The following is a 72,089-nucleotide window of genomic DNA, read 5'->3' on the forward strand; positions in this document are numbered from 1 at the left end:
AATAATAAAAACTTGACAAATAAGTTAATGAATTGTCAATGAAATGCTAGTACTCAGCATATCAAACATGAAAAAGGTCTATGACATAACTGTGTATGCAAAATAAGCTGCAACAGCCTCCAATAGGAAGTCACCGTCTTCATCCGAAAACAGTTCAGCCATCCAATTTATAAGCGGAAAAGAACATACGTGCTCTCCCAGCACCGGATCCTCTATCACCATCAGAGGACAGCTCGGTGGGTTTTCAAGAAAGCTCTGTTCCAAGAAACACTGTGCTGCCGCCAGTAAATTCCAGGGACCAAGTAGTCCATGCATCAATGCCACAGCCATAATCCTTTCGCCAGGACAAACCAACTCGTGAGTAATGATAGGAGTCATCAGCTGAATAAAGTCGACGTCAGGAGAAACCGGTCCGCAGAGACACAAATCAATGGCCCAATCGAAATCACAGGTCAGGCAGTGAAATACAGGCTGGATACAGGTGAAGTAGGAGAACCGAAAAGATAATCCATATGCCGTGCTTAATATCGCCAACGGCATTGTGCCATAATATTCTAGCATGCGATTGCGGAACAGTGTCAGCAGCTGCAGGGTCGGAGGTTGCATAGGAGGGACATCCATATTTAAAAATGTAAAAAAGCACAAGAGCGTCCGCTGGTAATGCAAGTAAAAATGCCAATCCACGAACCAGAGTGCAGAAAATACAATGAAAGGAAGCAGGGATGACTCCAAAGATTTTCTCAAATGAAGTCACGAGGCCACTGGTAACAACTTTAAAAAAGTGTGTCAGGGACTTTGTGGAGGATGCGTTAAAGATAGTCGGAAACATGTTGCTGAAATTGAAAGGCAAATCTTAATTGAAAAGGGTGTGCACCTCTGTACGGGTGTTCGCTATGTGAAGTACGAAAGTTTCACGGGCCGAACTCAAGGCCACCTCTCTCTGAGACAAAAGAGCTCTTATTCTTGCCATGCCGTTGAAACGTGTCCCAAGGTTGGTATTTGTGGCCAGATTGAAAACTCCCTATGTTCATGTGTGGGAGGAAATAGAACATTTCTGCAGCAAATAACCCGTTCACTTACTGTTACGATAAAAGGAATACTTTTAATTAACTCAGAACAATCTTCATTATTGAGCATCAAATAACTACCATTTTCCAACAACTTGAACGTGGGGATGATAGCAGGAACTGGCGTGCCTTGCAACACGCAAGCCATATTTGGTCGGTGTTTGTTGCATGAACCGTGTAACTGTATGTGCCTACACATTAGTGAATGATCTGGCGTCTCAGTGCATTCCTCTCCATTCAGATAAACTTCTTGATCATCTTTGAAACATCTGTATGTGTATGGAAGCGACCAGACCTCATGAAGAAAAGCACTACCTAAAGGTTCATAACGACCTATTGGTATATATTTCATACAATTTGAAAACTTATATAAAGCAAAAGGCAGCGTTATTAAACCGTGGATAAGGCATGTTGTCAAAAAACCCGCAATCCTCTGCTGATGATGTCACTGAGCATGTCATGAATGATGTAATATGTGACATCATCAGCAGTGGATTACGGGTAATAGTATCTCTAGTTTACTCCCCTATAGCTGTCTTTATTTTAACATAAGTGTGTGTTTCCCTCCCTTATACTTACTGTTTTTGGTTCGCTTCCAGTTCGCGTACCGGCGAGCGAACTAGGAAGCGAACTAAGAGAAATAGAGGTTGGCACAGTTCCAAATATTGTACCAATTTTTTAATAACGGGGAGGTAGTTCTGAAAAGAACTTTTTTTTTTATTTTTCTGAACATTTTTTTACTGTTTTTGAATTTTTCGGAACAGTTTTATATTTTTTTGGGTTTTTCTTGGAGGGGGCAATGAAAACGATTCATTGTAAAGGGCTCAACAGGAGCAACAAAACAAAAAAAAGAAGTATTTATTATTTTGGGCGTTTCGGACAAACTTGCATATGATAGTCAATAGCTCTGTTGATCAGAGTGATGCTTCTTTCTCCGTAGGAAATGAATCCATCGCAAAATACGCAGGTGTGTTTTACTTCACCAAATCTCATTTGTATATTTGGCACCATCTCCCTGCCCTCTGGTCCCGTTACTTCCGGTACAACAGATCTTCTGGCCATAATAGGGAGATTATCTAGGTCGTTCCGAAACTGTGCAGCACTGTAGTTGTTAGGATGCCACCTAGTCATATGGCGATGCATTGTGTAGTTTCCGAAACTGTATTTTTTGTCGGTCCCTCTGGACAGTCTATCTTGACATATAAGGCAAGTTACGTATCTTGCATTTACTTTTTTCTGACCTTTGGGAATTTAAAAAAATTGCCAAATGAAGTTTTCTTTCCGGTGAGACGTCCTGGGCTGCTCAGGCAAAAACTGCCTCTCTTCGTGCTTGTCCTCCTGTTCCTCTTCTTCTTCTTCTTGTTGAATTATAACTTGAGCAGGTGGTCCACTCTTCCTTGGATGTGGTGGAGGTGGTGGGGAAGCACCAGCTGAAGCTACTAAAGAAGCCATTGCTCAGTGATCACAAAGGGTCTTTCTCTCACAATGATGAAAGTCAGAGTGAGGAAAGAAGGAGGGATTTTCATCATTTGGGAAAAACAAGAGTTCTCAACCAATCAAAAGTGTTCATTTTAGATTATATGACCTAGTCTTACATCATTAGGAAACCAAAAGTGAAATGAACCAATGAAAAGTGTTATTACCAAGTCACATGCATTGCTGTGTTTACGTTAAGCGCTTTGCAGGGCCTCCCGGTTTGCTTCCAGAAACCTGCGCTTTGCGACTCGCTTCGCGTACCAGTTCGCTAACGTAGTACGTCATATGACGTATCACGCGACAACGTGAAACGTCATGCGGACGGGAGGCGTCACGATGTTGTTTTGTAACGCGGCACTTGCGGTAAAGAAACGTTTACCGGCTCGCGGTCTATTTCGCGGCATCAAGGTCAGCTAACGGGAAGCTTCCCGATTTGCGAAGCGGGAACGAAGAAAAAAAAATATTTAAAAAAAAAATTATTCATAAACATATAAAATATATTTTTGGATTTAAAGAAGAATACATTTTACAGCTACAGATATTAGCTGTTAAAAAACCAATGAAATTCACAGAAAAAACCATAGGTTATGGACCATATATAGTTAGGAATTAGCATTTACAAAACCTTGAAAATTCACTGAAAAAAACATAGGTTATAGACCATATATAGTTAGGAATTAGCATTTACAAAACCTTGAAAATTCACTGAAAAAACCATAGGTTATAGACCATATATAGTTAGGAATTAGCATTTAAAAAACCTTATTTTACTCACACAAAACCATTGAAATTCCATATATAGTTAGTTGCACTAACTATATATCGTGCACCCGCAATCCACTGCTGATCATGTCACATATTACATCATTCATGACATGGTCAGTGACATCACTGATGACATCACTGATGACATCTCAAATGACATCACTGATGACATCACTGATGACATCTCATTTGACATCATTCTTGTGCTAATACGATAAACCTCTTCAGACTCTAATATAACCTTAGATACACTCAGTGTATACAGACACTCACACACTGCCACTCATCCATGGAGTTACTCACACACCCAGTCAGTCATGCAAAGAAACAATCTCACCTCCATTTCTTCAACTATACAGTTAAACACACCTTACTTATTGAAACATATACTAACACATATTTACTCTCTTATACAATCCCTGATACAAGTTCACAATGATCGATACAACCACTCACTCATTCAGTGGCTCTCATGCACAGTTATTTATATATGCCAACTCTCACATGTACTGTGTTTTACATATGTACTTACTATGACATGTAGCATTGAGATATCCATTCACTCATCAATACACTCATGCACACAGTCAACTGCCCATGTAGCTGTTTCCACATGCACTCTTGAACTCATACACCTAGTGAATAAACTGCTCACACATCTATGCATAGAGTCTCACACCTTCCAGCCACCCCCACACAAACTCAATCTCCCATAGAAATACTTGGGCAACCAATTAATAACACATATAGCCTCTCGTATAGCTAATGATCAACACATGCAGCAGTTTACAGAACAACAGACATAATGATGCACAAATTAAGACAGTTTAGTCACTAACCCATGCATTCAGTGAGACACATTTAATCACTCACTCATACAGTCAGTCATGCACCTACTAAATCCTTCATCCAGACACTTATACATCCACTCAAGACATATTTTAACTTTACAGAAAAATACAGTCACTGGATGTTGTCATCAGTGATGTCATTTGAGATGTCATCAGTGATGTCATCAGTGATGTCACTGACCATGTCATGAATGATGTAATATGTGACATGATCAGCAGTGGATTGCGGGTGCACGATATATAGTTAGTGCAACTAACTATATATGGAATTTCAATGGTTTTGTGTGAGTAAAATAAGGTTTTTTAAATGCTAATTCCTAACTATATATGGTCTATAACCTATGGTTTTTTCAGTGAATATATATATATATATATATATATATATATATATATATATATATATATATATATATGAAAACACAAACGCCACTTTCCTGCCGAGCTGCTTGAGGCGGGTGCTTCTGTCGTGCAAGCGGCATTGCACGTGTAAATATTCAACACAATAAGTGTCCCTCTTTAAAAGACACGCAGAGCACACAGGGGATTTTGGTTCAGCTTCTTTATTGCATCCAGCATAACGCGTTTCGTCTTGCGACTTCCTCAGATGCTGTGTGCAATTTGAGGAAGCTGTTGTTATCACGAACATTTAAAAGTCAGCCTATGGCTCCTCCTTTCCCGGCATCAGCGAAGAGGGACTCTTTTCATAGTCCTCCCCCTTCGAGTTTCTTGGGTGCCATCTCTCAGTGTGTTTTACGTTTTTGTGTTTCTTGGTGCAATATTATTTTCATTGCCAGGTATGTTTATAGTAGTCCTCCATTCGTTCTGGATGTTAAACACACTTTGTAATCCGATGGTGCATTCGACCGGTGATAATTTGTTGAGCCTCTCGGTCCGCTTGTCCCCCTTGGCGCTTGCCGTTGATCGCAATTCCGCTCCTGTGTAAGCCGTTTTGAGTAAGCGGCATTACCTTGTGTTGGTCACAATCCAAGCTGGTTGGCAGATAGCGGGATTCCCTGGCAACGGCGGTTCGGGCAGGCATTTATCCACAGATGAAAACACAAACGCCACTTTCCTGCCGAGCTGCTTGAGACGGGTGCTTCTGTCGTGCAAGCGGCATTGCACGTGTAAATATTCAACACAATAAGTGTCCCTCTTTAAAAGACACGCAGAGCACACGGGAGCGGAATTGCGATCAACGGCAAGCGCCAAGGGGGATAAACATACCTGGCAATGAAAATAATATTGCACCAAGAAACACAAAAACGTAAAACACACTGAGAGATGGCACCCAAGAAACTCGAAGGGGGAGGACTATGAAAAGAGTCCCTCTTCGCTGATGCCGGGAAAGGAGGAGCCATAGGCTGACTTTTAAATGTTCGTGATAACAACAGCTTCCTCAATTTGCACACAGCATCTGAGGAAGTCGCAAGACGAAACGCGTCATGGTGGATGCAATAAAGAAGCTGAACCAAAATCCCCCGTGTGCTCTGCGTGTCTTTTAAAGAGGGACACTTATTGTGTTGAATATATATATATATACATATATATATAAAACGCTCCAACTCCTCCTCAGATAATGAAGAAGACAAACAGCACTCAAGAGGGAGTTTTTCCAATCACGCAGTTTTTATTTTCGCGGAAAGGGCTCACACAGACGCGTTTCGGCGTGCTGCCTGGTCAGTGTGTGTTCAACACAATGTTTTACCGACATGTTGATAAAGCATTCAAATGGTAATAGACATGGACAAGGGACTGTCATCACATTGTTTAAGGTGAGCGCCATCTTAGAGTGACATATATTCTATCATGTAACTCCGCTGTACACACAAAATTGAATGCAATAAAGCCCACAAATGGGCAATCACACCTTAAAAACCACAGTGATGTGATATTATTCAATTGTTTTATATATATATATATATATATAAACCAATTCCGAAATCTCCATCAAGATCCAACACCGACACAAGGGTAGCTTTGCCATTAAGTCTTCTCGTTTATTGAAAGTTTATTCCCTCTGACACGTTTCAGCACACCTGCCTTGTTCACATAGGAAGTCACTTTAGACAAAATGCATTTTAAAACAGAGTACTGCGATCACCTGAGCCAATTAACTATGAACATGGAAGAGAGACTTTAGCTTTTACATGGGAAGTATCATGTTTCTCGAAACATCATCTATCTTAATGTGTATTTAAAAGATACTTCTGTCCTAATTAATTCATTGTATCTGAAAGTGAAAATAACAATATAAAAACATCTATAATACCATGGAACCCTCTATGATTTTTGCAATGTTAATTTATCTTTGCATTTCAAAACATGCACCTTCATATAAAATGCCTTGCAATCTATGGTATCAACCCTTGATTTATCTCATAGGAAATGAATACTGTTTGGGTTCCTCATAATAAATGTTTATTTAAAATTGCTGATTTCAACTTTTTCAATATAAATACACTTAAATAATTTTCTTATGACATAAATACACAACAGAAAGATAAAACAATGAATCTTGATGTCCCATTAGAGAAACATACAATAAAGGGCAAGTGCCCTACATGATTTAATACTGGAGTCCAATTGAATCACATGAGTTCAGCATTATCATGGAGTATCTTCTTTCCCATGCCACCTTTGTTTCTGCCAAAAAAACAAATAAATTACTTTCAAACATACGTAAAATTCATTATGTCATATGTTGCCAGTAACAGCTAGGAGTTCCAGTCTCTAGTGTTCCAATATTTCATAGGGATTGGTACAAGTGTTGCAGAGGGGAGAAGCAAAGGCTCAACCAAGCAGTATTTGACACACAGTGAAAGATTTCCCTACAGATCAAGGTCAGAAGCAGTGTTCTTCCTACAAACCTCACACAGGCTGCTCTTCTTTGTGCCTTCTGACCCCCTGATCTCATTGTGAGCTGATTCTGGGACAATAGGTGGCATTCTTGGTAGGGGAGGGGAAACTAGGTTGTCGTGCTACTTCAGCCAGCGGTGTGTGATGGAGGAGTTTTGAGGGAGCCGGGGGACTTGTTGCGGGATAGCAGCCTCTTATTACATGTATAATGCAATGGCTCTCACAATTCTCGTTTTTGTTATCAGAGCAACAATCTGGAGTGACTGTGACAAGTGGATTCTTCATTGCCGCACCTGGTAGGAGCAAAGTCCATGGTTCTCACTTTAAATGACTGAGTTTTCAAATGCGCACAATCACCTGGACTCATCCCCTATTTGACCCCACCTCATCCATCTTAGTAGTATGCAACTCACGGACTCCTACAGCTACTCAAATACCCACTCATATATCCATACAACCACTCACACACCCATACAGCCACTCACACACCCACTTACAGATCCATAAAAGTCATACACACTTACACACAGACCCATACAGCTACTCACATACCCATTCACAGCCCTATATCGCCACTCACAAACCCACTCCCACATCCACACAGCCACTCATGCACCCATTCACAGCCCCATACAGTCACCAACACCCTCTCACCAACTCACAAATCCGTACACACTCCCTCAACACTACTCACACACCCACTCATACTCCCATACAGAAACTCACACACCTACTTATTGACACATACAGCAATAATATACCCAGTCACCAACCCATACAGCTACTCATACACCCACTCACTGATCCATACAGCCACCACCAATACACAGATGCATACAGCAACTCAACACCCATTCACAGACCAATGCAGCCACTCACACACCTACCAAACCACCAACACACCCACTCACAGACTCATACAGCTGCTCACATGGCCGCTCACCGACCTATACAGCCACTCACACAACCAGTCTCAAAGAGAACAGGTTACCGTTAGGAAGTAAAATGTAAAAAAAAAATCAGAAATTCACTTTAGAAAACCAAAGGTACAGGGATGGTATAGCTAGGAAATAACTTGCAAAAACCTTTGAAATACACAAAAAAAACAAAGGTTACAGGTACGTTATGGTACGGAAATAAAATGTAAAAAACTTTGAAAAACACTGAAAAAAAAAGTTTACAGGGTCGTTATAGTTAGGCTCAGATTTTATTTATACAAAACCATTGAAATTCAGCAGTTACAGGTATCTGAGCTAAGTGTCTCCTATGCCCTTGCAATGCACTGCTTATGACCTCACATATTACATCACTCATGGTATGGTCAGTGAAATCACTGATGACATCATCAATGACATTTCAAATGATATCACTGATGACATCATCCACAGAACAACTCACACAGCCACTCACATCTACATACAACCTCTCATCTACCTACTCACATACCCACACAACTACTCACATATCCATCCACACACCCATACACCTTTTGATACCCACCCACTCACACAGCCACTCATAACCCACTTACTCACCCATACAGCCCCTCAAACGCCACTTACCCACCTATATAGCTACTAACAGAGCCATTCACTCACCCATACAGCCACTCACACATCCATTCACTCATCCATACAGCCACTCACACACCCACTCATTCACCAATACAGCCACTCATACAGTCACTCAATCACTGATATAGCTACTCACACACCCACTCATTACCCAAATACCTACTCGCACAGCTATTTACTCACCCATACAGCCACTCACACAATCACCCACCCACCTTTACTGCTACTCACACAACCACTTATTCACCTATGCAGCCACTCAGACACTCATCCTTTCATCCATACAGCCTCTCAACACAGCCACTCACTCACCCACACATCACTTACATACCTATTCATACATCCATAAAACCACTCACACAGACACTCACTGTCCAATACAGGCACACACACTATCTCACTTAACCAAACACCCTCTCAAACAGCCTCTCAAACAGCCACTCACTCACCCATATAGCCACTTACACAGCAGGCCACTCACTTATACAGCAATCCAAACACCCACTCACTCACCCATACAGTCACACACATACCCACTCACCACCCATACAGCCACTTACACAGCCACTAAGTCACCCGTACAGTTACACACACACCCACATATACGACCATACAGCCACTCACACACCCATAAAGGCACTCAGACACCGACTCACACACTGATACACACAGTTGCACAGCCACTCACATAATCTATGTGAAAAAATGTGAACACTCACTAGTAGTACACAAGGTATACTAATGTAACTTGTGTGAAACCTTAGTGTTGGACCTGTCAGCCTTAGGGCGGTCTTCCCCTACCTTTTTGCCCTTTTGCCTCCCATTTTTACCTTACCTTTTGTTGGACTTAGGACTCTGGGCACCTCACCACTGCTAAACAGTGCTGAGGTGCAGGTGCTCTCCCCTAAAACCTTGTGAGGCTGGCATATCTGCCACAAGCCACTGCTAACGCAGTAAGGCGTAATACTCCATAGGCTAAAATTGTGAACCTCCCCTTATGGGATAACCAGTTGCTTTCATCTCCAGGAGGCTACTCCCCCGAGAACAGCGGTGTAGTGCGATAGAGAGGGAAGCCTTTGCGGTGGTCTGGGCTGTGAAGAAGCTGAGGCCATACTTGTTTGGCTCCCACTTCCTGATTCAGACTGACCACCGGCCCCTCAGGTGGCTCATGCAAATGAGTGCGAGAATCCCAAATTGTTGAGGTGTTCCATTTCCCTACAGGGGATGGACTTCAGGGTGGAACACAGACCCGGAGTAGACCACGCCAATGCTGACGGTCTCTCTAGGTTTTTCCGCCTTAGTGATGAGAACTCCCTAGAGGTTGGGTAGTTCTCCCCACTTTCAGCTGCGGGGGACACGTGTTGGACCTGTCAGCCTTAGGGTGGTCTTCCCCTACCTTTTTGCCCTTTTGCCACCCATTTTTACCTTACCTTTTGTTGGACTTAGGACTCTGGGCACCTCACCACTGCTAAACAGTGATGAGGTGCAGGTGCTCTCCCCTAAAACCTTGTGAGGCTGGCATATCTGCCACAAGCCACTGCTAACGCAGTAAGGCTTCATCCTCAATAGGCTAACATTGGGAACCTCCCCTTATGGGATAACTTCTGACAGGGACCTAATAAGTCTGTCATGTTTGGTCTTGTTGGACTCGAGGTGGGGAGCCCTTTCCAATGATATATAGGGTTTGGGCATTACTATGCTACGGATCCCACTTTTATAAAGGGGACCTTTTCCTGCCTACACTTAGATTAGGCTCTGCAGACTCCCCCCTCCCCTCTGCATACTGATAGCCTGCCTGGGTTGGGAGGTGGGAGTGGTGATTCACACCTTCTTCCCTGGGATGAGCTGTGATGGGCTGCCCACTGTAGCCTTAACGGCCTGTCTCTTGTCACTGTGACAGCTAGGTCAGGGAAGGCAGAGAACATACCAGAACTCCCTGGACTCTTACAGAAGCCCCTGCCCCCAGACCCTTCCAGAGACTTCCACCACTTTCTAGCCCCTGGACTGTAGAATATATAAGGGAGGGTCCTGGCCTCACATTCTTGTTACACTGGTGGACCTGGAAGAATCCCTGCTGGAGTGAGGACTGCTGCGCAAGAGGATTGCCACTGGGAAGGAGGCCTACTGCTCCAAGGAACTGCTGCCCCACAACCTGCTGAGCTGCCCTACTGTCTGCTGATCCTGCCCTGCAAGAGGAGACTGAAGAAAACACCACCAGTGTGTCTCCATCATATTCACAAGAACTGCCTTTTTGGGACTGTACCCTTTTTAACTTAAAGAGAACTACCTTTCTATGGACACATCGTTTTAAGGATTGCCTTTTGGGGAAAGCAACTCTCATAAGGACTTGTCCCTGCACCTCTGTGCCTACAGACAGCATCACTGGCCCTGGGACCTTTGGAGATTGTTTCTGCCGCCTGGGGTGGTGGGATCCCTTTTATTCAGCACCCCCATCCGTGCAGCGCCTGCTGAGCCCAAGGCCCCAGAGGGAGAGGAGCCTCGCACCCGCACCCGCAACCACCACCTCAGGTAACGCCTCAGTGCAACCAGTCTGCGGCGAGGGGGCGGGGTGCGGGTTGGCCGGGTACCTGGAGTGTGAGCTTTGTGCTTGGCTGGGAACCGTCCTTCACTGACTGGCCTACGGGGGCATAATTACTTGGTAATTGACACTGGGGCATTTTTTAGCATTACCAGCAGCGCCTGGGCAGCCGCACTTCCTACGCTGGGAGCATCATTTATATGAGAGGCACACTTATTACGCTACAAGGCAACTTTGGCCTAAGAACCTTCCCCCAGTGAATTTTGACCATAAGAACCTACCTCAAGTGAACTTTTGCCATCCAAGGACACTGTGAGAAAGACATTACCAGCAGGAGCCCTTGGCACACATGAGCTTTTGGTGATTTGATCAGGCCTGGGAACTGGATTCATTCTTATTGATTATTGAGCTTGCTTGGAAACTGGAATCCTTTTTATTATTGATCTTGCCTGGAACTGGATTTACCTTCTTTTGGTTCTCGCATAATTTTTAGATAAAGAAACTCTTATTCTTATACAAAACTGGTGTGGTGTTCCTTTTGTGAGTGTTTTTACTGTGTCATCGCCGTTGTGTGTTGCACAAATACTTTACACATTGCCTCTGAAGTTACGCCTTTGCTACTCTGCGCCAAGCTACCAGGCCAGAAGCGGTGGTCCCTACTTGGACTAGGGTGTATACCCCTGCCAACTAGAGACCCCGGTTCTAACATTGGTGATCGAGCGTGGGATAGGACTTGTGCTTGTGTAACACCACGCAGTGACTCAGTGTACACCACAACCCTGCACCTGTCTCCACTGAAACCTTTTTTTTGTCTATCCTCTCCATCTGTATAAAAGAAAACCATCTACCTGAAAGTCTAAAGTGGATTGTACTTGAACATGTAAAACTGGGTCCCAGGGGCGGTAATATAGCTCCCATCCTTAATGTCAGAGAACTCAAATGGATAGATTCCTTTGATTCTGTGTACCATGGTTTAAATGAGTCGGAGTGTAGCTTTGCACAACTGGCTAATGTGTAAACTTTTTCCTTTGACTATTCTCTGGCCTCTACCACTGCTACCATATGTAATAATGTCGTGTGTTTTACCACTGTGCTGGGTAGGTACACACACATATGTTGAACTGATCACACACAACCTGGTTTTTAACTACTCCGTGAGTAGTCCGAAACAACCAGCTAATCTGTAAAGGTTTTTTTCTTTACTACTGTTCAGCACCTGCCACCACTGCCATACACACATTTATATGTTGTGTGTTTTACCACCATGTTGGGTAGGTACACGCACATGTGTTTAATTGACCGCATATGTCTAGTAGGTGCATATTTCAGGATCTCATTACGTTTTAAACCAGAGATGACTATAACTATGTGGTGTATATCGCACTCTCTATGGCGCGGTGTCTGTCATTAAATCACTGGTTTTTAATTCATTCACACAAACTCCTCCTTATCTTCCCTGGCCACGGGATGATACGGTGTTGTTGTTGGTTACTTAGCAACCGAATGAGCTTACAGCCGCAGAGTCTTTCCTTACTTTCCATCCAACGCGGTATAAGCGTGACCACGCCCCCTCCTCTCCCGACTTCCTGGTTACGGGAGATGCGAGCATTCACTGCCTCCAGATTCCACAGCGCGACACCCCTGTGCTCCTAATAAGCTGAATAGGTGAGCAGTAATGCGTGTTGTACTTTGAGACCCTTTAAATTTTTGGAACCCGATGATAATCGGATATATAACTTAAGTCCATTTCCCTTTCCCTTTACCCCTAGATACAGATATCCAAATTCATTTACTTTTCGGACATCGAACACCGAGCAACGAGGTAAATCACTGATGGTCCCTTGGCTCGTGTTGTTTTCTTTTCGTAATTTAAGTGTACCCTAACTTTATTCCGTTCGGGCCCCCAGATCACTACGAGGTCGAGTGGATCAGACCGCGCGGTCTCTGGCACGCCCATCAAGTTCATCCTTAAAGGTAATTCCTTTAAAGCAAACCACATCACTGTATGGACTTAGATATCCTATACCTATTCCTAGTCTAGCGGTATGTTTTCCCAATAATGTCATGACACCCTTAGTGGTCTATTAGTCCTCGATCTGTGTATGTTTTTAATGACTTGTTCAAGTGGGTTTTCCTGCTATGGCTAGCTAGGGATCTTTTGTAGACCCATGACCCTGATTAGTTTTTCACTTTTTTAACCCTAGGAGGTCAGCCCACCGCCCCCCTGTCCTGAAGAAGACCCACGCTGTAAGGGCAACTATCCCTTCATGTTATAGGGTCGAAACGTAGACTACTTTCGCCTACCTCACCAACTCCTATCACCAGCGGGATTTGTAAAGCTTTTTTAGGTGTTTGGTTTATGAGAATTGCAGTGACATGTGCTGATCCTTCATGTGGCCCCGATTTAGGGGGACCATTTCAGGATTGTATATATATTGAATATTGGATTTATGTGTCTTATAAATGAAAACTGTATTATTCTTCACTTATTTTCACTGAACTCCCTCACAGTACTTCCCCCTCCTTCATCCCTCATCTTTTGTGGGCACAAAATAATTTGAAAAGATATAATAATGTTTCTTTGATACACATCGTATAACCTATGATAAGGTTCATATAAGTGCTTTGTGAATAAAAACATCGTACTTTTGATTTGTTTTTCCTTTTTTCTCATCTGTGCTAAAAATTTACCTCTATTGTATATATCTTGTTCTCTTAAGTCCGGGACCCCTCTGTCCATAACACTTATCTACCCAGGTCCCAGTGACTCTATTTGGGTTTAACCCTGTTCAGTATAACATATCCTCTCCAATTGGCATTTTTATTTTTTAATCCTCCCTGACTGGCTGCTCTTTTGCAAAGTTCTATTTGCCAAGTTCCATTGGTTTTCTCTACGAACGTCTGAGGTCCTACCTGGCAAGATGGAATTTGAGCTGGCCAACCTGGAAACTTACAAGGCGGCGCAGCTCAAGGAATTCTGCGAGGAGAAAAGGGTGCCCTTCAAGCAGAGCGCCAAGAAGACGGAGCTTCAGAAAGCCTTGAGGGCACGGGTAACGGCCCACCCAGAAGGAGAAGGAGAAGGGGACGGGCAGGGAACGGAGCACGGCGCCACAGGAGAACTTGACCTGCTGCCCTTGGTGGAAAATGGCAACTTGTTACCAGGTACAAGGGTACCTTCCAGGGCAGGCAGTAGTGTGTCAGTAAGGACCCTGTCCTCAGAGGAATTGGAGGACAGGAGAGAGGAGAGACAGTTTAAATTGGAACTCGCCAAATTGGAAAGGGAGCGTGAGAAAGAAAGGTGGGCCATGGAGGAGAGGAAACTTACCCATGAGCTCAACCTGAAGGAACTGGAAATTCGAGCCCTACAAGCAGGGACGAACAGCATCAAGAGTGGTAGCAGCATACCTACGGGAGCTTCACGTGAGTCCAGGGTCTTTATGCCTAAAGATGTGATGGCCAGTTTTAAGGTGGGGGATAATATTGATAAGTGGTTAGCTGCCTATGAGGTGTCACTAAGAGCCCATGGCGTCACAGAGAGTCACTGGGGGGGTGGTCTGTACAATTACATACCTCCGGAAGTTAGGGACACCCTCCTTAGCCTAGAAAAGGAAGACCAGACCAACTATTCTGTTATGAAAGAAGCATTGCTTAAGAGGTTCGGTCTTACCCCTGAGAGGTATAGGCAGAGGTTTAGGAATAGCCACAAACTTTCCACACAGAACTGGGTAGACTTCCTGGACTACGCTAGTAAAGCTTTAGAGGGCTGGGTGTGGGGCAGCAATGTGCATGACTATGAAGGGTTGTAGGACTTGTTTTTAAGAGAGCACCTTCTAGAGAAATGTTTTCCAGAGCTGCGCCAACACCTGGTTGACCGCAAGTTGACCAATCCTAGGAAGCTTGCGGAGGAGGCGGACACCTGGGTCAGTACCAGGGTGTCCAACAGGGGTTCTGGGAGGGACTCCCAAAGGGGTGGTCAGGGTTCCCACCAGAAGAAAGAGGGGGGAGACAAAAAGAAAGAGTTCTTCAAAGGCCCCCAAAATAACTCACAAGGGAAAGGGTCTGGCTCCCAGCCCCAATCTGGCCACCAGAATCCCACTTATCCTGACAAAGGTCAGCAGCCCAGAATTGTCCGGTGCTATGAGTGTGGTGAACTTGGACACTACAAGGGGGATCCCAAGTGTCGCAAGAGAGCACCTGAGCCCACTGGAGGTAAAAACTCCAGGGTGGCTAGTGTAGCGCTTGGGGAGGAGCTGTCCCTAGATGATGGGAGTGAGGGGGCAGGGCTTGTCGTGTCTCTGAGAGACAGTGAGATGGTTCCTAAGGTCCATGTGCCCTCCAATACTGCTAAGTATAGGCAGTGGGTCACCCTCAATGGTCAGGGAGTGGAGGCCCTGAGGGACACAGGTGCCAGCATGACTATGGTAAGGAGTCAGCTGGTGTCCCCAGAGCAAATAATTCCCGATGCATTCCATCCCGTTGTGATGGCTGACAACCGGGGGGTCATTATCCCGTAGCGCAGGTTCCATTTGAGTGGGGAGGCGTTTCAGGCCTTTTAAGAGTTGCTGTGAGCCCTGCCATGCCAGTGGACTGTCTGTTAGGGAATGACCTTGAGCACACTACCTGGAAGGACGTAGAGCTCAAAGCGCATGTGGAGATGCTGGGGTTACCAGAGTGGATCTGTGCTACCACACGGTCCATGGCTGCCCGGAAAGGGAGTCAACCAGGGCTGGAGCCTGGGAAAATGGCCCAGCCAGCTGCTAGAAAGGGAGGTACCCGAGGGCGTGGGAAGTCCGCCCCGGGGCGGTTACCCCGTGAGATGGATGGGGCACCTGAGGAGGTCGCACCGGAGTCCACGGAGGGGGACGTTGTTCCCTTGGGGGACCTACCTACCCCTGCAGGGTGGCAGGTGGAAGAAGGGCCCACCAGGGAGGAGTTTTGCCGGGCACAGAAGGAGTGCCTTACCCTTGAGGGCATGAGGCGACAGGCCGAAGCCCAAGCAGCAGGCAATGCCTCCGCGAAGTATCACATTTACTGGGAGGATGGGCTCCTTTACAGTGAGCCCAAGGCTCCTGTGCATGGGTCATCAAGGGCCTTAGTGGTCCCCCAGTGCTACAGGGCCTTTCTTTTGGAATTGGCTCATGAGATCCCTTTGGCAGGACACTTGGGCCAAGACATGACCTTTGCTAGGCTTGTCCCACATTTTTATTGGCCGCAGATGAGGGTCTCCTCAGATACATTCTGCAGGACCTGTCTGACCTGCCAAGCTAGTGGGAAAACAGGGGCTAAGCTGAAGGCTCCACTGGAACCACTGCCTGTCGTTAGCACCCCCTTTGAGAGGGTGGGCATCGACATCGTTGGGTCCATGGATCCACCGACCTCTTCTGGTCACAGGTTCATCCTCGTTCTGGTGGACCACGTCACCCGGTACCCAGAGGCTATTCCTCTGAGAACCATCACTGCACCTGCAGTGGCCCGGGCCCTGATGGGGATTTTTACCAGAGTGGGTTTCCCAAAAGAGGTGGTGTCCGACAGGAGCACTAATTTTATGTCTGCTTACAGGCAATCCATGTGGAAGGAGTGTGGGGTTACTTATAAGTTCTCCACCACTTACCACCCACAGACTAATGGTCTCGTGGAGAGATTTAACAAGACCCTAAAGGGCATGATCAGGAGTCTGCCTGAGGAAAAAGTGGGACGTTCTCTTGCCCTGTTTGCTGTTTTCCTACAGGGAGGTACCGCAGAAGCGGGTGGGTTTCAGCCCCTTCGAGCTCTTGTACGGTCACCCTGTTAGGGGACCTCTCAGTTCAGTGAAGGATGGGTGGGAGAAGACTCCAAGGAGGCTTCCCCAAGATGTAGTGAGTTACATGCTGGCCTTCCGCAGCCAAATGGCTAATTTGTGGAAGCAAGCTTCTGACAACTTAGAGGCCAGCCAGGCGGTGATGAAGGAATGGTACAACCAGAATTCTCACCCTGTGGAGCTAGAGCCCGGACAGAAGGTGTGGGTCATGGAGCCTGGAGAGCTCAGTGCCCTCCATGACCACTGGACAGGCCCTTATGAGATATTGGAGAAGAAGGGTAAGGCCACTTACCTAGTGGACCTTAAGACCCCCCGGCAGCCACACAGGGTGCTACACGCCAACCGCCTTAAGCCCCACCATGAGAGGTCTGAGCTCACCTTACTGATGGTGACTGATGGGGCAGAGGAAGAGGAAAGTGAACCTCTCCCGGACCTCTTTGCTTCCAAAGAGAAGGATGGATCAGTGGAGGGAGTGGTCCTCTCCCCATCCTTGACTCCTGAGCAACAGAGGGACTGGCGCCAGGTCCTAGGGAAGTTCTCCACAGTGTTCTCCCTTATCCCTGGGATTACCCATCTGTATACCCATGATGTGGACACAGGAGACAGCCCCCCTGTCAAGTCCAAGTCTTACCAGCTGTCGGATAAGGTGAAGGCCAGCATCCAGAGTGAAGTTACTAAGATACTGGAGTTGGGGGTGATAGAGCCCTCCAACAGCCCTTGGCCCAGTCCGGTGGTTCTGGTACCAAAAGTTGCCCCACCGGGCACCACCCCAGAACTTAGGTTCTGTGTGGATTACAGAGGACTAAACTCTGTGACCAAGACTGATGCTCATCCTATCTCTAGGACGGATGAGCTCATTGACCGACTGGGGGCTGCCCAATACCTGAGTACCTTTGACCTCATGTCAGGGTACTGACAGATCACCCTAACAGACGGAGCTAAAGAGAGGTCCGCCTTTTCCACCCCAGAGGGCCACTACCAGTTTAGAGTGATGCCCTTTGGACTGAAAAACGCTCCTGCCACCTTCCAGCGGCTGGTGAACCGGGTCCTCTCCGGTTTAGAGGCCTTCTCTGCTGCCTACCTAGACGACATAGCTGTCTTCAGTAGCAGCTGGGAGCACCATCTGGGTCACCTCCAGAAAGTGCTTCAGACCTTGCAGCAGGCAGGCCTGACTATCAAAGCCAGCAAATGCCAGATAGGGCAGGGGTCGGTAGTCTACCTAGGACATTTGGTAGGCGGGGGCAAGGTGCAGCCCCTACAGGCCAAGATAGAAACCATCCTGGCCTGGGAGCCTCCCAAAACACAGACAGAGGTCAGGGAATTCCTGGGTCTCACAGGTTACTACCGCAGATTTGTCAAGGGCTATGGAACCATTGTGGCCCCCTTGACTGAGCTAACCTCTTAGAAATACCCTAGAAAAGTCATTTGGACAGAGGCTTGCCAAAAAGCCTTTGACTCTCTAAAGCAGGCCATGTGCACAGCTCATGTGCTCAGGGCCCCTGACTTCTCCAAAGAGTTCATTGTCCAAACGGACGCCTCTGAGCATGGCATAGGGGCAGTACTTTTGCAACTCAATGAGGAGGGGCGGGACCAACCAGTTGCTTTCATCTCCAGGAGGCTACTCCCCCGAGATTAGCGGTGCCGTGCGATGGAGAGGGAAGCCTTTGCGGTGGTCTGGGCTTTGAAGAAGCTGAGGCCATACTTGTTTGGCTCCCACTTCCTGATTCAGACTGACCACCGGCCCCTCAGTTGGCTCATGCAAATGAGGGGCGAGAATCCCAAATTGTTGAGGTGGTCCATTTCCCTACAGGGGATGGACTTCAGGGTGGAACACAGACCCAGAGTAGACCACGCCAATGCTGACGGTCTCTCTAGGTTTTTCCGCCTCAGTGATGAGAACTCCCTAGTGGTTGGGTAGTTCGCCCCACTTTCAGCTGCGGGGGACACGTGTTGGACCTGTCAGCCTTAGGGTGGTCTTCCCCTACCTTTTTGCCCTTTCGCCTCCCATTTTTACCTTACCTTTTGTTGGACTTAGGACTCTGGGCGCCTCACCACTGCTAAACAGTGCTGAGGTGCAGGTGCTCTCCCCTAAAACCTTGTGAGGTTGGCATATCTGCCACAAGCCACTGCTAACGCAGTAAGGCTTAATCCTCAATAGGCTAACATTGGGAACCTCCCCTTATGGGATAACTTCTGACAGGGACCTAATAAGTCCGTCATGTTTGGTCTTGTTGGGCTCGGGGCGGGGAGCCCTTTCCAATGATATATAGGGTTTGGGCATTACTACTCTAGAGATCCCACTTTTATAAAGGAGACCTTTTCCTGCCTACACTTAGATTAGGCTCTGCAGACTCCCCCCTCCCCTCTGCATACTGATAGCCTGCCTGGGTTGGGAGGTGGGAGTGTTGATTCACACCTTCTTCCTTGGGATGAGCTGTGATGGGCTGCCCACTGTAGCCTTAACGGCCTGTCTCTCGTCACTGTGACAGCTAGATCAGGGAAGGCATGGAACATACCAGAACTCCCTGGACTCTTCCAGAAGCCCCTGCCCCCAGACCCTTCCAGAGACTTCCACCACTTTCTAGCCCCTGGACTGTAGAATATATAAGGGAGGGTCCTGGCCTCACATTCTTGTTACACTGCTGGACCTGGAAGAATCCCTGCTGGAGTGAGGACTGCTGCGCAGGAGGATTGCCATTGGGAAGGAGGCTGACTGCTCCAAGGAACTGCTGCCCCACAACCTGCTGAGCTGCCCTACTGTCTGCTGATCCTGCCCTGCAAGAGAAGACTGAAGAAAACACCACCAGAGTGACTCCACCATATTCACAAGAACTGCCTTTTTGGGACTGTACCCTTTTTAACTTAAAGAGAACTACCTTTCTTTGGACACATCGTTTTAAGGACTGCCTTTTGGGGAAAGCAACTCTCATAAGGACTTGTCCCTGCACCTCTGTGCCTGCACACAGCATCACTGGCCCTGGGACCTTTGGAGATTGTCTCTGCCGCCTGGGGTGTGTGGGATTCCTTTTATTCAGCGCCCCCATCAGTGCAGCGCCTGCTGAGCCCGAGGCCCCAGGGGGAGAGGGGCCTCGCACCCGCGCCCGCAACCACCACCCCAGCTAACACCTCAGTGCAACCAGGCTGCGGCGAGGGGGTGGGTGCGGGTTGGCTGGGTACCTGGAGTGTGAGCTTTGTGCTTGGCTGGGAACCGTCCTTCACTGACCGGCCTACGGGGGCATAATTACTTGGTAATTGACACAGGGGCATTTTTTAGCATTACCAGCAGCGCCTGGGCAGCGGCACTTCCTACGCTGGGAGCATCATTTCTATGAGAGGCACACTTATTACGCTACATGGCAACTTTGGCCTAAGAACCTTCCCCCAGTGAATTTTGACCATAAGAACCTACCTCAAGTGAACTTTTGCCATCCAAGGACACTGTGAGAAAGACATTACCAGCAGGAGCCCTTGGCACACATGAGCTTTTGGTGATTTGATCAGGCCTGGGAACTGGATTCATTCTTATTGATTATTGATCTTGCTTGGAAACTGGAATCCTTTTTATTATTGATCTTGCCTGGAGCTGGATTTACCTTCTTTTGGTTCTCGCATAATTTTTAGATAAAGAAACTGTTATTCTTATACAAAACTGGTGTGGTGTTCCTTTTGTGAGTGTTTTTACTGTGTCATCGCTGTTGTGTGTTGCACAAATACTTTACACATTGCCTCTGAAGTTACGCCTTTGCTGCTCTGCGCCAAGCTACCAGGTCGGAAGCGGTGGTCCCTACTTGGACTAGGGTGCATACCCCTGCCAACTAGAGACCCCGGTTCTAACACTTAGTATATATGTTTAACACTCATAAACCTTTGGATAACAATCACAATCACTGGATGATGTCATCAGTGATATCATCAGTGATGTCATTTTAGATGTCATCAGTGATGTCAGTGAGCATGTCATGAGTTATGTAGGACTCATTTTAGAGTTTAGGGATGGGCAACAGTCTCATGGCTTAGTGAACTAATGTGTCCTCTATAGGGGCCTGTGTCTGACCTCATAATCACAGGTTTAAATCCCGACAGGTCCACTTTCCCTTTCATCCTTCTGAGGTTGGTAAAATGAGTACCATTGAGGTGGGAAACAAAAACATCTATCATTTATCGTCAGAACCCTTCTGGGTGAACGTGTGCTTTACAAATACATTTGTTATGTTAGTGGTAAAGGGAGTTTAGGATAATTTTAGAGTTTAGGGATGGGCACTGGTAAAAGGTGGAAAGGGTACATTTTTGGTTTAGCAATGGGTAGCTACAAAGGAAGGTTAGGAGTAAATGTAAAAAGGGAGCTTTAGGAGTCACCATTCCAAAAGAAGAAAAAAAAGACATAGTAAGTTTAGGGTTTAGGGGTGGGCAGTGGTAAATGGAGGTATACGTAATTTTAGGGTTTAGGGGTGGGTAGTGGTAAAGGCAAGTTAGAAGGAAATTTAAATGGGGAGGGGCTAGGGAATTCCCCCAAAAAGCAAAATAAATAAATGTAAAATTAAATTAAGGCTGCTTGGAATAGGCATGAGTAGTAAAGGCATGCGGTGTAAACGTCGTACAACCTCTGGTGCTCGACACATTGGAAGCCACGATACTATGACTGAAGATGAAAAAGTAAAACCCAGAAGAAAATTAGGCTACATGTCTTCTTCTTCTATGCACACAGGATCTAACACGACATCGCCATATTCAGCAGTACCGGCCCTACCCTGGTTCAGTTTAGGAAATAGCTGAAAATACCCCTCTTTAAAGAAGTGCACTACATCACAGTAACACTCCACTTTCAGAACTCAGCTACTTCTCCAATCAATCCCTCCTTAACCTTATATTTACCTTTGACCCGCTGCTTAGCACCCTGCAGCCTTTCCAGTACGTTTTCATTATAGTAAAACCACATACACACAAACATGGGGGCGGTTAAGTGTAGTTTAAATGTTCTTGAAGGTGAAAATATTTTACATTAACATTGCTTATCAGTAGACTCGTCAAACCGGAAAAAATTGCTGTAATATATTTAATGACACATTAGGTTTGATAGTGGTGCACAGAATATTTCAGAGAGTGCAGCCAGAAGCAATCAAATTCCCATCACTATGCTGGAGCAAGAGGTACGTAACATTAGATTGTATTTTTTGGTTATTTGGTTGGCCTGTGCAAATACTTAGGACAACAGTCAGAAATTAAAATAACAATTTTTTACACGTCCACGTGTTATTTTAAAGAATACAGGGGCATATTACCAACAACTAGCGATAATTTTTGTCTCTAACTTGTTTAGAGACAAAAATCATCGCCGCAAATCGGCGATTTTTATCGCAGATAAACCTTGGTATTACCAAGGTTTATCGCAAATGCGATAAAAAACGGCCGCAATGCATGAATATCGCTGAAAAGTCAGCGATATTCATGCATTATCGAGCAAATGCTCTTAGCCATGTTATCCACCTCCCATTGGATAACATGGCTAAGAACTGCTCAGGGCAGGTGTTAGCTTTTGGAGATATTCGCGCTTAGCGCGAATATCTCCAAAAGTTGGTAATATGAGATAGCGATGTTAGCAACTGTTTCCAGTCGCTAACATCTTGGCACGCCCATTTTGCATGTCATTAGTGATAAATATCACTGACATGCAAAGTGGGGCCCATGATGGTCGCTATCTCCTATTAGCTGTCGCTAACTGGTGTTAGCGACATCTTGGTAATAGGGAGATAATTTTATCTCCGCTATCTGAAATGAAATGAAATGAAATATGATTTATTCACGCGCTACTATGCCCACTGGGCGTCAAGGCGCCTAACTCAAAAAGATTAGCTGCTGGCAGACAGAGACACGAGCTCACTGATATGCTTTGGAAAAACACCAAGTTTTCAGAGCTTTCTTGAAAAGGTCAAGAGAGGGCTGTAGTTTAATCTCCACGGGAAGAGTATTCCAGAGCTGAGGCGCCAGAATAGAAAAGGCCTTGTTCCCCCATCTTACCGTCTTAGCGCGTGGGACTACCAGTTGGTTAAGCTCTGACGAGCGAAGACATCTGGTTGGCACATACCTAGAGAGCAAAGAACCCAAGGCATCAGTCGGGCCTGCCCTCAAGGCGCTATAAGTAAGACAGAGAAGTTTAAAAGAGACTCTGAAAGGGATAGGCAACCAGTGAAGACTCTTCCTTGCCGAGGTCGCGGAGGACATCCATGGCAGGGCCAAAACAAAGCGCGCCGCGGCATTTTGCACAACCTGCAGGCGTTGAAGAAAGCCCTTGTTGGCCCCGGCATAGAGTGAATTACAGTAATCCAGCCTTGAGCCAACAAGGGCGATCACAACCTGTTTTCGTGCCTGTGGGGAGAGATAGTACGCGATTCTTTTCAGAATCCTGATGACGCCCCAACAGGTGGCCACTGTCCTGTTCACCTGCAGCTCCATGGAGAGCCGGGTGTCAAAAATGACGCCTAGGTTCCTAGCAGATTGTGTGGGTGTGGGGCAGATGCCTAAAGATGAAGGCCACCACTCACCTGACCACATTTCCTGGTCTTTGCCGAAGACCAGGACCTCCGTTTTGTCACCGTTCAACTTTAATGAGTTGAAAATCATCCAGTCTGCAACCAGTTGCATACAGGACTTAAAGTTGGACGCGGTGACATTCACGGAGTGAGTCAGGGACACCATAATCTGCGTGTCGTCGGCGTACGACACGACCTCCATCCCCTGAGATCTTACAAGTCTTGCAAGGGGGGCCACGTAGATATTGAACAGGGTCGGACTCAATGCCGACCCTTGTGGTACCCCACAATGCAACGACTTGACAGGGGAGAGGTACTCCCCAAGCATCACTCGTTGCTCTCGCTGGTGTAGAAAGGAGTTCAGGAGACTCAAGGCCGGTCCTGCTACCCCTGCCTCCCTTAACCTAGATGTTAAAGTACCGGGAGACAGGGTATCAAATGCTGCTGTTAAATCCAGCAGCACTAGCACGGTCGTCTGTCCAAGATCAACTTTCCGACGGATGTTATCCGCGACCTTCGTCAGTGCAGACTCAGTGCTATGTAGCTTTCTGAAGCCATGTTGGGACCCATCCAAAAAACCTGATACATCCAGGAAGTTGGAGAGATGACAATTCAGATGGGCCTCCAACATCTTAGCAGAGGCCGGCAAAAGAGATATGGGCCTAAAGTTCTTCAATAGACCAGGGTCAAGGGTGGGCTTTTTAAGAAGTGGTTTTACAATGGCCCTCTTCCATGCCACCGGGAAGATACCTTGCTCCAGAGCTCCATTCATAATTTCCAACATTGGAGGAAGAATAGTGTCCCTACAGTCCTTTAGTATTCTCAAAGGAACCGGGTCCAGGGGAGAAGCAGATTTAGTTTTGTCTAACAGGAGGTTAAGACCCTCCAATGAGAGCAAGGGAAATTGGTTCAAGACTTGGGGAGAAGACATAACCCAGGATTCAAGCTGTTTAACTCGAGAGAGGTCTTCTTCACTAAGAGTGTTCCTCTGTGATTGAAGAGCCACATAGATGTCATCAATTTTATTAAAGAAGAAATCTGAGATGTTATTACATAGCTCCTGTGAAGCAACCACGGGATCAGGTACCTGGAGTGTGCATAAAGAGTCAACGATCTTAAAGAGCTCTTTAGAGGACGTAAGGGAACAGGTTAAGTTGGTAAAATAATCCTGTTTCACCTTAATGACCCTATTTTTGTATACTCGTAACAGGTCCTTATAGACTTCTCGATCTCTGGGATCCCAAGACTTGCGCCAACATCGCTCCTTCCTTCTGCATTTTTGCCTAAGGAGTCTCAGTTCTTCCGTGAACCATGGAGCTGTCGGCTTATGTCGTGCCACGTGTTTGAATGAGGCGGGCGCTAACTCATCGACTGCTTTAGTAATAGAGTCAGCGAGTTCTAGAGCCGTCTCATCTACCATCCGCTGGGATGTGATGTTCGTGCTACGAATAAAGGGGGCCAAGGCCTCATTCGTAATATTCTTAAAGCTTCTTTTGAGGCATTTCTTGGTCCCTACCTTGACCTCAGAACGGGGCATGTCCAGGAACAATGGAATGGCTAAATGATCAGACCAAACTATCGGCAAAGGAACGCCGACAGTTAATCTTTGATCATTAGAAAATATCCCATCAAGGATGTGGCCAGCCTTGTGGGTTGGGTGCAACACTCTTTGGACAAAGTCACAAGCTTCCAAGGAGTTAACTAGGGAAGATGTGTCCTTAGATGCCAAATCCTCTAGATGAAAGTTCGTGTCGCCTAGGATGGTAAAGAAAGATCTGCCAAAATATGGTTCCAAGATCCTGAAAAGCTCCGAGCAAAAGTTAGCTCTGGATCCTGGATGTCTATATAGAAGAATTCCAGTGAAGGAACTCGAAGGGGCATTCACAATACAAAAATATAAGGCCTCAAACGAATCTGTCGGAGTCGAAAGAGATTTTATGGTGCAGGAGAGTGTGGACTTAAAGAGAATGGCCAAACCACCTCCTCTGCGTTGCACTCTATCTAGCCTCTGTAAGGCATAGCCTTCTGGAATGGCTAAAAGGAGGTCGTGGCCAGAGGTCTCAGAGGCCCAAGTCTCAGTAATAAAAACCCAGTCAGGTTGTCTAGTGCTTACAAAATCATGAAAGTCAATGTTATGTTTAATCAAAGACCGCGCATTAATTAAAAAGCCCTGCTTGGGTTGAGAAATAGGCAGGCCAGGGGGAGGGCGAGCAAGCTTCCTAGCAGCCTGTAAAGAGAAATTAAAAGATGTTTTACACGAAGGGCAGGACCTCGCCAGCCGTAGGACCTCCGGAAGGAGCCGATGGTGACAGAGGCTCACCGGGGGTCTAAGAAGCGCCAAGTCACTAGACAATACTTCGCTAACGGACCAAGCGGATAAGTCAGACGTCACAGGATCCAGCCCGTCCTCAGCGCGGACGGGCGCAGACGGGCTGGACTCTGGCGTGACTCCGGCGATGCTCCGGCGAGCCCGCTGCGCGTGACCGCTGCGCGTCTGCATGGCCAGTTTAAGTAGATACCGGTCTAGCGTCCTTCTGACAACTAGACCGTGCAGACTACTCAGCGCTACACCTCCAACCCAAGATGTCCGCCGTGGTGCTGCCTAGAGGGACTGGGACCCGCGCTAGCACGGTGAAATCACTATTAATGTGCAGGTAAGTGGGCGAGTTTTAAAAACAAGGTAATTTAGGCAAATAAAATCCAACACAAATACAAAAACGGGATATTTTAAAAAAAGCACGAGTAAATCCTCCTGTGAGCACAATGTGCTCTGCCTTACTCCTGTGAGCCCAGGTACGCTCTGTCTTGCTCCTCGCAGTGTTAATTTCCTAATGACAGGCCACCTAATTTGCCCAGTTAAGTAGATACCGGTCTAGCGTCCTTCTGACAACTAGACCGTGCAGACTACTCAGCGCTACACCTCCAACCCAAGATGTCCGCCGTGGTGCTGCCTAGAGGGACTGGGACCCGCGCTAGCACGGTGAAATCACTATTAATGTGCAGGTAAGTGGGCGAGTTTTAAAAACAAGGTAATTTAGGCAAATAAAATCCAACACAAATACAAAAACGGGATATTTTAAAAAAGCACGAGTAAATCCTCCTGTGAGCACAATGTGCTCTGCCTTACTCCTGTGAGCCCAGGTACGCTCTGTCTTGCTCTGTCTTGCTCCTCGCAGTGTTAATTTCCTATCCTAATATCTTGGCTTTTAAAGCCAAAAAAGCGGAGATAAAACCCCTTGATAATATGCCCCTTAGATTTTACCTGTGGATTGCTTCTTGCTGCAGGATAGTCAGCCTGTGAATCTTGGATATGCGGACGGGAAAGTTATCTGAGCATTTTCGTTTGAAGATTAGGGCGCGCTTACTTTTTTCAAAGCTGCAGGAACTGTGTCTGAAGTGAGTAAAACATTTATGAAGCTAAAGAAAAGTAACACTTGCCAGCTGCACCCAGTAGCTTGGCATTAATATTGTCGGCTCCAGCTGCTTTATTTATAGATGCTTTCTTGAGCTCCTGTATTGCAATACCAATCATGGTGTGGAAGTAGAGAGGAGAAATTCTTTACTTTTGTACTAGGACAGTTGTGTGCTGTTTGAACACTTTCCACTCAATAATTGGGGTTCATGTTTATTGAACAAGCTATTGTTCTTGTTTATGCACTGAGCATCATGAAAATATTGTACAGTTAAAATACATTTTATAATATTCTTAAGCTTCTTGTAATATATTTATGCATTCAAGTCCGTTCTTTTTTCATTTAAATTTATTCTTAGACTGATCCGCGGATGAGCCTGGAATCGTGTCGTGTGCAAGTCTGAGTTAACCAGACCAGTCACGTGCATGGTTAATATTCGTAGAATTCAGTGATAATATTCAATACAGCTATTCCCCTTTCCTCATCCCAGAAATAACATCTTTGAGGTGGGTCCACTTCTCAAGTTTCCTAAAATTGTACCTACCTAAGACTTCTCTTTCCAGCGAGGAAAACAGAAAAAGGCATATTCTCAATGTGTTCTGTGTAACTGTGCAATCACATTTTGGGTCGAAGCTGGGTCCCCACCGAGATGACGGTGGGTGTGTAATTACAGGCTTGAGGGATGAGGAATCAGTGTACTGAGCATTACCTGTAAATAAATTGATTGCTGCCCTCTCAATCCCTTCCTTTTATCTTAAACTTAACAATAAACAAGAATATCACGTCTTCGTATCAATCCCAAAAATATGGCTCAAATGCAGCATACTGTTAGTTACCCCTCAAACACAAGGATCCTATGAACAAATTAAGAATACCTTATGAGGCAGAAGAGGATGTATGTCGTTACAACACATGCTTTTTCCACGCATGCCTTTACAACGCAGGTATTACAACGCAAGTCGTTACAACGACTTGCGTTGGGGGGCGCTGGATAGTGGAATAGTTTAATTTACTATTCCAACTCCAGTCCCCGTGGATAGTAGGGAAGGTTTTGGATAGTAAATTAAACTATTCCCTATCCTACAGCGCCCTCCAGCGCAAGTCGTTGTAACGACATGCGTTGTAATACCTGCGTTGTAAAGGTACTGCGTGGTAAAAGTTTTGTTGTAAAGGAAGTTTCCCGCGGGAGATGACCACTTGATAGTGGGCTGCATAGGCTCCTGGCAAGGTCCAATTAAAGTGTTTCCACCTGAAGGATGAATATCCCCTCACCAAACCTACAAGCGGGAAAAAGCAATATAAAGAGAAAGTAAATCCCCCAATGAGTCAAACCCGGAGAGGAGCTTTGGGTGTTAGTGGAGATCAAAGAAAGGGGCAAAGAACCTAGTTCATATCACATCTCATTTGGATATTCAACAAGTTCTTGGTCGCATTAATTTTTACATACAGGGAAAAGCGGGATAGGAGCTCCCCGTCTATGGTACATCTGCAAGCATCAGTGAAGAGCAATGCAGACTCAGGAAGCTGGTTAGCACGATAAGAGCACAGTTGCCAATCCCTAAAGTCATTGTGGGACAGCTGGTAAGAGAATGCAATTCAGCATTATGTGTTATGAGGGGTTTAGGAAACAGACTCCTCTACCTTCATCCCTGCCCCTGTTGTTCTGTACATTTTGATAATGGATTTCAGGGAAGGCCAAGTGCAGACTAACCAACAACTAAAGTCATTGATGATTCACCATGGAGCTACAGCAGAAGGCGATTGAGTGGAGCAGGAAGTGCTACAATCAGAAAGGACACATTTGCTACCAAGCTGAAACCAATCAATACGTTTTGAAGGACCCCATTTAAGAAGAGGCAATATAAAATTATTTGGAAATCCAGAGGAGGTTAAGGAATGCAATATACAGAAATCATTAAACAACTTAGGGCCTGATTTTTTTGTTGCCAGTATGTATATCCATCGCAACGAGGAAGTGGTACACATACCGCCAACATGAAGGTCCACCCCCCTAAATTGGCTATGGAGGTGACTAATTTGTTACAGTAATAGCCAAACCTCTACAACGGTCCGATGGAGTAAGGTCTGTTGGAGAAATGGCTACATGCCCATCAGCCCAATCCGGATGGGTGGATATGCAGTAGTTTGTTTACTGTCCGTCACCGCCAGGCAAACGTTGGCACTGAGGGACAATAAAGAAACAAATAATGCTCCCCATTGCCATGGGGGATCTCACCCATGTGAGGGGAGCAATATCCTGTCAGGGGATTTTCTTTTTGAAAATAATAAAATAATACTGTTTGGCGCAGGGCCGTGTCATGCATAACAGGTGCTAAAAAAGATGTCCTAAATTGAGTGACAAGATTGCATCCATAATAATCAGAGTTTTATCATTATTTTCCACGTACTACTGATTTAGTTTCACACAGATTTTTTAATAACTTTAAGAGATGGTCAACAGTTTTTCTATGGAAAACAACATACCACGAATATTGTGGAATAACTTAACACTTACCAAAATTGTGTAGTGGCTTTTCTTGAATAAAAAAATATTATTGGCAGTGATGTACACATTAATGACAATACTGATAGACCCCCTCCAGAAGCAGGCCCATTGGCCCCACTACTTCAGAGCATGATTCAATCATATCTAGTTCCCAGGAAACTTGGGGGCATATTTACGAGCCCCGTTGCGTCACTCTTGCACCACCCAATGTGACCCAATACAAAAAAGAAATTTATGAAAACAAGCAAAGCCACCTTGTGTGGCCCTGAGTGGTTTCATAAAACTCTGCGCCAGAGAGGTATTCCATGGGCATTGCATGGATGTTCCCATATAACTCCCATGGTTTTTGATGCATTATCAGATTTACCAGAACAGATAAAACCTGGGAAAGCGCCAATAGATACACCTCCCCAGGTGAGGCGTAACAAGGAGAAATATCTTTATTTTTCCGCAATACTTCCTCTTTCTATGTGTGCTGCATTCTGCAGCACACACAGAAAGAGGCATTTGCATTTCAGAATAGTTTTTGTGCTAGAAGGTGTCCCTTCCTGCACAAAAACAGTCCTGTCTGCAATGCAATGCAAGGGCTTCTGCATTAGCACTGAGCTGCCAAAATGGCACCAGCACAAAGACAAGGACCGGAACGTGTTACATTCTTTAAATATGGCACATTCCTGCCCTTTCCCTGTTATTTAGCGCAGCAAGGTGACCTGCTGTGCTGTGAGTCTATTTTGTAAATATGCCCCATGATGTTTACTAAAGCATGTAGGAGTGTCCATCACAATAAAGTAAGACTTTCTGTGAGATTAAGATACTAATTGAAATACAAATAGCCCGTTTTTGCACTCCAGCAGCCTGAAAGGGTTTATGAACATATCCAAGTGATTGAATACAGGTGTCCATAATTTTGCAATTGAGTGCCATGTGTAGTGAGAAGACGAAGTTCGACAAGTCAATCAAATGTATAAATAAATTGATGGCACATCATGTAGACTAATTGGGGTTATAATATCACCCAAAGAGTGGAAATACATATATTTCTACTGCCAGAATGATTTTCCACTGTGAAGTTTAAAAAGAATGAATTATTTTGATGTTGAGGGAAGAGTGGGAAGAACCTTGAAATTATAATAATTGTAATTTGTAGAATTAGTAAATGTGCTAGGGCAAACCATGAAAATAGTTTGAGAGAATATAGGGAATATTGCACGAGTGCCTAGCAGAAAGGAAGTGAGTGAGTTGATGAATACATTATAATAATGCAATCACGCATTTGGACAGTTATTGGAGGATTCCAAATATGTGCAGTCATTTAAATATTACTTAAATGTTACTTAAAAGAAGAATATGTTTGTTTCTATCTGACCGTAGTGCGCCTTTAATGTTACATAGCTAATATAATTATTGGTTTGCATTTTGCAATAAAATATAAAAAAATAAATCAAAAGGACATCTTGAGTTTCACTACTGACTATAGTACCAAAACTCAATTATGCCTTTTCACTTCAGGTCCTTTGAGAAAGATCATCTGTTCTCACACATGCCAGCAAATTATCAAACCAAATCTATGTAAAAGTAATGGACTTCAGCACATTCCCAATGGTATAGATGTTCAAAGCAAAATTCTGGTCTAAGTCCAGAGAGGGGTAACATGAAGGAAGAACAATTCTGATTGATGTGGAAAACTCTGCCCATTAGGACAGTAACCAATAGAGGCCACTGAAAGTTGTCAGTGCCAGAGCAAGGCCCCGGGCTATCCAGGGTTCTCTGACCGCTGAGGTTTCTCAGAGTGGGGGGTTATAACCCTTGGTGTTCGGCACCCTACTTCCACTCTACTTCCCACCAGTACCGTGGTGGTTTGCAGAGACTGGCTTTACAGCTCAGGTCGAATACCCTGAGGATGAACAGGTGACAGTGGTGATTCCTTCCTCCAGATGCCCCTCCATCTGGACCTCTGTATCCTTCACTTGGGAGTGATACCCTAGAAAAGTGAGCTTTCAGGAAGCCCTGGGAAGCCACCCCTTCCAGCTTTCTGGACACTGGCAGTAATTCAATACCCAGAATGTAGTCAATGGACATCAATGGGAATACCTATTCCTGTGGATGGTCTTTTGTTACAGATCAGGCCTCTTGCTTGTGTCCCACCTAGGAGTAATCAAGCACCGGGTTTGGGAATGGAGCTCCCTGGACCACCGGCCACCAGAACCTCTCCTCCTACTTTTAGAATGGGCATGGGAACCCTTTCCCCCACACTAATCTCAGACCTATGTGGGACACTTTATCCTCCCCCTCGGTCTGTAGGAGGAACTTGAACCACCCCCTTAAGGGTCAACACAAGGTACCTTCTCTGACACTTTGGTACTAGTCCAAAGGTCTGCCTTCCTTGCAAGCTCCCTGGGGTCAGTGAGATTGCATTCATTTAGGTATTGGGATAGCTCTGGAAACCAATACATGAACATGTGTTCTCTGGCAACCAAATTGTACAGTCCTTATAAGTCTTTAACTCTCTACTCTTTACCCAACTATTCAGTGCCTTACAAAACAAGTCCACTGAATCTACCCAGCACAGATAGGGCAATTTTTGGCTGTCCCTAAACATCGTCCTGCACTTTTCAGGTTTGGGACTATATTTCTTGATAAGTGTGCCCCTCATGAGTGGTTACCTCACCCTGTCCCCTTCCCCTAGGAATAGCAGTGCATCCCTCCCTTCACTCGGACTGTACCCCTGGAGACTGGCTTCCCAATCCTCCTCAGGGACACTGTGTATCTCAGGGACAACCTCATAGGCTTCAAATCACTTATGAATATAATCTCCTGAACACAGTTAGGCACCATGCCCTGGGGTATATAGACCCTCCTGTCTCCATTGGGCAATGTGCAGTTGCTGGCATTATAATTGCTGTCCTCCGAGGATTATTTGAGCTTTAGTTCCAGCTCTGTTAGACCCAGTTTATAAGCAGACTATCTGCCTCAGCCTTCTCCTTTGCCAAGACTCCTTCTGCCTCAGCCTTTCTCTCCTTCATTAAGGCTTTTTCTGCCTCAGCTCTTTTCTCTTCTGCAGCCAGTGTGGCTAGTTGCTGCTTGAGGTCCCTCTCAAGCTGTCTGTCCTTCAAATCTTCAGAAGACAGATTGTGAGAGGATACTGTGCTCCCAGCAGAGGATCCAGTGGGGTACCCAATCTCTGTAGGCCCTCATCTTTCCTAAGGATCCATTGCCAGGTAATTTCCCTTCTCTTCCTTATAGTTCTCAGGGGCATCACCTGCTTGGTCCTCTGTTAGAACTAACTACCAGTGTGCTACCTCAAAACCACTCTTCTTCACGGTCAGCCCCCCCAACTCCTCAGCTCCTTCATATTGCAAAATAAGAGACAGTTGGGGTCCATTTGCATTCTGGCAAGGTATTACAGGTACACCAACAAAAAGTCTGAAGTGCAGAAAGGGGAGGCAGGAACTATCAATTGAGAGAAAAAAGGAGAATTGAAAAAGAGGTTGAATCTGGAATCAAATTATTTATAATGGGGTTTTTGTGTTACAACAAAATAACGCGAGGCACTACAAAAACATTAATTACTGAATCCCACCACTTAGCACCTATGTGAGAAATTGGGTAGTTGGTTGGGGATGGGGTGAAACCCTACTCAAACAACAGTCACAATCATTGTCAGGAATAACCACAAACAGTCACTGAATTAACCTGTACTTCACGCTTAACCCTTTTTCCAGTTCAGCACAAAAGCAGTCAGGGTTAACTTAGAAGCAATTTGTAAAGTACTTATGAAGCACCCAAACAGTAAAAAAATTAAACACAAAAAAGAAAAACCCTACACCAATTTAGAAAAATAGAGTCAAGTTTATTAAATTATTTGATACCCATGTGACATAAATCCAATCAGTAGAACCAGAATCTTGCATTTTTTTAATTTAAAGTAAAAACGGGTGCCTTAAAGATCAAAGTGCCAACCATGGATATTTAGTCCCACAAGACCCGGTCAAAGTTGAGAAATTAGGCCAACCACGATGAAGCATGGGCCAGATACAAGAAGTGGATTGGGCCTGGTTGGTGCTTACTTCGGACTTAAAAGAAATTCATTAGAAAATGTCTGAGAAGGCAAAGTTCAACGGGGTAAGGCTGCAGGCAGTGTCTGAGGAGGAGACTTCATCATCAGGCAGCCACTGGATTAAGTCGTCATGATGATTTCTACGCTTGGACTTAGTCTCTTTATTCGAAGTCAAAAAACCTCCGGCAGAACAAAGCTGTAGCTAACGAGGGCTTCACGGGTCAGAGAGCCCATCTACGAAGGACCACTAAACAGGATTTTCTATTTCTGGGAAGAACGTAACACTGAACCATTATCGCTTGACAGCTCGGCAGTAACCTATCATCCTAGGTTACCTCCAGTTAGTCGTACCCGACTGCTTCCTGTATTGGACTACCTCGTCTCCATACCCTCCACTTTCTTACATCCTTCATTTTCGGACGATCACCGATTCCACATCGAACACCGCGCCGCCTGCAGCCCTGAAGAGTCAGAGGCAATGCCCTGTTGATGAAACACGTGTCGGCTGGTGTTTGTAAAATCTGAAAACAGAACTGCATAAAGCATCACATACTGGCTTTACTAGACTACCGGTGTCAATCGTATTTGTCTCTAACTACTGTACTATCAGAATTGTTAACTATACGTGTGCCCAGTACCTGTTGAAAAGAACGTAACAAGAGCTGACGCAAAGTCAGTCCACCTAGCTATGCTCCTTGGGCAGGTAGGTCATGGTCTCCTCTCAGTTCTCAGAACACTTTTTAACCAACAATTTCTTAAGTCCCTAGTTTTGGATTTTGGCTATCTGGGCCCCTATAGCACCACTTCGAAGCATCCCAGACTAGAAAGTAACCACTTGGATGGTCTGGACTCACACAGGTGTGGGTTCAAGATGGTTGGGGCCTTTTCTGTTCCTTAGGCTGTGATCAGGAAGACAATCATCTAGCCCTTGGGGTCACTCTGGTAGAATGGGGCTCAAGCAGCAGGGCAGGCCCCTGAGAGTTCAAGGCATGCTTCAGCCAGCAGAGTAGTCCTTCCAGGTGCAACACGCAGTCTTTTGAAGTACACAGCAGGACACAGCAGCAGGCAGTCCTCTGAGAGTCCTTCCCCAGGTCCAGAAAGTGAATTGAAGAGTGGGTCTGAGGATCATATTTTTATACCTGGTGCCTTCTTTGAAGTGTGGAGAAGTTTCTAGAGATTCCTCTTGAAGTGCTTGGATTTTCCTGGCACCCATGGCCTGGCTCCAGCCTGGCTGCAGGCACGATAATGTAGTGGGAAGTTCTTTGTGTGAAAGTAGGGCACAGACTATTGAGTTGTAATTGGGGCTGTGCCCAGATCGGCCAACATCCTGCCAGTGATGGCCCATTCAGGCACCCCTAATCCCTCTATTTGGTAATTGTCTGGGAGGAATATAAATGGTCCAACTTCCAAATACACAGTGTCATATGACCCAGGAGCAGGCTGCAAGCAACAAATAGCTAGGGCAGAAAAATATCAACTTTCTAAAACTGCAAAAACAACAATTGATGGATGGAATGTTGCACAATGGCAAAACATTCACCCCCAGTCACAGATCTGGGTTTAATCCATCATTGTTTTGCTCACCACACCACCCCAGTTCAGTGTGCAACATTCCGTCCATCATCTTGTGTGTATTGCTGTTCACCCTATGTGGGAAGGGTACGTGGGTCCCGTGCTCACTACGCCACTGGAGTCAAGCTATCCTGGCTGAAGACGGCTGATAGCCAGAAACTGGTCCTAGGATGCTTGATTCCGGTCCAGGGAAGACAGGGATTGGCAGTTCGGTCTGGACTGTTTCCATGAGGCACAGGGTCAAGACTGATTTGCATATTGCCATGTCTCAACTGGGGTGGCTTGGTGAGCCAAATAACAATGGATTAAACCCAGATCTGTGACTGGGGGTGAATGTTTTGCCATTGAGCAACATTTCGTCCATCATCTTGTGAGTTTAACTTTCTAAAACTGGCATTTTCTAAATTGTAACTTAAAATCCAACTTTACCATTAAAAGAGGATCTTAAATTAAACATGAAGTGCCCACCTTTTCCTGATCAAAGGTTAACATTTATACAATGCAATAAGGTAACCCAATGTTATCCTAGAGAAGAGGTAGGCCTCACAGAAGTAAAAAACACATTTTTGAGTTTTTTATTATCAGGACATGTAAGATTTTAATGTATGTCTGACCTTTTAATTGCAATGCACCCTGCCCCATGGGCTGCCTAGGGTTTACCTTAGGGGTGACCTATATGTAAAAAAAGGGGACTTTACGGCTTGACAAGGGGGTTATTTTGCGAAGTTGAATTGGCAATAAAAATCTGTATCTAGGCTGCAATGGCAGACATGGGACATGTTTTAAGATACTACCTAAATGGGTGGCACAATAAGTCCTGCAGACCCACAAGTAGCATTTAATTTACCAGGTATAGGTATATGGTATACCACTTTTCTAAGAACAAATAAGTAAATTAAATGTGCCAATCAGGTGTAAGCCAATTTCACCTTGTTTAAGGGAGTGAGCACAAGCACTTTAGCATTGCTTAGCAGTGGTTAGGTGCACAGAGTCCTAAGATTCTTAAAAATGAATTCAGAAACATAGGAGGGTGCTTGCAAAAAGTGCGGAGGAAAACCACCTTAAGGTTGACAGGTCATACATGTGAAATGTCTATGCAATTTGATTTCATCCAACTTCTCCTTTGTATATTATCATTCACCCTTTTTCAATTGTTTGTTGTGTATTATCCCTACCACTTTTTTACTGGGCACTGCTGCCCTCTCCTGATGTTCCAAGGAAAAATCTCTTTTTTGTGTGTTATTCAGAGTGGTGCTCAGCAAGCTTTTTGTGTTGAGAAGGGTAGGTATGATTTATAGAGAAGACTTACTCAAGCCCCTAAAAAAACGGACAGCTATAAGGCGGGAAGCCCAAGCTTTTGTGACCTTAGTGTTAGTTTTTCCTTTCTTTTACAGACTGAAAGGATGAATGCTAGCATATCATAATTGTATATGGGACAATAGATAATATCCATCTTTAAATGTGAGTTTATTGGGACTACTACTGTTACTTATTGAGCAAATGCTAACACTTAATGGGTTGAAATTCTGTAGCTAGGCCTGGGCATACTTTTCTAAAATTAAATTGTGAATATATGTGGATGACAACAAAAAGTACGGATTGACTCAGCAAAACTTAAGCTTCAATTTTAGTATCAAATATTCAGCCCTTCATCCGAGGACATACAAAGGGGGATATTCACAAAAAAAGTAGGAAAAGTACAAATGTAGATATTCGCTTCTGCTCAATTGTGCTCTTTACTATTTACCAACATGTCTAGATTCAAAGCTTGAAAACTCAACAGGCACATTTTTTTCTGCAGGGAATTTTTGTATTCCTTGGAGAAAGACTGTTTCCTTTAGCCCCAGCCGATCTGTAGCTGTTCTCGTCCCATTCCCGCCGTAGATGAACATTATGCCAGCCCTTTGTTGAAGCAAATGTATAACCCTTACCAGGGTGTAAAGGAGAGGGAGAGGAGTTAAGACCAAACACACTGTACGTATTAGTTAGGGGACATTGTTAAACTTCCAATGCAAACCATGCCTTGAAATACCCACTTTCCACAACATGTGTGGGATTTATGATTGTGGAGATCTCAGCACTTGTGGTGGGCATCTCTTTGTGAATTCCAGGCAAGCATAGAAAAGGTACATTTGGTTACACTCATATGGTCGCAACTGAATTTTCCATATACCTTAGTGAATAGCCACATGTTTTTAAATGCCTGACTAACTCTACCCACCGAACTTAGGAAAATATTTTGGGTTTCTAGACTCTGAAGACCCCTACAATTTAAGATGGTTAAGGTATTGGATGCAGGGCCGGACTGGCCATAGCGGGCACCGGGCAATCCCCCGGTGCGCCGCACAGGTGGGGGCCGGTTTTGGGCCCCTGGGGGCCGTTTTTGTTACAGGGCCGTTTTTGCAGCTTAGCTGCAAAATCGGCCGTGTACCAAAATCGGCCAAAAATCGGCTTGGGCAAAGAGCTTGGCGGCACCTCCAACTTCCCCGAGTGGGGAGGGGTGGCCGGCCGAGCACTTTGCCAGGGCCGGTTGTGGTTCCCAGTCCGGCCCTGATTGGATAAAGATATTCTCTTGTACTTTACTGTAACTGAAGTTTTGGGTCATAGATGTGTAAGATTGTGCTGAAAAAGCTTTTACAAAAGTACGTCAAGTACCAGATCACATGGGCACCTTCAGGTCACAAAAGGTCCTTATCAAGAGTGGAGACCCCCAATGTTCCATACTGTCTTCTGTCATCTTCAACATATCAATTACATGGAGCTTTTTGGTACCCTGCTTACAGATAACCAGACAAGAACCCTCTGGATATAAATTCATCAGTACTTTGATTTTTGTGACGGATAGACTTTATTCAATGTGTTACTCTTAAGCTGTTTTAAAACGTGCAAACAACTTTAATGCATTTATCCTGGGGTAGTACCTTTTTGGGTAAAAACAGTTAAGGGCATGGCACATTTCTTGACAAACATACACATATCTCAAGCAACATTCAAGTATAGAATCATCATGAGTTCTTATTCCAAAAGAACGTCCTGCACATTGTTAATACCGATAATTGCTCATTCACTGTCCATATAAATGCAGTTCCTGTGGTCCCTAATGAGGGCTATGTATTTCATTGATAATTATACCAATGAACTTCCTCTGATGTGGAACACTGAGGGGAGAACAACATAGGGGCATATTATCAAGAATGGGCGCTACATTATCGCCGCTTTTATCGGCAGGAAACTGCCGATAAGGCGGCGATAATGGCCTTGATAATATGCTCTATGAATTCCAATCGAAGCCCATATGTTAGATGTCTTTACATCTAACATGGGCTTCGATTGGAATTCATAGAGCATATTATCAAGGCCATTATCGCTACTTTATCGGCAGTTTACTGCCGATAAAAGCGGCGATAGTGTAACGCCCATTCTTGATAATATGCCCCATAGTTCGTTCTTAATTTATAATGCAATTTGAATACACATGTTTTTGCATGTGAGGTTCAATACCGGACATCACTTGTGTTACCCCGTGGTGGTCTCACTTGGCATTTGTAAATCTGAATATTATGGCTGAAATGGCATATTCATTGAGAAAACTGAAGCTTACATTCAGTTTGCTGTGTACTGCCAGTATAAAGGGACTGCAATGTGTATCTGTATAAATCTAGTGAGTCGAGTTTATTCCAGTATCCTCTCTCTTAATGGGTATTCAACATCCTGTTTTGTGTGTGGCTGGTTTATTTGCCCTGCGTTTAATCCGCTGTGTTCTCCTGCTGTTAAGTGTGTGGGGTGTACCTGTTGCATTTAGTGGAAAATGGAGCCAGGCCTTGTCTGGCACTGTCCTTTCTGTCAGGTTGACAGAATTAGTTCTTTCCGAGAGGTCATGCAGAGTATCACAACCAGGCTCGTGTAGTTATCCTGTTAACCTCCTGTTTGGGGATGCCCATTGTTTGGGTGCTAGTGCGATGTTCCTTTGGGTGCCTGATACACATGTGAACACCAACTGTCCATGAACCAGCTTTCATCAGGGACGTAACATACTGACGCTATCTTGTGGAATTCATAGACTTTCTGTCCACATCAGTGTATACGGATGTCTTACTTGATTTTCGATGTACTGCTTTGTTATATTTGCCTGCTTTCCTCGCTAAAACGAGATAGGCATTTTTGTATGAGTGCATGCTTATCATTTAAATAAATGTGAAAATACACAATTTTCCCCTCCATTTATTCTCAAAACACAAAATAAAGCCCTAATCATGAGTGTAGTTCTGTACAGATGACAGGCTGGAAAATATAGTTTGAGTAAGGACGTTCACGTTTATGCTTTACTTGCTAAAACGAGACAGGCATTTTTGTATGAGTGCATGTTTATCAATTAAATAAATGTGGAAATACGCAGTTTTACCGCTTCATTTATTCTCAAAACACAAAATAAATATAGATAAATACCAATGGGATGGCCAAGAAATAAATATGGATAAATACAGACAGCAGTGTTAAAAAACATAAAAAACATAAAACCGGGAGCCCTAATCATGAGTGTAGTTCTGAACAGATGGCACGCTGGGAAATATAGTTTGAGTAAGGAAGTTCACGTTTATGGCATTGTGTCAAGATACTTTTAAATTTGGGTTGTTTTTTTAATCAAATGGGTGGCCACAGTGATGACAGTCTGGAAATTGCATGTAGTTTTGGCTTGAGTTGATATACTAGCATGGCCATCATAACTGGATGTAAAGGCCTTCCATATATTTGTACAACACAGAGCTAATGGCTACCACAATGGCACAATGACTTCATGTCTATCAGTCCTCATTAATTGCATAGATAGGTAAATTACTCATCACATGTTGTAGTGCTTGGCTGAGGTGTGTATTCAAATAATCAAATAATGGGAATAATTCCATATAATTAATCCAGCCCAGTTTCTGCTGTGCTTAACTTCATGATAATCTTGGACTTCTGATTAAGTTTCAAGTTTATTTATTTATGATTTCGGAACTCAGATGAGATCCACATAAGAGATTGACAAGGACAAATACATTTTCTTACAATCACAGATAAAATACAAAAGAGAATAAACATTTAAAAGCCTCTAATATATATCTAGGAAACTTTTGAAAAAGTTAAAGATTTTATGACAAAACATTTCATAGGGGGGATTATAAATAGCGTCTAGAAATGCAGTGGCAGAGAGAATACTTAATTGAAGACAAATTGGTCTCAGCCACTTACGCCTATGCAAAAGTAGGGCCGGGCACACAAAGAGCACATGGGTGATATCCTGAGTTGAATTATTACAAAAATTACACATAGCTGAGGAGCCGTACCATCTGGACAATAGATTATTCAAAGGAAGTAGATCCTGCCTTAATAGAAACAAAAACCGACGTACACCATGTGGAAGATTCCAGGTGACATATGATTGCGCTTTTCTCATTAGGCAGGCATCGATGGCCAGAGAGACACCTTTCTTCAAGATACGGACTTCCCTATCCATCTTAAAGCTTAATTTCCAGGATGCCAACTTCAAAATGGACTTCAGCTGATATGCAGATAAAGTAAAAAGAACCAATTCATCAAGTTGTAAAAGGTAACTGCAGTTCCAAAGTTTTTTACAATTAAAGAATGTTCTTTAAAAGTTCCAAGCAACTCAGTTTGAATGAGGTGTCTTAGAGTACCTGGATCTCCCCTTCCAAGGCTAAAGACCCAGTGCACTATCCCAGCTAGGCCCTGAACCCAACTACTACGCAGGCCAAATTCCAGCCTAAAAGCGGCTATAGAGCACGCTGTGTTGACCGTGGTTAGATGCCGCAAAATTTTGCCTTCCGTAGTATTTAAGAAACCCCAGTTTCTTATATCAAGTAATTCAATACCATAGAGTAACGATGCTGGGATTTTAGCACGATAAACCTCTAGCAGAACAGCGAAGTGTCTTCTACCTGTAGAATTATAGAGGGCGAATAAACTTTTACCTTGGACAACTGCTTTCCGAGTGTTGTTTACTATGTGAGCCTTTTCACTTAGATTACCAACAATAGTTTTTCCGAGGAAGACATAAGATTTTACCACTTCCAATCTTCGTCCACCTACAGACCAAGGAAAGCTCACATATTTCAACTTTTTCCTTCCCGTCATGCACATTACTTTACTTTTTGACACATTTATCTTCAGATAGTGTGCCTCTGCAGATTCATGAAGTACCTGTAGACGGTTATTTAATACTTTTGGTGTTAAATCCAGGATGAATATATCGTCTGCATACAGCAAACAGACAATCCGTATACCCCCCAGAACGGGTGCAATTCCTTCACTTAAGGACAAAACATGAGGGAGATCAGATATATAAAGGGAAAATAATAAAGGGGCCAATAGACAGCCTTGTTTTAACCCGTTGGCTGAAGAAATTACTTGAGAAAGTCCCCTTTCCCCGCCTAACAAGACTCTACACCAGGTGTCAGAGTGGAGAGCCAGGACTAGCTCCAGGAGAGTAGACGGCATGCCAAGGTCCGATAATTTCCTCCACAGCAAAGAGCGATCTACTTTGTCAAATGCTGTGGAGAAGTCTATTAAAGCTCCATAGACTCTCCCTCCTCGGACCCTGATATATATTTCTGTTATAACTTGCAATGCCGTCAAATTGTCCATAGTACCATGCCTTTGCCTGAACCCAGTCTGCTCAAGGGGCAATATTTCACCTTAATAATTGATCACCTTAAGGAGGCATTTTGCAAAGACTTTGCCTATGGCGTCCAAAAGGGCAATTTGACGGTAGTTGTGTGGAGCATCACGGTCTCCCTTCTTGTGTAGGTGGACCAATATGCTCCCCCTCCAGGAGGGGAGAACGGATTTACGGGAAAAACAAAAGCTAAAATCTGGGAAGAGAATTTTGCTCCACATCTCACTGTTTTGTTTTATGACCGAAATGGGAAGCTCATCCGGACCCATTGCTCCGGAAAAACGCAAGCCCTTAATGGCCAGTTCAATGTCTTTTTCGGACGGCGGTCCATATGGAGAGCTATCCACATATGTTCTACCATATTCTAACACCAATCCATTGCTGCATATAAATTCTCAATATACCCAACCCAAGTTTGCTCTTCAATGGGTATTGGCAGTGGTCTAGATCTTACTCCACAGCCCTCCCCAATAAGCGACCAAAATATTCTAACTTGACCCTTGCATGCCGCTTCCCGCAGTTTAATCCATAAGGTGTCTTCACGCTCTCTTTTCAATTTAGCCTTCACCCTGCTCCTCCTTCTTCTTTGTAAGACTATTCTGTGGTATCTTTCTGGAGTATAGGTCAGGTACTGTTCCCTTACTAATTTGTTTATTTCAATATTAAGATACCGAAGACAACTAGGAATTACTTTGGAATTTACTATAGGATAAGGTTTTTTTGCAATGGAAGTTACCACATTCATAAAATCAGCAAAACATATTAATTCAAAACCATTCCAATAAACCAAATTCTCCACAGCGGCCTCTAGGATACTCGCCAAGCCCTTGATAGCCCTAAAATTCCAACGGCATCTCCCAGATTTGTCTCCAAAATTCACAAATTCGCTATTTATAAACCACAAGTCCGTCAAGGGTGGATTTAAATTTACGGTAATAGTGAGTACCTTATGGTCACTAAGTACTGTGTTGGAGACCGACAGATCTTTCAGGAGAAAAAAAGAGGAACTTCCCACTGCCACATAATCAAGAATAGACTCACTATTGTTGGACTTATGAGTGAAATTTGCCGGAGTATCTGAAGAAAGCCTTCCATTTACTATAATGCCATTCAACTTCTAACAGTTCCTCCAGAAATAATTTCCCTCACTTATTAGTCTTAATATTGCCTGGAAAAAGAGCTTGAGGTATCTGTAAGGATTCCTCCTTAAGCGTATTTTTAAACAGCTCTAAACTACAGTTAGAGATTTTACAATTAAAATCCCCTAATAGAATTATGTGGGGAAGGGGTTCACAATCAAGGATTTTCTTTATATAGGAGAAAACCTTCTTTAAACATACATTATAACATGCATCTGGAGGAATATAAACATTTATCAACACAATCGATTTTCGTGAGTTACCATTAACAAGGTTGGACAGTATTATTGCCTGGAAAAGATTACTGGGATTTAAATAATGGGCAAAGTTCCATTTTATCTTATTGGACAGCAAACAGGCTACTCCACCCTTAGCATGGCCTCTCCTGGAGGAGGTGGCTCTGCCATCCAACAAGTAGTAGTCCTTACCCGCAAAAAAATTCTCATCACACCAGGTCTCCTGGAGGCAAATCACATTAGCTTTTAATGTATGCAAGTATTGTAATTTTTCTGGACTATTTTTTATTCCAGCCGTATTCCACGATATTATTTTTAAATCAGTGCTAAAGATGGGCAAGTAAAACAGATTCAGTATTTTGCACATGTTCGGGACGTTTACATTATGTTTATTATGTGAAAATCCTGAAATGAGCCCTTTACACCACTATGTGTTAAAAATGTACTGCGAATGAGCCATTTGTGGGAAAACTATATTGTGAACACACAGGAATAATACAACACTGGGGGTGATTTATTGTACACTTTTTAGCGCAAATTGCGCCCTCAAAGCTTTTAACTCGAAAATATAGCACTAAATAATGGATTTGCAATGCAGGTAATTATGCACAATCCTGAGCAATTTTGCTGAAATTTCACATAATTACATGAAATCAAATTACAAGAAATTACTTGGAAGAGCCTAGCAAGCACTCCCAGTTTAGTTTAAATGGAAACAGCAGAAAAGAAGATGTTTCCTCGCAACTTCATTGGTTGTAGGACTCTTGGTAGACATTATTTTGTTCACTGTTTCCCAACATGATTTTGTATTTTCCCTTCCCTCTCTTACCTGTTCCCTTATCTCTTGAGGACATCGTTGCTTACAAGATTTTGGTAATACTTTCTATTTCCTGAATAGCATTTTGCATCTCTTTGGTGCTTTCAAGTTTGGGGATGGGGTGGGAACTCTCCAGGGCTGTCAATTGCCACTTCATTGTAACGTCAGGTAAGTGGATAATAGGGTTCTGAGATATTATGATATTATGCCTCTATGATCATGCTCCATGAATGGAGTCAATAATATTTTTTAACTGTTATCTTTCTAAGAGATCACAAAGCCTGCACCCAAAAAGATTTGGGGGGGAAAGTGACTATATGCTTAACAATAACCATTCTAACATTAAACCAATGGGATCACATCCATTATTTCTCTTTATTTCTCAGACCCCATTTTCTCCTGAGCGAGTGTGGTTGTGGCATTGCTATCATTTCCTTACCCTATCCCTCTGCGGAATTGACATTGGTGGATTATCATTGGTGATCTTTGCCTACGCATTATCATAAGATTTCCTTTTGTTACACACATACTCCATTCCAAGAATTAATACAGACAACACATATAAACTGGTCTTTCTTTACCTAATGTCTAGATCATATCTACCAGCATTCTTTAGAGAACAGCCTGCATCTTAGATACCAGGAGACGCATTACAGACAAGGTGCATTTTCATTGTTTGCACCAGGCGCCCCTTTTAAAAGGTGCACCCAGAGTAAACAAGGAAAATGCTCCCTATTATGATGAATGCACTGCCCCCAGGGCAGCCTCGAACTTGCGCTGCCTTGTAAAGAGAGCTGCACTGGCTTCCCGTCAACAAAAGGATCACCTTCAAGCTCCTCACCCAGCACTCAAGGCCCTCCACAACACCGGACTGGCTTACCTCAACAGATGACTCACCTTCTACACCCCGAACCGCCAGATCTGCTCCGCCAAACTAGCCCTTGCCACCGTCCCCCACATCCGAAGTGCGGCCACCGGCAGCAGATCGTTCTCCCACCTCGCCGCCAAAACCTGGAACCACCCTCCCAACCACCCTCCCCATCCTCCTACGGCAGACCCAGGACCTACTAACCTTCAGGAGGCTACTCAAGACCTGGCTATTCGAGCAATAGCAGCACCCCTCCCCATCCCCCACGCCTTGAGACCCTCACGGGTGAGTGGTGTGCTTTACAAATGTTCTTATTGATTGATTAAAGCAGCTGCTCCATGTTTTCACAGTGCAGGCGGCAAGCTGCCTGCCCTTTTAAAGGGGATTAGAGATCTCCTTGCAGGCGGGTGCAGTCAGTGACTGCACTCGCCTGCACTTTTAAAGGGTATGTCTGGGAGTCATTGCGACCCCCTTTAAACCCGCCAGAGAGCTGCTCTCAGGGTGTGCACTCACAGCATGCCACCTTCTAGGTGGTGCACAGTGAGTGCGCCCCCTGAGAGCTTCTTTGCCTTTGCACCAGAGTCTGTAATACGGCGCAAGTTTAGAAGCAATAAGATTCCCTCATTTGCATGGGACACGGCCCATGCAAATTAGGGGACACCCCTGAAAATAGCACTGGCGCTTTATGTGTACCAGTGCTATCAGTAAAGAAGGGGCTGCACAAGCATCTGCGCCCCTTTCTGTAATACCAAAGTGCCCCGGGGGTGCGCAAAGCAGACACAAACGCCCATTGGACCCCTGGGGCACTTTCTGTAATACGGCCCCAAGGGCTGAGGAAAGACTCTCCAAAAATTGTGTTTTAGCTGAACCAGATTGTGTTCATGAACTTGGTAGGTGTCCACCCCTCTCAAATTATTAACCCTATTTCTGACACTTTTGCATTGTGTGTTTACACAGCTTAACACAGAACATGCATCATCTCCAGTTGGAAAGTGTAGTAGCCATCTAATCCACATGGTTTCTTTTCCTATTACAGGCATCGTCAAATGCCAGACCAAACCTCTAATAACAGAATGAAATCACTACTCACAGGTGATAACTTTATCACACATGAAACAGTGTTACGTTCACTACAAAAATAAAGATTGTATTTTACTTACAGCAGAGAACAATTTTAAGCATTCATTTAAAATGCCCAGTCAGCTTGTAAATTCCTGTGATCTCTGTCAAGTTTTCTTCTTTCAATATTATACATACATTTGAGGAATTCATGTATTTTATGAAAGATGTCTCTACCTGCCTGGGCTACGGCAGGGCAGGCCCACTTATGATTTGCACTAATGCATTGTATTCGCTTGCCTCTTAATGCCTCTAGTATTGACTCTAAAATAACGCCTCAAAGAACAGAAGATTACCTTTTGTAATGAAATGAGTTTAATGTCTAAGCATTGCAGTTCTGTTAAAGCGAAATGATTCTCTACCATAACTAGCAAACAAGCTATAATAAGTGTCCACATTTGCATAGATGACACTCAAAAAAATTCTCCGGGGCAGATTTACAAGCCACTTGCGCTGCAGGTGCATCAAGTTGCGTGACGCACAGGTGGCGCAGCCTGCTAAGTGATATTTACAAGAACAGGTAAAATCACCCTGCGTGACTCAACCTGTGCTTCTAAATATCGCCCCTGTTCATGCACCACTTTGTGTGTTAGGGGCATGACATGGGTTTTGCTGTGGGTGTTCCCACGCAACACCCAAGTCTACTGATACATTTCCAGATTTACAAGAAATCGTAAATCTGGAAATGCGTCAGAATGCTACGCCACCCTAGGGGTGGCATAGCGAGGTGCAACGAGGAGAAATGTTTTTATTTCTCCTCATTTTTTCCTCTTTCAATGCGTGCTGCATTCTACAGCACACATTGGAAGAGGAAATCACCTCAATTGATTGTTTTTGTGCAGGAGGGCACTTCTTCCTGCACAAAAACAATCTCCCCACGATGCAGGCATCCTTGCACCATGGTGCAAGGGTGCCTGCACTGGCGAATGGCAGCAGATTGTGCGCCAGCGCAAGGGAAGCACAGAGATGCGACATATTGTTGTAAATATATTGCATCCCTGTGCTTTGAAACTAATGCAGCGTGGCACAGCAAAATGACTTGAGGCACCGCTCTGTGTTAGTTTCTTGTAGAGCTGCCCCCCAAAACGTACAATTTGTTTGGTAAAACCCTTCATGAACACTTTTCCACTTGCAGTAATGCACAAAAATATTTACTATTCAGCGAGGTCTCATCTTGGTTTTATCCCCTTTTCCACGTCAAACAAGTTTTTCATCAAGGTAAGAGTTCAAACTTCATGATACCACTCTTCATAGTAACGTTAGCACCTTTGCAGCATCCCCCTCTCTTCTGCAGTTTACTAGGTGTAATCCTGGACCTTTTCCCAGCCTATAGAAAATATATTAATACAGCATTGCTAAATGAAATAAAGACTATCGGTGGAAATCCAAACAAGATTAATCATCTATTGTGTGACTAGATGTCAGAATATGGCTATGAAGAAATATTGGTGGCATAAATATTGTGTCTTAAATATGGCTACATTGTTCCATTGAGTGCAGCTATCTTATGTTTCTATTACTTTAGGCCAACGGGTTATATCTTTTTAAACAATATCAGCTACATAGTTCCATTAAGTGTTGATTTCTATTGTTTCTATTACTAACTCCACTGGGGTTATATTTTTGTAAACAATATTTAGTACATGATATTTCTTTCAGACCATATTCTGACAATGATATTCTGGTACCATACCCTGTGGATGACGTGAAGACCAACAAGATATGTTTCTGCAACATAGGATTGGATCTTCATTGACAGTTATAAAACACTACTATATTCTTCATTGCATTACATTAATGACTTCAATGAAGAGTTCTAAGATGCAGAAACAGGACTATAGGTATGTAACCTTTTCTGTCCTATGATCTTACATCAGGAGTTTATTAAGAAGAAGGATATGGTTTTCCTCCACTGTCTCAAGGAAAGGGGAAACAACCTTTACAACGAAACTTTTACAACGAACTACCATTACAACGCAATTTTTACAACGCAAACTATTACAATGCATTGCTCTGGGGGGCGCTCTAGGATAGGGAATAGGTTAATTTACTATCCAATAACCTTCCCTACTATCCACGGGGACTGGAGTTGGAATAGTAAATTAAACTATTCACTATCCAGTGCCTAAAAGCATTATGCGTTGTAATGGTATGCGTTGTAAAAGTTGCGATGTAAAGGTAGGCGTTGTAAAAGTATGCGTTGTAATGTCATACATCCCAAGGAAAGATATACATCTAGATACTCTAACATACCTCTAACATTTCAAGGTGACTATAGCTATAATTCCATGGAGCAGAACAAACAGATGTTTTGGCCTGGCAGCTAAGACATAAACACAAGTCCTAGAAGTCATAGGATAACCACCCTTCAGCTCCTCTGCCTCCCTTACTCCAGTACTGACCCATAGGAAGCAAAAGTCTGTGGCCATGCTCACCAGCGACTGTGCCAGAAAGGGATGCTGTCAGCCTCAATGCCATCCTGCTCCCTAAAGAAGTGCATAGAAGATAATCACATCAGTTGAAATTTCCCTCCCCATGAAAAGAGATGCACAAGGACAAACAGAGATCTACTGTATAATAAATGCTGGGATACCAGACCACATCTTTTCCTAAAGGATTCCTAGCACCTTAGGTTGAAAGTAATGCAATATTTTTGAAAATAGAAGGATGCCTGAATAACACATTAAAATAAGTGAGAAAGTTTTTTCCTGAAATAACTGAGTACAACACAAACACTGGCCATCTGCGTTTGGACCAGGAAACAGCTTATCAAGCTTTACCATTAATGATATGAATTAGAAGCCAAATTTCGGAGTATTCTGCCAGCAAAATGTACTTTAACAAATGTGTGCAGCCTGTTGTTTGTGAATAAGCTGCATTCACAAGTACGCATAGACTGACAGATTGTTTTAATTGACAGAAGAATATGTATGGCATACACAGCTCTTAAATATATATTTAAAACTGAGAAATGTACCCTTTTCATCTGCTTTTAAAATATTGGCACTTCAAATCCTTGGAAGATCAGAAAATATTTGCATATTTTCACTCTATGACACTTAAAAATAAAATATTGACTGTCACCCACGTTCTCATATTAACTGAACTGTGTTGAAATTAAAATTGATAACCAGCAAGTACTTGCAGCAAATTCAAAGCATTTTACTTTAAAACAGATATATGCGTTTTCACTTAAAATGCGCATACTATTTTAAAAACATCCATTATACAATTATGTATTTTAAAATATCCAGTTTGTAATTCTAAAATGTTTTGTATTGTTGACATTCTGAGTACATTGATTGCAGTAAATGGATTGTATTCTTTATGCCAAAATGAGAACTGAAGGTTAAGTATATCATTTTATGTATTCATTATGTGGTTTGCTAAAGGTTTACATTTTACTCAATACTTGTTAGTGGTATCCAATCTTTATACAGGTAATTGAATTGATCAATCACATCTGTTAAATCGTTTCTAATACCAGGGCTTGTCATCATCATAGAACACAATATGGAAGAACTGGCAGTGCAGTTGTAAATAATCAACACAAAGAAATTGGAGTGTAACTGGTTCGATTATAGTATTAATAAGAAAACACGACAATACAAACAAAATATTACACAATGAAATAGGATTGTGTAATTAGCAAGCAATAAAATATTGAAAACAAGGTTGAAAATCTGTATTATGTGTAAAATGAATTATTTTGAGTTGAGTCATTTTGGAGCATGTTATTTTGAGATTAAGCATCTAATTAAGTAAGTAGAGACCACAGACACACAGAAAGAGGGAACAACACATTGCAGCGCTTTCTTTCTTCCACGCTGTTTCTATCACACCAAGTCCTGAATAAGGAGCAGGAAGGTCCTTTGTCCTTCTCCCTAATCTTCTCCAGTATTCTCCTCCTGGCTCTACTAGTCCACGGAGAACAAGGTCATCACTCCAAGTCAAAGAATGATATACGAGGAATTTACAATGTAACTGCAACCATCAGTTCTAGAGAACTACACAGCATCATCAAGATATCCCAGGAAACACACAATGGCCTTTGGAGATGCGCGCATTGTCCTGGAAGAGGTGAGCAATGGCCAGTAAGATGCAGACTCAGGTTCAAGGTGACATGATTACTGGACTAAGGAGATGCATCTTCTAGTCGATGGAATTATGTCATGAATATCTGCCCATGAAATGAGGTCACTGGCATAGGGAGTGGTGGGTAATGAGCTGGAGAAATGTTGGGCCTGATTCACAAAAGTTCTCCACACTTGTGATGGAGGCCCCGAAGTCGTGCTGGGGAGCCCCCACTCGTAGCAGGACCTCTGAAATGAGAAACTGCAGTTCAGAGGTCCTACCACAAGTGCAGGCCCCTCGCCACAACTGCGGGGCCTCTGCCACAAGTGTGGAGGCCCTTTGAGAATGGGGCCCCCAGACTCTGAGACAAATACACAGACACTAGCATTGGGCCGGGTTGCACTACTATGGGCATTAAGGAAAGGAAACGCTATTCGCTAACGCACTCATTCACCCATCATGAACCAGTCAAGGCCTATAGAAAAAATAGCATGTGCCTGTACCAGCACTGATGTTAGGGAATGGCAGTGTCAGAAGATCCAAACGCCTGGCAAGTAGCTCCTTTGGAGCCAAACTCACTATGGTGCTCTACTGTGAAGAAACCCTCTGCTAGTATATGCCAAGCACTGTGATGGTATACAACAAGAATTAAAAACCTAACCACTCTTCTCCAAGTTAGCGAGGTACCTGTCAGGACCACACACCTGAAGGTAAAGACATCTGCAGGGTGAATGAATGACCCTCTTACGTTCTAAGACACCCTCCAGCACTGCTGTGTAAAACAGGAGTCACAGTAGATGTCCCAAAAAGGAAGGGGAAATGGAGGAAATGAGAGAAAAGAGAAAAACACTGCTGCACCTTGCCACCTGGTCCTGCCTAGATTCCAATAGTTCTGGATGCAAGCACAGTCATAAAAAACCTACATCAAAATGTAAAATATAAAGGAACTATTAGCTGTAATACTACAATTATCAAAAAAGCGATTATAGTGTTATACACAAGGATCTAAAGAGCATGATACACATACCTGCACAGTTTTCTCAGGAAAGCTTCAATAATGGAGTCTGTAACAAAAGATAGAAATGCAAAGAGAAAATAAAAAGACAGAATTAACTTCGCTTCATACTTTCAATATGTCCCAAATAAACTAAAGTTCAGAGGCCAAAGACCCGTAGTGGACAATGTTTCTATTTCACTGTGTGAGAGGTCCAAAATATTTAAATAAGCATGTTCTAAGCACGTAGCATATAATATAAAAAGTAGCACACTTGAGTCACCAGTACTGGACTTTAAACAAATGCAGGATTTAAAGTGGCACTTAACTGAAGTAGGAGATTCAAGCCCATCTCCTAAGGAGAACAGCCAGCTCAACAACAAAGCGTTGCACGAGTTTCTCCCGCGAAGCAAGCAGGCGTCGGAGTCAAAGGAAAGAGAGAAAGGAAAGGGGGGCCGCTCGGCCCCCACGCACACATGGCTGGGCCCGGCCCCCCCTCCACCAGTGCTGGTTGGGCTGCGCGTCCCGCCAGTTGACCCGGAAGCAGTTTTTGCGCTTCCGGGTCGAGGAGGCGGGATTGCGGCGTAGGGGGGGTTTAAGAGCCTGGGGAGTGCGGGAAGCGGCCTCTTTGTGCCCGCGCTCCCCAGGCTCGCTCCTCGCCCCGCTGTGGGGCCTTTAATTTTCTCTTTCCTTGTTTTGTAGGTCCGGAGTACCCTTTCGAGCCTTTTTCTGGAGAGCATCGCAATCGGTGGGAGTGGAGCTGCAGAGCCCGGGAGAGCAGCAGATGATTTCTCCTTTCCGTCGGGGGACGTGTGCCAGCCGGTTTCGCGTTGTGGAACCCGGGAGAACAGCAGAGTCAATATACGAGTCTTCACGCTCCGGGCGGCGGAGCCCAAGTGCGGGCAGAGGCTGTAGTGCATTGGCCCTGACTTCGGCAAGGTGCTTGCTTGAAGGTGAGCCATGGGCTGCGGGTACCGTGTGGTTCCAGCGCGAGTGTTGTGGGCATGCGGGGCAGCTGGTTGTGGGTGAAGCTTGATCAGACATGGAGTTTCCCGAACAGCTAGAGCGTTCCTGATTCACCTTACTTAAATCGAGCTGGGGGGGCATGTGCGTTGATTGGATCTGGCAGAGACTATGCTGCAATGATTTAGGAATTCAGCTCATATCCTCACCCCAAAGGGCCTCTGTTAAGTGTTAAATGATGAAATCCTAGAGCACCCCATGACGGAAATGTTTCTTCATGCTCATTTTGCTCCCATTCCTCATTGTGCTTTATGTTAATGCGTCACGCATCTTTGACATGCAGATAGAAGGTGCCGATTATCGCCACGCTATTGCTTGTAGACCTCAGAAACCTGGATGTAAAGGACAGTTTGAGATCATAAAATGAAAAGGCGCTGAGGGTTTGCAATGTCAAATTTTATTAGTTGAGGCCGTAAACCTGGGGAATATGCAACACGAAGTTAAGCTCCCTTTGTAATTTATAAGAAACAGACACAGTCTTAAGTAATAAACCCACATGACGGAAATGTTTCTTCATGCTCATTTTGCTCCCATTTCTCATTGTGCTTTATTTTGATGCGTCACGCATCTTTGACATGCAGATAAAAGGTGCCGATTATCGCCAGGCTATTGCTTGTAGACCTCAGAAACCTGTATGTAAGGGACAGTTTGAGGTCATAAAACGAAAAAGCGCCGAGGGTTTGTAATGTGAAACTTTATTAGTTGAGGCCGTAAACCTGGGGAATATGCAACACGAAGTTAAGCTCCCTTTGTAATTTATAAGAAACAGACACCGTCGTAATTAATAAGCCCACATGTTCCTAGTAAGAAACAGACACAGTCGTAATTAATAAGCCCACATGTTCCTAGTCAAGGCTTTATGGAAAATTAGGTTTATTAAACAGAAAACTTTCACAGGGTAACTGTGAAATATGCGACGCAAAGCTAGGCTCCCTTTTTAATTTATAAGAAACAGACACGGTCGTAATTCATAAGCCCACATTTTACTAGTCAAAGCGCTATGGAAAATTAGGTTTATTAAACAAACAACTCTCACAGGGTAACTGGGGAATATGCAACACTAAGTTAAGCCCCCTTTGTAATTTGTAAGAAACGGACACGGTCGGTCGCACATATGCAAGGACATGGGACAAACACGCACTAAGCACACATTCAAGGCGCTGACTTCTCCCACCAGTGAGCCGAGAGTCTAGTGCAGCCCCCCGCAGAGGTTAAGTGGCCTCCTCTGAGAGCACTTGACACCTGTACAGTGGTCGTTTTTTCATCTGTGGTTCTTGCTCTCGCTGGACTGCTAGCAAAGAAGGCCCTACGTGTGCGGTGCCTCATCCCTTGCCTCCTTCCGAAACGAACGTGCAATCGGAACTCTTTCTGCCTTTTGCTGCCATGTCTTTCGCTGATTTTTCACTACATTGTGTTGCATTGCTCCTTAAATAAGGGCTTTAAGTAGAATACTGTTTGAGTATCCCCGCTCCCGTGTTAGGATGAAGAATTAATGCTCCTCAACTTTCCAGAGCAATACTTGGCTGAGATTTTCACCCTGCTGCCTTTGTATTAGTGGCATGGTTTCCCACACGGTCCTGGCGGGTGCCCAGATGTGAAATTTAAATGTACATAATGCAACACAATCAGCGGGCTGTGTGTGCCATGAAATATTCTGTTTAGATTTTTTAAGTAAGAGTGAAGAAGCGACGCATCAATTTCACACCCTTGTGGGGTCTTTGCATCGGTTCTTTCGATTATTTTAGAGAGGCAAGGCAAGTTGCTTTTGAAATAAAATGGATATCCCACCAGCTCATTATTAAGTGTTCTTTACAACAGGCCTCCTTTCTCATTACATATATATTATTTTCTGATGCTAAAAGAGACATGTCCATTATTGCACAGGTTGGCCCAAATTCACTATCATTCACGCAGTGCAGCATGTCAAGCCCAGCGCTGGCGGGGGCAATGGGTGGGGCTAACTGTTGTGGCCGCCTGACTAGGACCCAGGCCCAATGTTTTCTATTTGACAAATTAAGCACTGTGGATCTAACTAGCTTTACCCAGTAGAAAGCCCTGGTACACTATTCGAGTGTGTGTGCTGCAGTATGCTATGCTCCCGTTGTCATATAAATTTACTCTGTACAGTGCCGCCACCCCTGACGGCTAGGACTGCACTCTACCAACCAGCCAAATATAAACATTTGATCATGGGAGAGAGAGCCAGGTGTGAAAGTGCGAGGATCTATGCAGCACTTTACCTCTGGATAGGTTTTGTGTAGACCTGAACTGGGTGCTCCTACGGGCAGGGATGGAGCTATACTTCTCGGAGGGCACTAACGAGTGGAACAAATCTAGTGTGCCACTGATGTTGAGAGTGCTCTATACGGGGGCTGCTTTCCACCTAAACTTGAGAACTAGCCAAAATTCACTGCTTCTTTATTGCGTGTTCTCTGCAGCATGTTATTTCTGTACGATTTTGTTTAGACTTCAATTGGGGGCTCCCGTGGGTAGGGACGGAGATATACCTCTTAGTGCTCTAATAAGGTGAGGACATTTAGCGTGCCGCCGATGTTGAGAGTGCTCTATATGGGAGCCGCTTTCCAGCTAAACTTGCAAACTACCCACATATGGCTGTTTCTTTTATAGCATAATTCTTGCAGCACGTTATTTCTTGTCCCTAAAGTTTGTGTTTCCGTAGAGGACAGGTCTCGTGTACACATATACTGGGTGCTTCCTTGGGTAGGGACAGAGTTATACCTTTCTGAGGGCTTTAATGAGGGCAGCACAAGTAAGGGGTTGTCCTTTAATTATGTCAGGTTGGCTTGGAGGGTATTTTACCGAAAGCCAAAGCAAAATGTCGTGCCGGGAGTGATAACGGGATTGATAGTTATAAACAATATTGGAAACTTCTCTATGCTAACCACGTTCTGTGCAACTCAAAGCAGAAAACCAAACAAAGAACTGGAGTATTTCAATTAGAAGACAAATAGTACTGGGGGGGGGGGGGTCTAGTAATGTATTCAATTCGGAAAAGCAGGGATACGTAAAAGACTCTTGTCCCATTGATTATTAAGGGGAGTCCGAAACGCAGTGTGATACTGTTGCTGAGAGTACTATGTACGGGAGCTGCTTTCCAATCAAACTTGGAACTATCCAGAGTCTTCTGCTTTGGTTTTCTGGTATATTGATGTAGCACTGTCTCTCTGAACAGGTCTTGTTTAGACTTAAACCCGGTGTGCATTCGGTTGTGGACAGGGTTATAGCTCTCTGAGGAGGGTGAAACACATGTCTGGGGATGCTTGTGATCATGTCAGGTTGGCTGGGATGGTATTTACCAGAAGCCAAAGTGGGGAGCTAAAAAGGCTCTTGTGCCATTTTACAGCCTGGCACAGTTAGGGCTGTGCTAATCCTTTGTGTAAAGACTTTGATGCTGCACTGGCAAACAGACTGTCCTTTTCACACTTAGATCCTTTGCATAAAGACGTGGGTAGAAAACCAGGAATAGGAGGTGATGTCCTTGTCTGCAGCACAATTTTTCTTTTAGTAACAATGAATGTGAAAATAGGAAGCCATTTGTACAGCCTAGCATAGTTAGGGCGGTGCTAATCCTATGCTTAAAGACTTAGATGCTGCACTGGCAAACAGACTGTCCCTTTCAAACTTAGATCCAATTGCCTAAAGACGTGGGTAGAAAACCAGGAATAGGAGGTGATGTCCTGGTCTGCAGCAGAATTTTTAGTAACAATGAATGTGCCGTGGCACTGCACTTCACACTGTGTATCGTCCTTAGGGAGTCATGAGGGCGCTATTGTATTCACGGTGGACCCCATGCACTGGGTCACTGTACTGCACACTGGGTACTATTATTTAATGAAGGTCATTCTACAGGGCACTCTCTCCGTAACACTAATCCAAACACACTACATGGGACACGAACTGAGGCTATGCTTAACACTTACAGTTGGAAGTGTTAATGAATATGCATCTGGCGCTAATCTTATCTAAAACTTAGCATGTGATGGCAATGTAAGACAAGCACGTGTACGGCAGTTATCGCCAGAAGCACTAATGGTTTGTGTTTATCTTTTCCATTTATGTATGGCCGGGTCCATGGTGGATATCTGTGAAGTGCTCCACACCACAACGGCTGCAACAGGTTGACAGCCCAAGGGTTGCGTACGTCAGGTAGAGGATGGCAAGCAACAACGTCAAGTGTGATGGGCGAGCGATCAAGGACGCAGGTGGTGCCAGCACAGGGTTGATTGTTTTTTGGTGTGTAAACCCTAGATTGGGCTGGCCGCAGTAATGTAGCGGGATGTTGCTTCACATGAAATGGCAGTATTTTCCTTAACAGGAAATTGTATTTCTACAGTAACGGCGCCTGTGCTCGCAGGGCCACCAGTGTCAGCATGGTATATTCATAGGTTACCAATTGGTAGGGCCAACGATAGGGATGGGGCAGTGCACAAGGGTGTGCATTGCTAGCCTTGGCAACCTCAGGAATAATAGGCCTATGCAAAACCTCATCACCCCTTGTCGGGAAGTGGGGACTTCCATAGTAAAGTAGTAGACATACACTTAACATTTCCCAGAGCGTAGTGGCCAGGTGTGGGTGGTTAGCAGACTTCACGATACGCCAGTGGGAGGTGTACACGTATAGTACCAGGATACCCCCGGTCACAGCAACTACAGGGACCCCAAAGATGGGGTCTGTCCGTCCAGAGCGGGGAAGGAGAGGTACTCGATAGGCACGCCCCCCACCCTCAGTCATTATCTGACATGCGGGTAACAAGGATTGGGCCTAATTGGGCAAGGGGGTTCTGGTGGAAGGGATAATCGCACTAGCAAGCAGGTTAGCAAAATACAAAACCCAGACTGCACCATAGGGGGGCTCAGTTGTTTCCCAAGCTGCAGGAAAAGGGGGGGTGGACTCGGTGAGTGCGCAGAGTCACTCGGTAAAGAGGATCAACACTTGGATTGAGAAATTATTTCAAACACCTCAATTGCAGTATATCCCACAGGGGTGCATCTGAGAGGGACAATGTAGATTAGAAGTCGGCTGATAAAAAGAGTTGGCAATTGTTGGAGGGGTTGTCTCTACTCGCAGGGTAGGGGTCCATTTGACAGAGTCAGGGAATGCCCTATGGATAGGGAACAAACTAGCAGGGGTAGAGGGTTTTGATTAGGAAGATATGACCTTTCAGTGTAGACGGTTGGGGGGGGCCAGATAGTCGGTCAACTATGCTGGCCTGTGGCGGTAAGGTCACAATCGGTGAGCAGCAATTTAAGGTCCTTAGGTGGGGGCGGCCCCATTCACGAAAGGGGTCGCCCAGGGGGAGGGGCCATTGGTCTCTACCAGAACTTCAGGGGCAGGATATCCGCTTGCTTGAGTGCGGGGGAGGGGAGTCACGCTTTCCTCAGGCTGGTAGCCACCCCACACATACACTATGCACTATGACGCTAAGGGCGCGAGTGTAAGGGCCCTCCTGTTATGGTTAAATGGAGTTCACGGAGAGCACGAGGGTAAACGGGCCCTTGTCGCGCATGCGCATCTCGGACGTGAGAGCGTAGCTGGGTAAAATGATCTGACACTGGTTAGCGACCTTGCCGTAGGACCAGAAATTATTAAAATGCAAATTGATATCAGGATGTTAGATTCGGTTAGGAACCACGCTGTATTAGACATTTGTTAGGGTTAGCCCACCATACCTGTCTAAACTGGATGTAAATCAAATGTCTGAATTTTGCAAGTAATAATTATGTAAATAATGTTAATTTATTAAATTTTTAATTTTGTTTCATATTTTAATAAATACGGCCGGGGGGTCTCGAGCTCGAGACCCCCTGCCTTCCAAAGAATTCTGTTGTTGGTCTGATGAATGTGTAACTGTAGTATGCACGTTAAGGGGGGGGGGGGGTGGCTGGCAGTCACAGACCATGAGGAAAGGGGGGGCCGCTCGGTCCCCACGCACACATGGCTGGGCCCGGCCCCCCCTCCACCAGTGCTGTTTGGGCTGCGCATCCCGCCAGTTGACCCGTAAGCAGTATTTGCGCTTCCGGGTCGAGGGGGCGGGATCGCGGCGTAGGAGGGGGTTTAAGAGCCTGGGGAGCGCGGGAAGCGGCCTCTTTGTGCCCGCGCTCCCCAGGCTCGCTCCTCGCCCCGCTGTGGGGCCTTTAATTTTCCCCACCCTCCATCCCTTTGTAGCAGAATTCTGGTGAGGACACTGGTAGGTATACGGTGCAACGCTATGCAATATCGTAAGAATAAATGTTTTTCTTCCTGAGGCCTTTTTCCCCGTTTACAGGCAATGTTAATATGTATATGTTTTCTGGGTGTGTTTTGCTGTTGCATTAACTCTTTTCCCTTAGGCCTTCTTTTCCCTCTTAGATTAGTAATGTCGTATTTATTATGTGGGTCTGGCGGTAAGGTCATAATCAGTGAGCAGCAATTTAAGGTCCTTAGGTGGGGGCGGCCCCATTCACGAAAGGGGTCGCCCAGGGGGAGGGGCCATTGGTCTCTCCCAGAACTTCAGGGGCAGGATATCCGCTTGCTTGGGTGCGGGGGAGGGGAGTCACCCTTTCCTCAGGCTGGTAGCCACCCCACACATACACTATGCACTATGACGCTAAGGGCGCGAGTGTAAGGGCCCTCCTGTTATGGTTAAATGGAGTTCACGGAGCGCACAAGGGTAAACGGGCCCTTGTCGCGCATGCGCATCTCGGACGTGAGAGCGTAGCTGGGTAAAAGGATCTGACACCGGTTAGCGACCTTGCCGTAGGACCAGAAATTATTAAAATGCAAATTGATATCAGGATGTTAGATTCGGTTAGGAACCACGCTGTATTAGACATTTGTCAAGGTTAGCCCACCATACCTGCCTAAACTGGATGTAAATCTAATGTCTGAATTTTGCATTTAATAATTATGTAAATAATGTTAATTTATTAAATGTTTTATTTTGTTTCATATTTTAATAAATACGGCCGGGGGGTCTCGAGCTCGAGACGACCTGCCTTCCAAAGAATTCTGTTGTTGGTCTGATGAATGTGTAACTGTAGTATGCACGTTAGGGGGGGGGGGTGGCCGGCAGTCACAGACCATGATGCCTGTTCTCCAATATTGCGTCAGAGCCGACGGCTGGCTAATCAGAAAGAAGAGTGCGGTGTGGGCCAATCAGGAAGGAGGAACTCCGCAAGAATGAAACCAGAATAAAGTCACGCACTATAACCTGGGCTGTGAGGCTTTTATTAATTCTGCAAGGCTGTTGAGATATGTTCCTGAAGCCTGCGTGTTCAACAGGAAGGGTCACATGTCTGATTCACGTGAACATGCAGAATTCTGGAAAAAGTGTGATGAAGTATGATTTTTGCAAAACAATCTTGCTTGATCAAATCTGCTCATGAATGTGTTACTAACAAAACAAAGACCAATGGTGTGAAAAATTATTAATATAGGTAAAATTTAAGTGGACATGTGCAAAAAAGGCATCACTCTTTTAGTAAAATAGAAGATGCAACGTTTAACATGCAGAAAGCATAGACAAATATGATGTGTTTTCACATGAACTAAAATGTTATGAGAGAGAGACTTGAAAATATTGCATTTAAAATCTTACATGTAGAAATATGAAATAGTAATAATTGAAACGCTTATAGAAAATGTTTTGTGAAATGTTTATCCTTACCTAAAAACAATTATTATTAATAGTTTGATTATTGAAAAGTTAGATTATACTTATGGATTTAATCAGTATAATACATTTTTATTACTGTTTCTATATGTGTCTCCTTCTTTCTTAAATATTAATGCGTTTGTTTAATTCTTCAGAAAACTGATGATTATATACTTTTTCTATGAAGGCTTCAAACCCTGCTATATAGTTTTTAGGTCGAGCCTGGAATACACGCATCCGAAGGATGCGGTCCAGGTGGAGAACTATAGCTAGCTGACTCGGGGGAATGAAGGACAAGAAAGTGCCACGCGCTCTCCGGCTGGATCTCACTGCGTGCACACGCACCCACACTCACGCATGCGCACATCACAGCCACACGCATACACAGCCAGACGCACACACACACCCCCCCCCCTCGCCGCACCTACACACACACTAGCGCACCTACACGTACACGCAGAGACCCCCCACACACACACCAGCGCACCTTCACACACACACACACATACAGAGACCCCCGGCTCTCCCCCGCCACACATAAACACATGCGCGCACACATAAACACATGCGCACACACACACACACACACACACACAAGTGCACCCCCTCTCCCCCCTACAACTAAGCCCCACTTACCACCACTCCGGACTTCTGCAGCCTCTGCGGGGCTCTCCCTCGGGCATGGGAGCCCCGCGTCACCACTGCCAGGCACTCCGTGGGCGCGGGCTTCACAAGACGGAAGTTTCGCCCCACGATAGGTTTCGTTTTTGTAATTGCGTGCGCACGTCTCAGTGCCGCCGAGCGCCAGGAGTATGTTTTTCGAGCTGAAGGGAGCAGGCAATTTTGTGGGCACTCCAGGCGTAGCAGGCATATAATATTGGCCGGAGGGAGCTTTAATATAATCATGGCACCAGCAGCCGCAGGCTCTTTCCGACCCGGTCTGCCACGTGCTTCTTAGCTGTTATTGAGGAGAAAAAACACTTTCAACAGGGTCAATGAAAGGTACCCAAGAGCGTTCTTGTCCCCCATTCCCAAAGAAATGTAGTGTTTCCCACACCCCTGTGCCTATTAAAAGCCCTTCTGCCTTTCCAGACTCTCAGCAGGTGGGCCCTGTATGTGTGTTTGCTAGGGCTTCAAGTGCGAAGCAATACTAGCGGCATGCGCTTGTTACAAGGTAATGTGTCTTCAGTTTATTAACCACGCTGTTATGGAATCCACAGCGCCGAAGTCAAGTGTGTCTGCTTCATAAACAATACTGCATCGCAGAACACCATTTCTGTGCAATCTGCAGAGACGCCAGTGCCAGGGACGCTGAACAAACAGGTCACTAAAGAAACTCACTGTGTTCATCAAAAAACAGGCCAGGTGAGGAGTGTTTCAACGAATCCGAGGTTAAATCAACGCTCTGCCTAGAGCGGCTGCAAAATATTTTATGGGTGTCATAAATTGCAACGAATAATGTACCCCCTGAAAACAAACATCTCCGCTTTTGCAATACGCAGACAAATGCGCTTTCATTTAGAGGGAAAAGCAAGTGCCACAAACTGCTGCTCATAAAGTGCGTCACGAGGAACAGACTGCGGGGAGCACAAGCAGGATTTTTTGCACGCACTTTCAATTGCCATTTCTTACCGCGTACTCGCTCTAATCCCAGCTCGTTCCCTTTTATTGGCGTTCAATCAGCTTTATTTCAATTTGTGAAATCACTCCCTTGCTTTCCTTTCTGATGTAGGCCTTGCTTGCCACGTGCGATTCCAACCAGCAAATCCCAAATCTTTCAGCAACTGTGCACAAGGCAAGTAGGGCTCGTCGTGATAATAAATAAAAAGAAAAAGAAAAGCATTTGCAATGCAATAGGTCTTGCATTTACGCAAGTTTACGCTATTGGCATTTTAAATGACAATGCCTTTTATTTATGTTCCTTTTTATACAAACAAAACTTAACTACTGCATAAATAAAAAGACATTGCCATTTACAATACTAAAAGCTCAAACTTTCCTAATGCGAGACCTATTGCATTGCAAATGCTTGTTTCTTTTCCTAACGTGGGCCACAGAAGAATGTACTTTGGCTTTCATTTTTTCTGAAGTACTGATTTATTTGTTTAGATGTGCTTAGCATATGACTAGGATTTCCTTCCTACTGTGAGAGTATTACTTTCTATGAATACTTGTGTCAACTATGTTGCAAGTTGATGTGGAAGCAAGCACAAGGACATGAAAGAATCACATTTTCTTTTCCTGCTTCCTTAAAGCGATGATGACATTTAATTTTAAAAAAGAACTCTAACAGAAAAATCTGGATAAACTGACTGAGAGGATGATCACTTCACAAATTTGACCAATGAAATCGTGTAATACTGTGGAGGGTTATTACAGTGAGAAAATAATTCGACTGTTTCTTTTTCGATGAGAAGAGATCCTTTGCTGCTGTACTTTCCATGCTACTCTGGCTGACTATCATCCTTGCAATTTCTGAGCGAGAATATCCTGATTACTTTGCACTTCATAGGCTGGTGATGTTGCCCAAGCTATACTTTTTCGGCTGAAGGGTTAGCCATTTCTGACTTTTGCACGCTGTGCATGAGTATTCTTTGATCTAGGTTCATAGGAAATTCTGATTTGCGTACTGATATTGCAATAATGTATTCCTTTTGTCTCTCATCTCTCTCCTCTCACACTTGTTATTTAATTTTGTTGTATTATCATGAACTGTGTTATTATTGTGAATTTAACTGTAATAACAGAATAACTAAGCGTTTTTGGCCATTCATATTTTGAAATATTAGATAAAGTAATTTGCTAAGTATTCAGAGTTTCTCATTTCTAATGAATATTTAGACATATGTATATTGTGATTACTGTTGCTGGACAGGCTTTTCCTTCATTATAGGTCCTCATGAGGGATACAGCATCCGTCTCTTATCATCAAGTCCCTATTAGCTCTACCAAAGATCTATCAGAGGACCTCATATCTGTAAGTGGTTACTGAGTTTCTATGGGCCCAAACTCTTAGATGTAATAACAGTTTTGCACATGATATTGGAGATTTTGTGAAGGAGTATAAAAATGTACACGCTTCCGCTGGATCATGTGTAAATGCGTGTTGCAAAGCGACCACCCAAACACTGCTGAAGCGTGTGAATTTTGTGAATGGCATTTATTAAACCATGAATTAGGATAAAACTATAAACATTGGTAGCTTCAAATAACAAACAATGAATACTACTAAGTACAGAAGTGTTTTCTTGAACAGAATATAAAACATAGGAGGACAACTCTGTCACAATTAAAATATTATATGTGCAAGACTATATCCCCATGAATATGTTCTTTGCATTCCTCACATTTTAAAGATAGTGATATGATTTACATGGTTCCCATATGGGTTTTGACAAATAACACAGGAAACCACATAGTTAGTCCTGACAGTACCTAACCTTTGAGCACTCTTTCTACTGAGATTACATGCACCTGTGTTGGTGGTGTCCACAAGACCAAACAACCATTTTTGGAGTCTCACTAACTGAACCCCTGTACCCTCAAATACTGATTCTTAAAATAAGACAGGGACACAAACATTTGGCTCCTCCACTCCAAAACTCATGTCAGAACACACATAAAGGGACACAATTTCCTTGAGTGTTAGAGCATCAAAATACATTATCCTTATAAGAGACTCCAGCCATCTAGAAACCCCACAACTATCATTTTGATGGCAAATGGTATTCTATGCAAAAAGCAAAAATAACATTAAAAAACATATTAACATAGAGAAGCCTTTTGTAGTGAGGATACGATATTGCTTGCAGACCTTGCTAGGTTAGCATGAAAGAACTAAATGTTTAGACTCCATCTTGCCGCATTTGCACACAACACTTCATGCTTCTGTTCTCGTAAATAAACTGCTTGCTTTCTTTCACATGAGAACAGTCTGTTTTTCACAAGTACAGGTTTACACTGCGACTTCAGTCTGCACAGAGTGTTCAAGGTCAAATAACACTGTATGCTGTTAATTCATGCTGATCAGTCCCACTCACTTAGAAAAAACACGAATGCAGCTTTACATAACTAAAACTCGAGTGCTTTTAATATGGCATTGCATGCATGTAGAGAGCACTTGGAGAAAGCTTTTCCATAAGCTTTTCCATCTACAGAGAGCTGTGCTTTTCCTGGGATGTGATTCACTTCACCTGATCTTGGAGATATGGAGTCCCCCCTTTCTGCAACCTAGAGATCTTCTATTATTATAATACTAGGTACTAGCCAGGGGAGGATGGTACTAAGTGCTATAATCCTGGTTTCACTATCATTATAATATGATTTCTCTATTTGTGTTTTATGGAATTGTAACCATGCTGATTGTGTTATTTTTATGCATATTTTTAATAGTATTGGCAGGAATACTGCATCTTTGAGAACGTAGTTAAAATAAACATTTTAAACTATAACGTGTCTCTGATTACACACGTTGGAGACTTGTATGAGAATAAAAACAAAAGAGTGTTCTCGATTCCCACTATTACTGAGAGTTCACTAAGTTGCTTGTTCTGGGTTGTCTGATCATTGGTAGCTTCGCTGTAGGACAGAGAACGAATGAGACACTGATGCTAGTCTGATTGGGGTTCTGGGCACTGAGGTGGATTTTTGGTACACCACAATACACCGAGGTCCTGGTTTCCTGCGCATTGTTCTGTGAATGAGCAGAACCCCTGCAACAATATTTGCAGTGACATTTTGGGGTACATGTATGTAAAATGTTATGTAAAACAATTTATACCGCGCACGTACACCGAGACAGTTTCTTGGCGCTCAAAACAGACATAACAAACTGAGGCAGGGAGCATTACTCAAAGGCCAGCTTAAAAAGGTGAGTTTTCAGGGTTTTACGAAACAAATCATAAGTGGGGCAGTGACGAAAGAACACAGGAAGGGAATTCCAAAGGGTGGAGCCAAGAAAGGAGAACCGGAGGCCACCGTGTTTTTTTCGGCGAATCGGTGGAATGCAAAGAAGATTGTCAGCAGATGATCGGAGGTTACGGGATGGAAGGTATCGCCTGAGTTTGGAGGAAATGAACTCGGGGGCGTGATTGTGGAGGGACTTGAATACGGTGCAGCCAAGTTTAAAGGAGCACCGTTTGGCCACAGGGAGCCAGTGAAGATTCTTCAGGAGAGGGGAAACATGCTGGTGTTTAGGTTGACGATACACCAGGCGGGCCGCCTGGTTCTGGATAAGCTGAAGTTTTTGAAGCTGGTAGGCGGGGATACCCGCATACAAGATGTTAGAAAAGTCTAACCGGGAAATAACCAGGGCCAAGATGGTGAGAATGAGTGCCTCTCTGGTTAAGAATCTACAGATCTTGCGAATCCTGCGCAGCTGGAAAAAGCAGGATGATGTGACTGCAGAGATCTGAGATTTCATGGATAGATCCTCCGAGATTATCACTCCGAGACTTTTCACGGTACATAATGTAGTACACCAGTATTCATTACTTTCTTTTATGTACCCCTACATGCCTTTGTGAATTGAGCACAAAAACATCCAAAACTGAAAGAAAATGTGAATATCCTGGCAATGCTTATTAAGAAAAAATGATTGTGTCTTCCTTGCTTTTTTATTATGGAGTTTGACAATTTTGGGGATGCTTACAAAAGCGTAAAACAGTGCTCATTACTTGCCATTCTCATAATTAAAATACTTTTGTGAATCAGCCCCAGAGATGTGTTGAGCTGACTGACTGTATATTTCACCTGATAAGAAGTAAGCTTAAAACCAATGTGCTGAAAAGCGCAGGGACCACAGCCAGAATTCTGTGTAAAACACTCTTAGAAAACACTTATCCTTAGGATACTGGATCAACTCAACATTCCTTATAAAAGAAACTACATCTACCAAGGGGAAATATTTAGAAAAACTAAATATAATCATAGAATGTAAGACAGGGGATGAATAAGCATGGCAAATACGTACACCATCTATACATAACTATACATAACTTCTCCATAACATGCCACAACTAGCTTATGCAGGCCCCATTTGACAACACGGCTGGCATAAGCACTACTGTGCAAGCGGTGGAACTGAACCCTGAACTGCTCTTGGTCCTTATGGAGATCATGAAACTCAATAGCATTTTCAGGGTTCTGGATACTTCAATGCACAGAGGGAGGACTTAAACATATTTACAAGACAATTTATTAAGAGCACCATTCCTGCAATATTGTTATTGAATAAACTCCTGGTGAGAAGGGCACAAAGATCATTTTTACCTCTAGACTGGTTCATGGGGAGAGTCTGCATCAATCATAGGCAGACTCCTAAAATAAAGACACTATGATTGCACCCTGAGGGATGCCCAAGAAGCTAGGGAGATAAAGTATAAAAGGCCAGAGCCATATTTCTTGTAGATTTAATATTAGTGAATCAAAAAGAGAGGAGGTTTCTCCATGTGTAGAAAATTGCCCTGCCCAGTACTAAAAACAACAGGGCAGACTGATGACAAAGGTAGCAATTTGTCCAGATAAGATCTAGAGTTAGCCCAAATTTCAGTCGCCCTATCATCAAAGTAGAACAGTTGATTGGGGAAGTCTGATTTTGCTTATATCCTCCATTTCCTTTTTTTTCTTTATTACATTTGTATTGGTCATAGGATAGACAATTAATAGCAATTTATGCAGGATAAAGTTATAGTAGAACAAAACAGTGCCAATAGTCACAATTAGTCATTAGCAAGTTCATACATGGATTTGCCTAAATTACAAAACAAAATTAAGAGACTGAGCAAGATTAGATTAAATTGCATGACATAGCAGGGATATAAACATATATAAAACAATTGCCACTTCCAACCAATCATTAACGACATAAAACAGATCCCGTCCAAAAAGAAATTCCAAATCCTATTACATTTTTGGATCGAAGAAAGTTCCCTTGCTTTAGCCAAACAAGCTCCATTTCATATAGTTGATAAATAAGGGTTCATCACTCAAAGTCCTTAGGAGCACTCCTTGAAATCCATGCCCTTGCAATACAAAGTTAAGCACAGACCAGCATGATTGTAATACATTTCTGAAAGGCCACCACAAACTCATACTTGATACCCATCCTTTTCTCCTTAACAGATACATTTACGGGCAAGTGCATGATTAATGACATATAATTCATCACCCCTTCCCAGAATTTTTGCAAACAGGGGCAGAGTACAAACAAATATAAGACGTCAGCCAAAAAGAGATTGCACTTAGAACATATTGTTCTAACTGTACTAGCTGTTGAAACAGTTACTCCCCATTTTACAATGACATCTGGGGTATAATATAAAAGACACAACATGTGCCACTGTTGTAACTTAAGGTTGACAGGGTCTACTGAATGATCTAGCAGGACTAAAGCTCACTGCATTTCTTCAGCCGATACTTCGGATGATAAAAGCCTACTCCTTTTTTATGCTAATAATGGAGTGTCTTCCGCAGCAAATTGCAAAAATGCTTGATACATCATGCTTGTAGTAGGTTTAATACCAGGCTTAAAATAATATGAAGACAGATCGGACCTATCAATATCCTGTACTTGCTTGATGCTTGTCCGCATAGAATCTCTCAATTGAATTGTTTTTTAAAAAGAATGGTGGGGTAGCCCAAAAGCATCTTGTAAATCAGAAAAGGCTCTAAAATCCTCTGTATCAAATAGTTGACCAATTGTTATAATTTCACAATCTGCCCAGCCTCACAAGTTGAGTACTGAGAAAAGAGGGGAAAAGCAGGGTTGTCCCTAATGGAAGTTCTTCATTAAAAAAGACAACAGAGTATTTCTTACATATCCCGTTCCATATAAAAATATTATCTTTAAGTATCTTAAAATGCACCCTTTTATAGTAGTTGGGATCATTCAATCGATAAAAAAATTAGACTATCATCGGGACCCAGAGCAAGCCGGTAACAGAATCCGGCTCACTATGAATCATTAAACTACGCAATTGTCCAGTAAAAGCGGCCAAAAAATAAAGCTTAAAATCTGGAAGTGAGAGCCCTACTCTCTTATAAGAAGGTTTCAACAGTTGGATAGCGCGCCTTGCCCTCCTGTAGCCCCAGATAAAGCTGCCAATCACACTTTTAGTCTTCTATAGAAGGAATCCAAAACTCTTAGCGGCATTGCCCTAAAAAAGTAATGAAATTTAGGAAGAATATTCATTTTAATAATATTTATTCATCTTAATATAGTAAGAAGTAGCTTACTCTATGATTTAAAATTAGCAAAAGTTGCTGCTAACAAGGGTTTGTAGTTTGATTTAACTTTATTAGAAACCATAGAGCAAAGCCTAATGCCTAGATAAATGGCAGAGGTAGTGGTCCCTGAAATAGGAGCATCAAGAGTAAAATTCAGAAGATCCTGGGTTTTACTGCTAATAGGGCAGTTTCTGTGCTGAAGCCTGGGCGGAACCCTGATTGCGAGCGATCCAAGATGTTATTGGTTTCAAGGTAACTGCGTAATTGTCTACTGACAATGCTTTCCAGCACTTTGGCCAGCAGTGGGAGCAAGGAGATGGGGCGGTAATTGCCGAGCTCTTGTGGATTTGCCAGGGTTTCTTTTAGGATAGGACGGACAAACGCTTCCTTCCAAGAAGTAGAGATTCTTCCCGATTGAATGGAGTGGTTTACATTTTTTTGAATAGCCGGAGCACAGCTGTAGGCCAGGAGAGTCATCATTTTAGGAGGGCAAGGGTCAGCAGGGGAGCCTGATTTGGCCACATTTAGTGCTTTTGTTATTTCTTCAAGTGAGGCAGGGGCAAAACAATCCAGTGAGCAGGTTAACCTGTTTATAGGGCTTTCAGGGCAGAGCAGGGCTTGCGGATGAGTCATATCCGGTGGACGGAAGTTGGAGTAGATAGTTGAGATTTTCTCCTGAAAGAAAACGGCTAGGGAATCACAAAGTTCCTGGGATTCTACGGGCATTTGTTTGCATACTTCAGGTGATACAAAGTCTCCAACGATATCGAAGAGGGCTTTAGAGGAGTTACTCGCATTCTCAATTTGATTCAGAATATAACGGCGTCTTGGCGACTTTAGATTCCGGTGGTAGCTGGTTAGAGCTAGTTTGAATTTCTGTCTATTTTGCGAGGACTTAGTCGCTCGCCAGCGTCTCTCTAATTGTTTGCAGGAGGATTTTTCCTGCCTTAGTTCTGAGGAGTACCATTGTGCTGTGCTTTGATTGGGAACTGGTCTAGAGTTATTGCTTATTGGAATGGTCATGTCTAGGGATTTTACAAAAGCCTTATTAAAGGATGCCAGCATGGCGGATACGTCTTGGTCGTGTCTTAGTGTTAGTTGCTCAGCATGAAATGCTTTATTGAAGGCTTCTGTCGTTAACTTATGCCAGGGCCTGCGGGAAGATGGCTTGAGGACGGTGTTGGGCGTAGTGAACTTAAATATGGAATGGTGGGTCCAGGTGAGAGGCCACGGGGGTCACATGTAAATGTAAATGTGTTGTATTTGTAAAGCGCACGGCTGCCCACACGACGGGGCGTCCCGGCGCTGCACTCATACCGCTGTGGAACCCTTCCTGGCTTTTCCATGTGAAATGTCCACTCCTGGGCACCCCCAAGGTGAAGCCAGGCATCCAAGCGCTGCTGGGGCCGTTGTGGAGATTAAGCAAGTTATTGCCCAGAGTCACAGAGTGGGACCCATTATTAGACTAGGCATCGAGGCGAGAATTATCAGGTCCGGGGAGATTGAGTCCAAGAGCCGCTGAGGCGGGAATTGAGCCCTGGTCCTGGGCCTGACCTCTGCATCAGGGTCTGCCGCTCTAACCATTGAGCCACGCTTCTCCACATAGAAGCTGGTCAATGTTGGAGAAGCTTAGGTCCAGAGTGTGGCCCGCCTGATGAGTTGGACCAATTACTCTTTGAGAGAGTCCTAGCTGCTCCAGATCTGCGAGGAGTTTACTGACCTCTTGAGTTGTGTGAGATTTTTAAAAGTACTGAGTACAGAATCACAAACACAGCTCCCGGCTTCCGCCTCAGGAGTAAATCTAGGTCTCATTCAGAACAATTGTTTTTCTTTCCCTGTTTTTTTGCATTTTCAGGAAATGTTTAATCTAGCCTTACTTGTTCTCAGCATGAAACAGTTATAAGTATAATTTATGGGGCTACTATATGTGAATTTAATGGCTATCGAATCCATGTCTAGCGAAAGGATTTGACCTTAGAAAGCTCTGTCGTCTCACTTTTAGTTCATGGAGTGCCACAAAAAGACCACTAAGGATTATATCAGAGTTATTACGAAATTGTTGAAGTATCTCATACCTTTTTACTGTTCTCTGTTTGGGAGGCCTACCTCTTTAGCATCACCTGTGTTTGGCCCTGTATCTGTGTTGAGTGGGCCTTTCAGATAAAATAAAAGACTGTTGAGCAAACATGGATGAAAACTAGCTAACAGAGGAGGCGGGCCTACCCCGAAACTGACTGTATAGTCACTGGCTCACATTTTTCAAAGCGGTAGTTGCTTGCTTGCCCTCTTCTGGTGATGTATGCCGCAGAATAATGCTTGCGCATCTCGAAGAACCAGGTTGTGTGTCTGATTCTGAGAATAGTAAACCCTAAGTCATAAGCAGTTCCAAAAGCACTTGTATCACTACAAAGCAGCAGGTAAGCTGTACATTCATGCCTATGACACTAGACACTAAAGTGGTGAAGTTTATATGTGTTCTTCACGTGGACTCCAGAAAATAAACTGGCATACATTGGACCAATCTTGCAAGAGGTGACATTAGATTGAACTGTGCCTTGAATATTACCAACATATCTATGTTCATGTGTCATACCACAACAGACAGTCTCAATTTCTAATCTGTCTTGTTATGATATTTCACAGTAACCCTGTGCATAGTACTAGGCTACGCTAACGGAGCGGAGCATACGTAGTTTGTACTAATTCTCACTCTGCAAATTGAACGGAACACAGTACAAAAACTATGCCTAATCATGTAGCGTAGCAGCTAAATCAACAACATCCTCAGATGCTTTGATAAAGCAATTTTACATGATAAAAAGCATATAACTAATTCACTAATTCAGTTTAGAAAAAAACTGAAGACATGGCTTTTTAATCAATAATTCACTTCCTGCTTTTTTCTGTCTAGGGTGAGACTTTAATGCAATTTCAGCGCCGAGACGCCTAAGGGTAATTGCACGCGCTTTATAAATGGCATTAAATAAATAAATAAATAAATAAATAAATAAACAAAAGTGAACTTTTTCAAGACAATGAGAGAGGTGATGATTTTGGAGTCCCACCTAACCTAGGGGGAGGACCAAGCAGATGCCTTGAGCACAAAGAGCATAAAAAAAGCACATTTTGTTGAACTTCGGTGGTGGTCCCATCCTCTTAGGACCACGCCAAGCACAGTTATTGGCAAAAAAAACAATCCCAACCAAAGGCCCTGCAAAGCATTATGGGACGAGATTAGCAGTGGGCAGTGAATATTATAGTATCATATATCAAAATAATTCTACAAAGAGCTGCAGTTCAACTAGTCGTTACTAGATGTCCCTCACGAGTCAAATGGAAAAGCATTGAAATTATTCTTACATCAAGCTGCAGTTCCACTAGTCGTTACTAGACGTCCCTCGCGAGTCAAATGCAAAACCATTGAAACCCTTTCATCAAGCATTTGCATTTGACTCAAGCAATAAAGCAGAAAGAAGCACCCTAGAGCACTATAGCAGAGCTGAGAGAAGAACAATCAGAGCCACAAAAAGGGAACACTACTTCACACACTTAATAAAATCTGACTGCCCTTATAAAGAGCTCCACAACATTCTAGCACAATTCTGCAATCCAGATGACAAAATACAAAAATCCCACAACCACCAGACTTCTGAAACAAAATCTCCCTAGAATTGATCTAAAAAATTGAGAAGATAGACAATGGTCTTAACTAGAGCATAGAAAACACCACACTAACACATGACCAAATCAACAAAGAGACAAAAGCAATCTTCCATCTCTATATACTTTGATACAATCTCAGAAAGCGATTTCCTCAACATTATAATCACAAGCAGACCATCAGGATCACCTTTAGACCTAGTATCCTCAAAAATCTTCAAAGATATCCTTCACACAACCTGTACAGGGGAGGTAGCTAGATGATTGCTCAATGAATCCCTGGTGCTAGGTTCATTCACAACCTAACTGAAAACCTCCTACAATACACCACTCCTCATAAAGAAAAACCTAAACCCATCCATCCCGGCAAACTGCAGGCCTATATCAAAGGGACCGTATTTGACAGACCAGTGTTTTTCAAATTTTACAAAAAGTAATCACTTAAAGTCAGTCCACCAATCTGGCTTTGGTCCAGGGAGAGACACAAATTAAGCCATCATATTTAGTTAGGAAGATATAAAACTCCCAGTGGGCAAGAATAGAGTAACATCTCAATTGCTTCTAGATTTATCAGTTGCATTTCAACTCTCCATCACCACACA

General features: G+C 43.9%; 1 long non-coding RNA gene across 1 annotated transcript; it reads right to left on the reverse strand.

Annotated features, from left to right (window-relative positions):
* Positions 1–6,375: 6,375 nt before the first annotated feature.
* LOC144819991 (uncharacterized) lies at positions 6,376–51,010 on the reverse strand. The gene is made up of 3 exons (XR_013607658.1): positions 50,957–51,010; positions 48,291–48,341; positions 6,376–6,802 (listed from the first exon to the last, which is right to left on the reverse strand). It is a non-coding gene; the product is annotated as an uncharacterized LOC144819991 (long non-coding RNA).
* Positions 51,011–72,089: the final 21,079 nt, after the last annotated feature.

This window comes from Lissotriton helveticus, chromosome 2_1, assembly GCF_964261635.1.
Source record: "Lissotriton helveticus chromosome 2_1, aLisHel1.1, whole genome shotgun sequence".
NCBI classification, from domain to species: Eukaryota; Metazoa; Chordata; class Amphibia; order Caudata; family Salamandridae; genus Lissotriton; species Lissotriton helveticus.